Here is a 72,089-nt window from a genome sequence, read left to right as displayed (position 1 = left end):
ACAGACACTACAACTTCTATAATCCACCCATCCTGTACAGACTACAACTCCTGTAATCTACCTATTCTATACAGACTACAACTCCTGTAGTCCACTCATACTACAAACACTACAACTTCTATATTCCACCCATTCCATACAGACTACAACTCCTATAATCCACCCATTTCATACAGACTACAACTCCTATAATCCACCCATTCCATACAGACTACAACTCCTATAATCCGCCCATTTCATACAGACTACAACACCTATAATCCACCCATTCCATACAGACTACAACTCCTATAATCCACCTCTTCTATACAGACTACAACTCCTTTAATCTACTCATCCCATACAGACTACAACTCCTGTAGTCCTTTCTTCCCTATACAGACTACAACTCCTATAATCCACCTATTCCATACATACTACTAAAATTTCTATAATCCACCCATTCCATACATACTACTACAAATCCTGTAATCCACCCCACCCATATAGCCTACAACTCCTGTAATCCACCCATCCCATAGAGACTACAACTCCTATAATGCACCCACCCCATACAGACTACAACTCATATAATCCACCCATTACATATAGACTTTAGCTCCTGTAATCCACCCCTCTCATACAGACTACAACTCCTGTAGTCCGCACATTCTGTATAGACTACATCTCCTATGATGCACCCATCCCACACAGACTACAACTCTTATAATCCACATATTCCACACAGACTACAACTCTTATATTCCTCCCACCTCCTACAGACTACTACAACTCCTATCATCTACCCGTCCCATAGAGATTACAACCCCATATAATCCACCCCTCCATCAGGACTACAACCATTCCCCGATCTGCACTACAACTCCTGTAATCTCTCTGTTTTATCTACACATTTGTAATCCAGGCCTTCATCTGGACTTCAACTCATGTATTGCCCCCTATCCAAACTACAACTCCTGTAATCCACCCGCCCCATCCGGACTTCAGAACTTCTGACCCTCCCAAACAAACGTTTTTGCTGAAATTCCGCACTACAAAGCTCCATCCCATCGATTGTACATACAGATCACACGCGTGTTCAGGAGTGTGTGCTCGGGGGGGGTGACCATTGAGCGCCCTCACTGGCAACATGATTAAATCACAACTATAATGTAAACCTATTTCAAGAGAGGTAAACCGGCCAGTAGGATATTTCGTTAGTTCTGAGCACAGTGTGTATCATTTACTTTTCATTTTCATTATTTTCCCAACTCAGTGCTGCTGATCTCCTCTGACCTATTTCAATCACTTCCTGTCTTCATCATCATTGCTCCGGTCTGACTTTCTGGTGGACTGTCCCTGTCCAATCCATGTCAGTGCGGCCGTTTATAGTCTCCACCAGGGGGAGCATGTGACAAGGTGACAACGCAGGAGCACAATCAGGGGACGGGGACAAAGCGTTGTCACCCTACAACAGGAAGTGCCTGAACATGGCAGGACCCCCCCGGGGATTATTTGAAGGAAGCTGCAGATGTAGCAATATTTTAAATAACTTTGAAATGACATTAATATGTTCCTGCCTTTGTGGGAGATTGGGGGTTTGCATCTACTTTGACTAATGTAAACGACAATAATGTATTGGGAGATTCTTGTTATTTGTCTGAGTAAACATACCGCAGTGTGTGCAACACAGAGATGTAAACATCTGCTTCATATCACATATACACCGAGGAATGCAGAGGATACAATCACATGACGGGACAGAAGAAATCCGCTTCATACAGACATTTAAAGGGCAACTCCAAATGAAACATTTCCTTTTGTTTTGGGCGGAGTCGGTAAGGGTTAGATCCTCCGGTAGGTTTTTATTGCTGTCTGGGCCGCTGACCGGAAGGATTTCCCTTGAACCCCAATCAGTGACTTCGCCTAGAGATGACGTCATCATTTTGCAGGCAGAAGGAAGCATTCCCTCGCCCCCCCCCCCCCCCCCAGTGTTCAGATTGCAACATTGAAGATTTGCCTGGGCTGCGATGATGTCATCATTCTGCTGCAGGGAGAAGAAAGCATTCCCTTAGCCTAGGGTTGCCACCTGTCCAGGATTCACCCGGACAGTTCGGGTTTTGAATCATGTGTCCGGGTTTCAGTGCACCTGAAACCCGGACACAGCATTCAGACAAGAATGTGGCTTGGTACAGGGCCTGACAGGAGAGTGGGGGGACACTATGCACACTGCAGGACTATTCTCTTTGGAGTGCCCAAAAGTGTCTCTGGTCTCTTACAATCCTATAGTGAATGCTAAAAAAGATATTTTTTTTCTGTGCACCGCTAAAGTGTTCGGGTTTGGCTTGAAGAAAAAGTGGCAACCCTACCTCAGCCCAGACCCCCCCCCCCCCCCCTCCAGGGTTCAGATTGCAACATTGTAGGTTTGCCTAGGCTTAGATCATGTCATTATTCTGCTGCATGCAGGAGGAAACATTTTCTTAGTCTCCCCTCCCCCTCCAGTGATCAGAGTGCAACACTGGAGATTTGCCTAGGCTGAGATGATGTCATCCTTCTGCTACAGGCAGAAGGAAGCATTTCCTTGAGAAATTCAATGAAACAAAAAATAAACACAACAAATAAATAAATAAAAGTAATAAAAAACAAATAAATATAATATTAGTAATCATAAAAATAATAATAAATATATACATAATAATAAATAACAACAATAATAATAATTTATAATCATAATAATAAAGGTAAATATAATAAATAAATAAATACATAATAATAATAATAATAATAATAATAATAATAAATAGATAAATAATGGTAATAATAATAATAAATAGATAAATAATGATGATAATAATAATAAACAGATAAATAATAAATAAATAAATAATCATCACCATGATAATAATAGCAACAATAAATAACCAATAAAAAATAATAAATAGGTAAACGAATTAGCCTGCCACGGTTATCTTGCTGCTGATCTCATTGCTACAGACGGCAGTACGACGTGACAAGATGAAGTTCCTTCCGACTCAATTTTTCCAGCCACAGGACCCCCGCCTCCGCTCTTTGTGACCAACCCATAAATAACGACCCAGCGCCGGTGCCTACGTCTGTTTGGAGTAGGAAGGATGCAAGAAGTTCATCAAAAGTTTTGTCCATTTCCCAGAAAGGCCCGACCCCCCCCCTCCAAACCACCAAATTTTACAGCATCTGTAAATTCCCATCTTTATTGAAGAAAAAGAGAAAACGTAAGTCAATTATTTACAGAAGCTGAGCAGTCCTGGAAGAGGAGACAATGGAAAGGCCGAAGAGCCCCTCCCGAAACAGGACCCCCTCCGGTACCCTGCGGTCAGTGATATAGAAGGAAAGGATCTCCGGGTACAATGCTCGCTATTTATGGGATAAAGTCATCGCCTAGTAATAGATTTCTGTCTAATATAACATTTTATTAAATTTTACTTTTACAATGTTATTTCTACGATGTTACCTCTAAAATGTTAAAAGGTAGTTTGTACCCCCCAAGAAAAAAATGGGACTTTTAATTGGCAAAGACACTAGAAATTGCTTAAAAATCTGAATTTATTATACAAATAACATGTAGAATCTACATGTATAGAATCTACGTGTTTTTTGTATAATAAATTCAGATTTTTAATCAATTTCTAGTGTCTTTGCCATTTTAAAGTCACAATATTTTCTTGGGGGTGCAAACTACCTTTCTACCTATACAGAGATGTGGCAAACTCACTATACTATCTGACATGGTGAAAGTCTATATTTACTTCTACAATGTTATTTATACAATGTTACTTCTACAATGTTACTTCTACAATGTTATTTATACAATGTTTTTTATACAATGTTACTTCTACAATGTTACTTCTACAATGTTATTTATACAATGTTACTTCTACAATGTTACTTCTACAATGTTATTTATACAATGTTACTTCTACAATGTTATTTATACAATGTTACTTCTACAATGTTACTTCTACAATGTTATTTATACAATGTTTTTTATACAATGTTATTTCTACAATGTTACCTCTACAATGTAACTTCTACAATGTTATTTCTACAATGTTATTTCTACAATGTTATTTCTACAATGTTACTTCTACAATGTTACCTCTACAATGTTACCTCTACAATGTTACTTCTACAATGTTATTTATACAATGTTTTTATACAATGTTATTTCTACAATGTTACCTCTACAATGTAACTTCTACAATGTTACTTCTACAATGTTATTTCTACAATGTTACCTCTACAATGTTACTTCTACAATGTTTTTTATACAATGTTATTTCTACAATGTTACATATACAATGTTACCTCTACAATGTTACATATACAATGTTACCTCTACAATGTTACCTCTACGATGTTACCTCTAGTAATAGATTTCTGTCTAATATAACATTGTATTAAATTTTACTTTTACAATGTTATTTCTACGATGTTACCTCTAAAATGTTAAAAGGTAGTTTGTACCCCCCAAGAAAAAAATGTGACTTTTAATTGGCAAAGACACTAGAAATTGCTTAAAAATCTGAATTTATTATACAAATAACATGTAGAATCTACATGTATAGAATCTACGTGTTTTTTGTATAATAAATTCAGATTTTTAATCAATTTCTAGTGTCTTTGCCATTTTAAAGTCACAATATTTTCTTGGGGGTGCAAACTACCTTTCTACCTATACAGAGATGTGGCAAACTCACTATACTATCTGACATGGTGAAAGTCTATATTTACTTCTACAATGTTATTTATACAATGTTACTTCTACAATGTTACTTCTACAATGTTATTTATACAATGTTACTTCTACAATGTTACTTCTACAATGTTATTTATACAATGTTTTTTATACAATGTTATTTCTACAATGTTACTTCTACAATGTTATTTCTACAATGTTATTTCTACAATGTTACCTCTACAATGTTACTTCTACAATGTTTTTTATACAATGTTATTTCTACAATGTTACCTCTACAATGTTATTTCTACAATGTTACTTCTACAATGTTACTTCTACAATGTTATTTCTACAATGTTATTTCTACAATGTTACATATACAATGTTACCTCTACAATGTTACATATACAATGTTACCTCTACAATGTTATTTATACAATGTTATTTATACAATGTTTTTTATACAATGTTATTTATTCAATGTTACCTCTACAATGTTACCTCTACAATGTTACCTCTACAATGTTATTTCTACAATGTTACTTCTACAATGTTACCTCTACAATGTTATTTCTACAATGTTACTTCTACAAAGTTACCTCTACAATGTTATTTCTACAATGTTATTTCTACAATGTTATTTCTACAATGTTATTTCTACAATGTTACTTCTACAATGTTATTTTTAAAATGTTACTTCTACAATGTTATTTATACAATGTTACCTCTACAATGTTATTTCTACAATGTTACCTCTACAATGTTACCTCTACAATGTTATTTCTACAATGTTACCTCTACAATGTTACCTCTACAATGTTATTTCTACAATGTTACCTCTACAATGTTACCTCTACAATGTCACTTCGACAATGTCACTTATACAATGTTACCTCTACAATGTTACCTCTACAATGTTATTTCTACAGTGGATGCCGGGAAGACCCATTCAGCAGAAGTTACAAAGTAGATGGATTAGCCAATCAGGAAGGGCCGGCGTTGGGGGTAAAGAGCTGAAGGCATCCAACAGATGGCTGGGGAAACAAAGAGGACACAATTATTCCTGTTATTTATAATATGTAACAATTCAAACCAGAATGAAGCACAAACTGTAAACAGGCGATGATTTATACCGGCCGGGCCAAACAAACACAGAATCACGCAGAGGATTGGACGTACATCTGAGATCTGACCTGTGACCCCGAACGCTCATCTGTCTTCATTCATTTCACTCAAGTTGCCAATATTCCGAATTCCCTTTCACTGCGGCTAATTCTCTCCCCCTGCAGACACTCATGATGTCTGGGGAGCAAGGAAAACAGCGAGAAAAATGCAACGAATCCGACTGAAATGGACAAAAAAAAGGATAGCAATAAATAAAGTCTCAATTATATTGGTGAGAACTGTACTGGGGGGGATTTCCTGACGGTGTAGAACTGAAGGGAATTAAATTAAAATCGAAGGAGGTCCAGTCAGTAAAACTTTCTTCCAGCAGAGATCCGAATCTCATGTATGCACTATGACTCGGATCCTGGTACATATGGAGTCATTTTATGTTGATCAAATAATAAGAAATCCATTATTTCTACAGCATTTCAATATTTATTGTCAATTATTAGACTGCCCCCTTACATCAGGTGTGTCAATCAGAGTGCCCCCTTATGTTAGGTGTTCCCATCAGAGTGTAATTTTATTACCTTAGGTGTTCCCATCAGAGTGCCCCCTTATATTAGGTGTTACCATTAGAGTGCCCCCTTACATTAGGTGTTCCCATCAGAGTGCCCCCTTACATTAGGTGTTCCCATCAGAGTGCCCCCTTATATTAGGTGTTTCCATCAGAGTGCCCCCTTATATTAGGTGTTACCATTAGAGTGCCCCCTTACATTAGGTGTTCCCATCAGAGTACCCCCTTATGTTAGGTGTCGCCATCAGAGTGCCCCCTTACATTAGGTGTTCCCATCAGAGTGCCCCCTTACATCAGGTGTTCCCATCAGAGTGCCCCCTTACATTAGGTGTTCCCATCAGAGTGCCCACTTACATTAAGCGTTCCCATTAGAGTGCCCCATCACATCAGGTATCCTCTTCAGAGTACCTCTTACATCAGAATTCCCACATCAAAGTGCCCCGTCACATCAGGTGTCGCTATCAGATTGCTTCCTTACATCACATATTCCCATCAGAGTCCCCCCTTACATCAGGCATTCCCATCAGAGTGCCCCTTATATCAGGTCTTACCATGAGAGTGCCCCCTTACATTAGGTGTCCCCATCAGAGTAACTTGTCACATCAGGTATCCTCTTCAGCGTGCCCTCATACATCAGAGTTCCCCATCAAAGTGCCCCGTCACATCAGGTGTCTCCATAGGATTGCACCCTTACATCACATGTTCCCATCAGAGTGCCCCTTTACATGACGTGTTCCCATCAAATTGCCCTCTTACATCAGGTGTCTCCATCTAAGTGCCCCTTACACCAGGTGATCCCATTAGAGTGTCCCCTTACATCAGGTGTCCCTATCATAGTGCTCCCTTACATCAGGTGTTCCCACCAGAGTACCCCTTACACCAGATGCCCCGCATCAGAGTGCCCCTTTACATCAGGTGCCCCGCATCAGAGTGCCCCTTTACATCAGGTGTCACCATCACAGTGCCCCTATACCATTTATCGCCAGGCAGGCAGAGGGTAGGAGCCAGGATTACCGAGGGAAAAAGTCCGATAGAGCCCACACATGATCGGATTTTCCGACAATATAATATGATCGGACCGTTTCCATCGGAATTTCCGACCGCGTGTACAAGGGCTTACTGTTCACTGTAGGCCTGCATTGGGAGCCCTCCTAAATAAATGGCACCATACAGAGTGTTGTGTGTTACAGTTTTATTGCACAATAGTGTGCAACCAGACTAATATTTGCTGTGACTCAGTCCTATAGTTGTAATAAAGCAATTCAAGTATTTTATTGCGTTCCTCCAAAAAATAACAACGTAGGCTGACAGGTATTAATCGCCCCATATCATTATTCTCCTATATTGCATTTATTGGCATATTGGACTTCATCAGGGATGGAACCATTGGTGTCTCTGCTATCAGGGAGTAAAAAATATATATTTTTTAATGGACTATGGGGATATTAAAATGGGAATTATTACAGACTGGCTCATCTTTTTGTCTAGGTGTTATCTATCCCGACAGCTGTTCTGTGGTGGAAGCAGCCGGTAATGCATATAGAATGGATTTAACAGCAGAGCAGGGGCGGACTGACAACTCATGGGGCCCCCAGGCAATAGGAGATTATGGGGGCCCCAGGCAATCAGAGATTATGGGGCCACACAGTAGACACAAACACACACACAGTATACAATCACACAGTATACACAGACATGTTTCTATTGGCTAAGAGGGTACTGGAGAGGTGGGGCAGCTATAATCTCTGGATTTTTAGACCAAAAGGATGTCGATAAGGGACATTTCAGAGACAGATGTAAAAAAAACCCCACACATTTTTACATACTGTCCCTGGTTTTACTGAGGCTGGCAACCCTGATGGGGCCCCCTAGTGGCATTGGGCCCTCGGGCAGTGCCCGAGTGGCCCAATGGTCAGTCCGCCCCTGCAGCAGAGATGCTTTTCACAGGGCTAAATACCAAAACACCAAGATCCCGAGAGACACCAGAATATCAGAAGACACTGAGGCACCGACAGATACCGAGATACCAAGAGACACTGAGAGATATCAAAAAACATTATCAAGATATCAAGTTATACTGAGATTCTGAGGCATCAGGATACGCAGAGGGACACCAAGTGATACCAAAAAAACAAGAGACATGAAGACATCAAGATACACTGAGACACCAAGCAATACCAAGAGATCAAGAGAGACCTGTAACAAGTTAATGTTGAATGTAGCCCAGAAGAACCCACACAAAATAGGCCTCACATGTGACCCAGCACTTGGCGCCCAACGCGACAGACCACCCATCTACCCCTGTAGGCCCAGGACCCACCAGCCAGCCCCCCCACCTACAATCAGGATTCACAGAGGGCACCAAGTGACACCAAAAAAACAAGATACATCAAGACATCAAGAGACGTGAAGACATCAAGATACACTGAGACACCAAGCGATACCAAGAGATCAGGAGACACCAGGACACTGAGACGTCAAGAGACACTGAGGAACCAAGAAAAACTGAGACACCAATACATGAAAAGACCCTGAGAGACACAAAGATACACTGAGATATTGAGAAATTAGGATACACTGAGATATCAAGTCATCAAGATACACTGAGATTCTGAGGCATCAGGATACACAGAGGGCACCAAGTGATACCAAAAAAACAAGATACATCAAGACATCAAGATACATGAAGACATCAAGATACACTGAGACACCAAGCAATACCAAGAGATCAAGAGAGACCTGTAACAAGTTAATGTTGAATGTAGCCCAGAAGAACCCACACAAAATAGGCCTCACATGTGACCCAGCACTTGGTGCCCAAAGAGTTAATGGGACAGACCACCCATCTACCCCTGTAGGCCCAGGACCCACCAGCCAGCCCCCCCCCCCCCACCTACAATCAGGATTCACAGAGGGCACCAAGTGACACCAAAAAAACAAGATACATCAAGACATCAAGAGACGTGAAGACATCAAGATACACTGAGATACCAAGACATCAAGAGATATTGAGTCCCAAGAGACACTGAGATATGCAGTATAGACCTCAAGATACACGAGATTTCAACACATCAAGATACACCAAGTGACTCAGAGAAACCAAAATATCAAGAGACACCAGGACACCAAGACGTCAAGAGACAATGAGGCACCAAGAAAAACCGAGACACCAATACATGAAAAGACCCTGAGAGACACAAAGATACACTGAGATATTGAGAAATTAGGATACACTGAGATATCAAGTCATCAAGATACACTGAGATTCTGAGGCATCAGGATACACAAAGGGACACCAAGTGATACCAAAACACCAAGATACATCAAGACATCAAAAGACGCGAAGACATCAAGATACACTGAGACACCAAGTGATACCAAGAGATCAAGAGACACCAGGACACCGAGACGTCAAGAGACACTGAGGAACCAAGAAAAACCGAGACACCAATACATGAAAATACCCTGAGAGACACAAAAATACACTGAGATATTGAGAAATTAGGATATACTGAAATATCAAGTGAAGACGTGAAGACATCAAGATACACTGAGACACCAAGCGATACCAAGAGATCAAGAGAGACCTGTAACAAGTTAATGTTGAATGTAGCCCAGAAGAACCCACACAAAATAGGCCTCACATGTGACCCAGCACTTGGCACCCAACGAGTTAATGGAAAACCATGGAGAACGCGACAGACCACCCATCTACCCCTGTAGGCCCAGGACCCACCAGCCAGCCCCCCCACCTACAATCAGGATTCACAGAGGGCACCAAGTGACACCAAAACGCTAAGATACATCAAGACATCAAGAGACACAAAGACATCAAGATACACTGAGACACCAAGTGATACCAAGACATCAAGAGATATTGAGTCCCAAGAGACACTGAGATATGCAGTATAGACCTCAAGATACACGAGATTTCAACACATCAGGATACACCAAGTGACTCAGAGAAACCAAAATATCAAGAGACACCAGGACACTAAGACGTCAAGAGACACTGAGGCACCAAGAAAAACCGAGACACCAATACATGAAAAGACCCTGAGAGACACAAAGATACACTGAGATATCAAGTCATCAAGATACACTGAGATTCTGAGGCATCCGGATACACAGAGGAATACCAAGTGATACCAAAACACCAAGATACATCAAGACATCAAGATACATCAAGACACCAAGATACATGAAGACATCAAGATACACTGAGACACCAAGCGATACCAAGAGATCAAGAGAGACCTGTAACAAATTAATGTCGAATGTAGCCCAGAAGAACCCATGCAAAATAGGCCTCGCATGTGACCCAGCACTTGGCGCCCAACGAGTTAATGGGAAAACATTGTCCGACGGGCGTGTGCCAGGAACTTGTCTTGCATACAAACGGTACACAATTGTCGGCCAACAAACACGAATGTAGTGACATACTATTTGGAATTTCAGCTCTTGAGCGCCACCCTTTGGGCACCTTCTGCTAATGTCGTGCTTGGTGAACATTGATTCCGAGCATGCGTGTTTGTACTTTGGACTTTTGTGTACAAACGATATGAAAATCTGACAACAGACCGTTGTCCACCGAAAAATTTACTAGCCTGCCATCCAACATTTGTTGGCGGAAAGTTGGAAAACAATTGTCTGATGGAGCGTACTAATGGCCGGATTTTAGGCCAACGGTCTATCATCACACAATTCCCTGCCGAAAATCCGATCTTGTGTACAAGGCTTTAGGCTAACCTTAAAGTAGTTGTAAACCCTTACAAACCACTTTGACCTACAGGTAAGCCTAGATTAAGGCTTACCTGTAGGTCCAAGAAATATCTCCTAAACCTATATGGTTTAGGAGATATTTGCCCGAAAACAGACACCGCTGTCTGCGGCGCATGCGCCGTAGACAGCGGCGCGCAGGCGCACTGAGTGCGGCATTCTCAACGACGGAGCTGCCGCGCGTGTCGGCTCCCGTGCGCATGCGCGGAGCTGCGAGACCCCACCAAGAAGATGGATGCGGCGGACTACAGGGGACAGCGGTGACTTCGCTGGCTCCTGTGTCAGGTAAGTGACACATAATGGACTACTATGCGATGCGATGCGATGCATAGTAGTCCATTATGCTTTGCCTTTGCAGGGAATGAAAGTAGAAGTAAACTCATCAGGGTTTACTTCCTCTTTAAGGCCTCGTTTACACTTGCTTCAAAATGTGGCATTGGATACGCTTTTTATTTTTTTTAAAGCACAATGAATGCAGATCAAAGCTCCTGTCACTAAATAAAATGGTCGCCTTACAGTCCTGTTCACACGTTACACTTGCTTTGCGTCACTTCACAAATTGTCCCCCAATGTCGCTTTCTTGGTGCTTTAAAGCCAAAGCCTCCATAGAAGTTTATGACAAGCTTGCTAACAGCACCTGAAGCCTTTGAGAGGCTTTTATTCAGAGTTAGCTTTCCTTTGTTTTGAAGGTATTGCAGGTAGGAGATAACCCAGGATGCACTGGTTAACCAACTAGGGAACCAGAAAGACTTCACCTGCAGTCACTTCTAGTTCAAGTGTATATATCCTGGGAGTGTCTAGTACAGACGTCACATCTGGTGTGCAACGTGGAGCATCGGGAAGGTGAGCGGGGTCTGGACTGGTGCGGAGCAACTAACAGACGGCACACATGATGCGCAACATGGTGTGCAGCGTGTGAGCAATATAGCGGGAGGTGAGTGGGAGCCAGAGAGTGAGGAGAATCAGTAAATCAGAGGATTAGCAGAGCCCCCCCTCCCCCCAAAGCATCCACCCAATGTTTAAGCCATGTGGCCTGGTATGGTTCGGGGGGGGGGGGGGGCATTTGCTTGCCATCCCTTTTTCTGGCCTGCCGGGCTGTATACTTGCATAAGGATCTGGTAGGGATTTTGGTGGGGATTCCATGCTGTGTTAATTCCCTAAATTTTATATTTCTTTTGTTTACATTTCAGCTATCAGCGGGTAAGTCCGCTGACAGCTCACGAGTCATCGGTTGTTAAGGACTTGGTGGCCGGCTTCCCGGCCCGCTCCTTAACTACCAGCTTATTCTTCACACAGAATTTGAATCGGTTGGTCATTTTTTTGGACCGATCCGAATTTGAATGGTTCAGAAAATTTGGATTTCCTTAGAAAACATTTAAAAAAAAATGAATTTTAACAAAATTTGTTACAATTTCATTCAGAGATTCCGATACATCAGAATCTCCAAATAACTAAAATTTCAGCTGAATTTACATTGGGACTGAAACTAATTGCACATGTCTACTGAGTGGGGGATCAGCAGAGCTGGGGGTACTACTGAGTGGGGGATCAGCAGAGCTGGGGGTACTACTGAGTAGGGGATCAGCAGAGCTGGGGGTACTACTGAGTGGGGGATTGGCAGAGCTGGGGGTACTACTGAGTGGGGGATCGGCAGAGCTGGGGGTATTACTGAGTGGGGGATCAGCAGAGTTTGGGGTATTACTGAGTGGGGGATCAGCAGAGTTGGGGGTACTACAGAGTGGGGGATCAGCAGAGCTGGGGGTACTACTGAGTGGGGGATCAGCAGAGTTGGGGGTACTACTGAGTGGGGGATTGGCAGAGCTGGAGGTACTACTGAGTGGGGGATCAGCAGAGCTGGGGGTACTACTGAGTGGGGGATCAGCAGAGTTGGGGGTACTACTGAGTGGGGGATTGGCAGAGTTGGGGGTACTACTGAGTGGGGGATCAGCAGAGCTGGGGGTACTACTGAGTGGGGGATCGGCAGAGCTGGGGGTACTACTGAGTGGGGGATCGGCAGAGCTGGGGGTATTACTGAGTGGGGGATCAGCAGAGTTGGGGGTATTACTGAGTGGGGGATCAGCAGAGTTGGGGGTACTACTGAGTGGGGGATCGGCAGAGCTGGGGGTACTACTGAGTGGGGGATCAGCAGAGCTGGGGGTACTACTGAGTGGGGGATCAGCAGAGCTGGGGGTACTACTTAGTGGGGGATCAGCAGAGCTGGGGGTACTACTGAGTGGGGGATCGGCAGAGCTGGGGGTACTACTGAGTGGGGGATCGGCAGAGCTGGGGGTATTACTGAGTGGGGGATCGGCAGAGTTGGGGGTATTACTGAGTGGGGGATCAGCAGAGTTGGGGGTAGTACTGAGTGGGGGATCAGCAGAGCTGGGGGTACTACTAAGCAGGAGAGCTGCTGGACAAGGGTACCAATGAGTTGGGGATTTGCTGAGTGAGGGTATTACTTTGCTGGGGTTCGACTGAGCCCCTTTAAAACAAATAGAAAATACACACACACACACACACACACACACACACACACACACACGGCATTTACCAAGCTTTATAAAAGTGGTTGTAAACTCTCTAAAAAAATGAAAAAAAAAAAACTTGCAAGACAAAGTCATAATGAGCTAGCATGGATCGCATACTAGCTCATTATGAAATACTTACCTTAGAACAAAGCCGCTGGAGCAGTCCCCATACACTGCTGCGACCGGTGACATGTCTACCGGAGTTATTTCTAGTTTCTCGGGCTTCGCGATGTGATTGACCTGAGCCGCGATGACATCTCTCGCGCACCTGCGCGTGGGTGCCACCGGACACGGCACAGCTACTGTAGAAACGGCACAAGCGAGTCGTTTCTTCAGTGCATTTCTCCTAAATGGTGCAAGCGGTCTATTTATATCTATTCTATTCTATTTTTTATTCTATTCCATTCCTTTATTTTATATTCTATTTTATTCTGTTTTACTCTAGTCTTTTATTTTGTATTCTATCCTCTTTTTTTCTATACTATTTTCTCCTATTCTCTTATTTTGTAGTCTGTTCTGTTTTACTCTATTAAATTATATTCTTTTAATTTCTATTCTATTATTTTTCTATTCTTTTCTATTCTATTCCTTTATTTCCTATTCTATTTTAGACCCCTTCCACATTGAGGCATTTTTCAGGCGTTTTAGCACTAGGAATAGCAGCTGTTATAGCGCCTGAAAACTGACTTCCATGCCACCCAAATGTGAAAGGCTGAGCGCTTTCACACTGGGGCGGTGCGCTTGCGGGACGTTAGAAAAAGTCCTGCAAGCAGCATCTTTGGGGCGGTTTAGAAGCGCTGGATACAGTGCACCCAAAACGCCCCTGCCCATTGCCATGAATGGGCAGCGCTTCCGAAGCGTATTTCAGGCAACACGGGTATTTACAAACAACAGAGCAAACAACAAATAGGACAAAATAACAGAAAAAGTCAATGTGCAGAACTATTCACCCCTCTGAAGTCAGTACTTTGTAGAGCCGCCTTTTGCGGCGATCGCAGCTCCAAATCCAAGTTCAAGATTTTTTGCCCATTCCTCGCAAAACTGCTCCAGCTCCTTCAAGTTGGATGGTTTGCGCTTGTGATCATCAATCTTTAAGCCTGACCACAGATTTTCTATTGGATTGAGGTCTGGGCTTTGACTAGGCCATTCCAACACATTTCCATGTTTCCCCTTAAACCACTCAAGTGTTGCTTTAGCAGTGTGTTTGGGGTCATTGTCCTGCTGGAAGGTGAACCTCCGTCCTAGCCTCAAATCACACACAGAGTGGTGCAGGTTTTCTCAAGAATATCCCTGTATTTAGCACCATCCATCTTTCCCTCAACCCTGACCAGTTTCCCAGTCCCGACTGCTGAAAAAAATCCCCACAGCATGATGCTGCCACCAACATGTTTCACAGTGGGGATGGTGTTCTTTGGGTGATGTGATGTGTTGGGTTTGCGCCAGACATTGCATTTTCTTTGATGGCAAAAAAGTTCAGTTTTAGTCTCATCAGACCAGATCACCTTCCTCCATACATCAGAGCAGATCACCTTCCTCCGTACATCAGACCAGATCACCTTCCTCCGTACATCAGAGCAGATCACCTTCCTCCATACATCAGACCAGATCACCTTCCTCCATACATCAGAGCAGATCACCTTCCTCCATACATCAGACCAGATCACCTTCCTCCATACATCAGAGCAGATCACCTTCCTCCATACATCAGACCAGATCACCTTCCTCCATACATCAGACCAGATCACCTTCCTCCATACATCAGACCAGATCACCTTCCTCCATACATCAGACCAGATCACCTTCCTCCATACATCAGACCAGATCACCTTCCTCCATACATCAGACCAGATCACCTTCCTCCATACATCAGCCCAGATCACCTTCCTCCATACATCAGACCAGAGCACCTTCCTCCATATATCAGACCAGATCACCTTCCTCTATACATCAGACCAGATCACCTTCCTCCATACATCAGAGCAGATCACCTTCCTCCATACATCAGAGCAGATCACCTTCCTCCATACATCAGAGCAGATCACCTTCCTCCATACATCAGAGCAGATCACCTTCCTCCATACATCAGACCAGATCACCTTCCTCCATACATCAGACCAGATCACCTTCCTCCATACATCAGACCAGATCACCTTCCTCCATACATCAGACCAGATCACCTTCCTCCATACATCAGACCAGAGCACCTTCCTCCATACATCAGAGCAGATCACCTTCCTCCATACATCACACCAGATCACCTTCCTCCATACATCAGAGCAGATCACCTTCCTCCGTACATCAGACCAGATCACCTTCCTCCATACATCAGACCAGAGCACCTTCCTCCATACATCAGAGCAGATCACCTTCCTCCATACATCAGCCCAGATCACCTTCCTCCATACATCAGACCAGATCACCTTCCTCCATACATCAGAGCAGATCACCTTCCTCCATACATCAGACCAGATCACCTTCCTCCATACATCAGCCCAGATCACCTTCCTCCATACATCAGACCAGATCACCTTCCTCCATACATCAGAGCAGATCACCTTCCTCCATACATCAGCCCAGATCACCTTCCTCCATACATCAGACCAGATCACCTTCCTCCATACATCAGAGCAGATCACCTTCCTCCATACATCAGACCAGATCACCTTCCTCCATACATCAGACCAGATCACCTTCCTCCATACATCAGAGCAGATCACCTTCCTCCATACATCAGACCAGATCACCTTCCTCCATAAATCAGACCAGATCACCTTCCTCCATACATCAGACCAGATCACCTTCCTCCATACATCAGAGCAGATCACCTTCCTCCATACATCAGACCAGATCACCTTCCTCCATACATCACACCAGATCACCTTCCTCCATACATCAGAGCAGATCACCTTCCTCCGTACATCAGACCAGATCACCTTCCTCCGTACATCAGACCAGATCACCTTCCTCCGTACATCAGACCAGATCACCTTCCTCCATACATCAGAGCAGATCACCTTCCTCCATACATCAGACCAGATCACCTTCCTCCATACATCAGAGCAGATCACCTTCCTCCATACATCAGACCAGATCACCTTCCTCCATACATCAGAGCAGATCACCTTCCTCCATACATCACACCAGATCACCTTCCTCCATACATCAGACCAGATCACCTTCCTCCATACATCAGACCGGAGCACCTTCCTCCATACATCAGACCAGATCACCTTCCTCCATACATCAGACCGGAGCACCTTCCTACATACATTTTGGGAGTCTCCCACAGGCCTTTTCCCAAACTCAAAACGCGCCATTTTGTTTTTTGCTGAAAGTAATGTCTTTCTTCTGGCCGCTCTGCCATAAAGCCCAACTCTATGGAGCGTATGGCTTATTGTCCTCCTATGTACAGATACTCTGTACAGATACTCTGTCTCTGCTGTGAAGCTCTGCAGCTCCTCCAGGGTTACCTTAGGTCTCTGTGCTCCTCTCTGATTAATGCCCTCCTTGCCCGCTCCGTGAGTTTTGGTGTGCGGCCGTCTCTTGGCAGGTTTGCGGTTGTGCCATGTTCTTTCCATTTGGTTATGATAGATTTGATGGTGCTCCTAGGGATCATCAAGATTTAGATATTTTTTTGTGACCTAACCCTGACTTTTACTTCTTAACAACATTGTGTCTTACTTGTTTGGAGAGTTCCTTGGTTTTCATGGCAGTGTTTGGGTAGTGGCGCCTCTTGCTTAGGTGTTGCCGCCTCTGGGGCCTTTCACAAAGGTGTGTCTATGTAATGACAGATCATGTGACACTTAGATTGCACACAGGTGGACATCATTTCACTAATTTGTGAATTCTGATGGTAATTATTTGCAGCAGAGCTTTTTATGGGCTTCATAGCAAAGGAGGTGAATACATACGCACATGGTGATTATCAGTTTTTTATTACTGAAAAATAGTTTTATGTATATATTTTTTGTATATATTTTTCTAATTTTACTTCCCCAACTTAGACTATTGTGTTCTGATCCATCACATAGAATTCAGATAAAAGAAACATTGAACTAAAGGATGTAATGTAACAAAACACGAAAAATGCCAAGGGGGGTTTTTTTTTCCGCAAGGCACTGTATCTATTTATTGAAGTTTATGCCCTTGTTTTGTATTGAGAAAGCGACACATCATTTTGCTATAAATAATTTTGCAGGTAAAATCAATTTTCGATGATTCGGCGATTTGGTGATCAGTGATATCACTCATCTCATCCGTACCTTATAACAGGAAACTGCGGCGGTGACACATTTCAGCTCCACCCCGCCATTCCGTACTCTTTGACCACTTCTGGTGGACGGTGGAAGTGTCCGGCCCACAGAGAAGTCCAACGAATTCCCCCGATTTTGGGAAAGTGTTGGAATAGATAGAACACTGTGTCCCCATCGTGTGACTTGTAACAGCTGCTCGATTGGGATCTCAATTATTCCCAATCCCCCCCTTCCCACTACAACAAGCCTCTGGAAATATTTGTGGTTTCACGCTGGGTCTCATTATTTTATTTTACAAGGTTAGAAAAACAGTCCGCGGAGGGAATCATTTCCTGCTTTGCGCTCTCTAAACATATTTATTTGTGTAAATAATCCGTCTTCAACTGGATGGGGTCAAAAGCTAGTCTGAGGGGCTGGAAAGGTTGGGGGGGAAGCTGCTGCTGTAAGTTGGGGGAGTGGGGGTGGGGGTGGTTGTGTGAGATTGTACATGGGAGCCAGACGGGATCAGAGACGCGGACGCACGCCGCACCACAAAACGTCCACGCTGTCTGCACACAGACGACACAATAACAAAATCATCTCCATGTTTAGACAGCAAAAACACGGCTGATTATTTGTAGAGGTGAATTACAAAGTTCAAGCTTCTCATCTGATAAGAAGTCACAAAGTTTTATTAGAGGGGATGACTTCTCCACAATTCATCTTACAGTATAAGCCACGGGCCACGTGACACACAAAGAGTATATATATATATATATATATATATCAGCCTTTCCCAAATCTTTACCCCTCAGGAACCCTTGAAAAAGATTTCAGGCTTTGGGAAACCCATGAAAAAACGATTTTGTTGAAGGTCAGTGGGAAGAATGTCCCTTACATTGGTGATCAGTGAGAAGAATGTTCCTTACATTGGTGATCAGTGGGAATAATGTTCCTTACATTGGTGATCAGTGAGAAGAATGTTCCTTACATTGGTGATCAGTGGGAAGAATGTTCCTTACATTGGTGATCAGTGAGAAGAATGTTCCTTACATTGGTGATCAGTGAGAAGAATGTTCCTTACATTGGTGATCAGTGAGAAGAATGTTCCTTACATTGGTGATCAGTGAGAAGAATGTTCCTTACATTGGTGATCAGTGGGAAGAATGTTCCTTACATTGATGATCAGTGGGAAGTATGTTCCTTACATTGGTGATCAGTGGGAAGAATGTTCCTTACATTGGTGATCAGTGGGAAGAATGTTCCTTACATTGGTGATCAGTGAGAAGAATGTTCCTTACATTGGTGATCAGTGAGAAGAATGTTCCTTACATTGGTGATCAGTGGGAAGAATGTTCCTTACATTGATGATCAGTGGGAAGAATGTTCCTTACATTGGTGATCAGTGGGAAGAATGTTCCTTACATTGATGATCAGTGAGAAGAATGTTCCTTACATTGGTGATCAGTGAGAAGAATGTTCCTTACATTGATGATCAGTGGGAAGAATGTTCCTTACATTGGTGATCAGTGGGAAGAATGTTCCTTACATTGGTGATCAGTGGGAAGAATGTTCCTTACATTGGTGATCAGTGAGAAGAATGTTCCTTACATTGGTGATCAGTGAGAAGAATGTTCCTTACATTGGTGATCAGTGAGAAGAATGTTCCTTACATTGGTGATCAGTGGGAAGAATGTTCCTTACATTGGTGATCAGTGAGAAGAATGATCCTTACATTGGTGATCAGTGAGAAGAATGATCCTTACATTGGTGATCAGTGAGAAGAATGTTACTTACATTGGTGATCAGTGGGAAGAATGTTCCTTACATTGGTGATCAGTGAGAAGATTGTTCCTTACATTGGTGATCAGTGAGAAGAATGTTCCTTACATTGGTGATCAGTGAGAAGAATGTTCCTTACATTGGTGATCAGTGAGAAGAATGATCCTTACATTGGTGATCAGTGAGAAGATTGTTCCTTACATTGGTGATCAGTGAGAAGAATGATCCTTACATTGGTGATCAGTGAGAAGAATGATCCTTACATTGGTGATCAGTGGGAAGAATGTTCCTTACATTGGTGATCAGTGAGAAGAATGATCCTTACATTGGTGATCAGTGGGAAGAATGTTCCTTACATTGGTGATCAGTGGGAAGAATGTTCCTTACATTGGTGATCAGTGAGAAGATTGTTCCTTACATTGGTGATCAGTGGGAAGATTGTTCCTTACATTGGTGATCAGTGGGAAGAATGATCCTTACATTGGTGATCAGTGGGAAGAATGATCCTTACATTGGTGATCAGTGAGAAGAATGATCCTTACATTGGTGGTCAGTGAGAAGAATGTTCCTTACATTGGTGATCAGTGGGAAGAATGTTCCTTACATTGGTGATCAGTGGGAAGAATGATCCTTACATTGGTGGTCAGTGAGAAGAATGTTCCTTACATTGGTGATCAGTGAGAAGATTGTTCCTTACATTGGTGATCAGTGAGAAGAATGTTCCTTACATTGGTGATCAGTGAGAAGAATGTTCCTTACATTGGTGATCAGTGGGAAGAATGTTCCTTACATTGGTGATCAGTGGGAAGAATGTTCCTTACATTGGTGATCAGTGGGAAGAATGTTCCTTACATTGGTGATCAGTGAGAAGAATGTTCCTTACATTGGTGATCAGTGAGAAGAATGTTCCTTACATTGGTGATCAGTGAGAAGAATGATCCTTACATTGGTGATCAGTGGGAAGAATGATCCTTACATTGGTGATCAGTGAGAAGAATGTTCCTTACATTGGTGATCAGTGGGAAGAATGATCCTTACATTGGTGGTCAGTGAGAAGAATGTTCCTTACATTGGTGATCAGTGGGAAGAATGTTCCTTACATTGGTGATCAGTGGGAAGAATGATCCTTACATTGGTGGTCAGTGAGAAGAATGTTCCTTACATTGGTGATCAGTGAGAAGATTGTTCCTTACATTGGTGATCAGTGGGAAGATTGTTCCTTACATTGGTGATCAGTGGGAAGAATGATCCTTACATTGGTGATCAGTGAGAAGAATGATCCTTACATTGGTGGTCAGTGAGAAGAATGTTCCTTACATTGGTGATCAGTGGGAAGAATGTTCCTTACATTGGTGATCAGTGAGAAGAATGTTCCTTACATTGGTGATCAGTGAGAAGAATGTTCCTTACATTGGTGATCAGTGAGAAGAATGTTCCTTACATTGGTGATCAGTGGGAAGAATGTTCCTTACATTGGTGATCAGTGGGAAGAATGTTCCTTACATTGGTGATCAGTGGGAAGAATGTTCCTTACATTGGTGATCAGTGAGAAGAATGTTCCTTACATTGGTGATCAGTGAGAAGAATGTTCCTTACATTGGTGATCAGTGAGAAGAATGTTCCTTACATTGGTGGTCAGTGGGAAGAATGTTCCTTACATTGGTGATCAGTGGGAAGAATGTTCCTTACATTGGTGATCAGTGGGAAGAATGTTCCTTACATTGGTGATCAGTGAGAAGAATGTTCCTTACATTGGTGGTCAGTGGGAAGAATGTTCCTTACATTGGTGATCAGTGGGAAGAATGTTCCTTACATTGGTGATCAGTGGGAAGAATGTTCCTTACATTGGTGGTCAGTGGGAAGAATGTTCCTTACATTGGTGATCAGTGGGAAGAATGTTCCTTACATTGGTGATCAGTGGGAAGAATGTTCCTTACATTGGTGATCAGTGGGAAGAATGTTCCTTACATTGGTGATCAGTGAGAAGAATGTCCCTTACATTGGTGATCAGTGAGAAGAATGTTCCTTACATTGGTGATCAGTGAGAAGAATGTTCCTTACATTGGTGATCAGTGAGAAGAATGTTCCTTACATTGGTGATCAGTGGGAAGAATGTTCCTTACATTGGTGATCAGTGAGAAGAATGTTCCTTACATTGGTGATCAGTGAGAAGAATGTTCCTTACATTGGTGATCAGTGAGAAGAATGTTCCTTACATTGAAGTACAACCCAGAGGCCCATGCTGCAATGATTTGGCCTCCCTTCCACTCTCTCTCTTCCCTGCCTCCTCCTGACCCCATCCTAGGCTGAAGCTCCGCTCCAGGTACTCTCTGCCCACCGGGTGGGGCGGGCTGGACAGCGTCTTTTGCACCGATTCCGTGCTCCCGAACTGGCTGGCAGGGGCAATCCCCCCGCCCCGGCTCAGTCCCCCCCTTTGGGTGACACCACTGGCACAGCCAAGTCCCACAGCAATGCTCCCTGCACAGTACTAACTTCTAATAAAACTTGGAATCCTCCGCTTTTCTCGGATCCAATGATGAGGCCTAATGACGCCGTCAGGTAGTGACCCAAATCCCAGAAGTAAGGCGAATATTTTTGACTTCTTCCTTCCAGTTCTTATTGCTTCCAGTTAGGATTTTTCTACTATGAGTGAGGGGGGGGCCTGCAAGGTCATTTTAATGCAAGGTCAACTTATACATTACAACAAGTTTATTAAATGTTGGTAGAAAATTGCAACTATCACGCCACTTATGTTACCCAAAAAAAAAGAAACAAAAAAAACAATATAACAAAAACGCCAACAGCTGCCCGGTGCTTCTACCCATCAGAAAGGTCAATCACCGTGACCTACGTCTTGAGGTTGTCTCCTCTTTTATAGCCAGCGAAAGGCCTGTCAAGGGGAAAATGTTTATCAAGCCCGGGTCACGGGGGAGCAGACGTCTATGTTTTCATATTGATTCATTCGTGGCGGCCCAGTGTCACTAATAAGCAGCTGTCACCATGACCACGGCTACTAGAGGAGGCTTGTAACTCAAGAGACAGCTAAGTGCCTTAAGGATGGCCGGTCATCCAACACTCAATGAGCTGAGACCCGTCACATTCTCCCCCAGCTATCCCTATCCGTCTTCATGTCCCTGACATGGAACCATCATCAGCGCTTGATGAGAGCGAAAGACAAGACTTAGTAAATGACCTCCGTGGTATCCGTATCGGCAGAAAGACATTGGCTGGAAGAATAGAACGCTCACCAGGACTAAGATATGAAAGATAATGACAGCTCAGGAGGAATTTCAGCTTTCAAGGACCACACAAGTACACAACGTTACAGCAGAGGACCGCATGATCAATGAAGACCATTAGATACTTCATCCAAGCAAAGATCAGCCACCCAACCCATTATCCACATAATCACTGATCAATATATACAAATATCCACATCTCTACAAATATACACATCTCTACAAATATCTACAAATATCCACATTTTTACATTTCTACAAATATACAAATTTCTACAAATATTCAAATCTCTACAAGTACCCAAATTTCTGCAAATTTTCACATTTTTACAAATATTCACATTTCTACTAATATCCATATTTCTACAAATATTCGCATTTCTACAAATATACAAATTTCTACAAATATTTACATTTTCACAAATATTAAAATTTTCTACAAATACCCACATTTCTACAAATATTCAAATTTCTACTAATATACACATTTCCACAAATATTCGCATTTTTACAAATATCCAAATTTATACAAACATTCAAATTTATGCAAATATCCACATTTTTACATATAATCAAATTTCTACAAATATTCTGATTTCTACAAATATTTACATTTCTACAAATATTCAAATTTCTACAAGTACCCACATTTCTACAAATATTTAAATTTTCTACTAATATCCACATTTCTACAAATATTCTAATTTCTACAAATATTTAAATATCTACAAATACCCAAATTTCTACAAATACCCACATTTCTAAAAATATTCAAATTATTACAAATATTCAAATTTCTACAAATATTCTAAATTCCACAAATATTTAAATTTATACAAACATTAAAATTTCTGCAAATATCCAAATTTTTACATATAATCAAATTTCTACAAATATTTAAATTTATACAAATATTCAAATTTATACAAATACCCACATTTGTACAAATATTCAAATCTCTACAAGTACCCACATTTCTACAAATATTTAAAAAATTTTTACTAATATCCACATTTCTACAAATTTTAGCATTTCTGCAAATATTCAAAATTGTACAAATATTCTAATTTCTACAAATACCCACATTTCTACAAATATTTACATTTTCACAAATATTAAAATTTTCTACAAATACCCACATTTCTACAAATATTCAAATTTCTACTAATATACACATTTCCACAAATATTCGCATTTTTACAAATATCCAAATTTATACAAACATTCAAATTTATGCAAATATCCACATTTTTACATATAATCAAATTTCTACAAATATTCTGATTTCTACAAATATTTACATTTCTACAAATATTCAAATTTCTACAAGTACCCACATTTCTACAAATATTTAAATTTTCTACTAATATCCACATTTCTACAAATATTCTAATTTCTACAAATATTTAAATATCTACAAATACCCAAATTTCTACAAATACCCACATTTCTAAAAATATTCAAATTATTACAAATATTCAAATTTCTACAAATATTCTAAATTCCACAAATATTTAAATTTATACAAACATTAAAATTTCTGCAAATATCCAAATTTTTACATATAATCAAATTTCTACAAATATTTAAATTTATACAAATATTCAAATTTATACAAATACCCACATTTGTACAAATATTCAAATCTCTACAAGTACCCACATTTCTACAAATATTTAAAATTTTTTTACTAATATCCACATTTCTACAAATTTTAGCATTTCTGCAAATATTCAAAATTGTACAAATATTCTAATTTCTACAAATACCCACATTTCTACAAATATTTACATTTTCACAAATATTGAAATTTCTACAAATATCCACATTTCTACAAATGCTGGCAGGGGACAGGCCTTTCTACTACGGCTGTGGCTACTTTTGAAAGAAAACAAGTGGCACTCATCAGAGAGACCACTGATTCCACATACAATGCAAGAGACCATCTCTCTAGCATGATGGCAGGGGACAGGCCTTTCTACTACAGCTGTGGCTACTTTTGAAAGAAAGCAAGTGGCACTCTTCAGAGAGACCACTGATTCCACATACAATGCAAGAGTCCTTCTCTCCAACATGCTGGCAGAGGACAGGCTTTCCTACTCCAGCTGTGGTTACTTTATAAAGAATAGGCCACAGGCCTTTCTACTCCGGCTGTGGCTACTTTTGAAAGAAAACAAGTGGCACTCTTCAGAGAGACCACTGATTCCACACACAAAGTAAGAGTCATTCTCTCCAGCATGGTGGCAGGGGACAGGCTTTCCTACTCCATCTGTGGCTACTTTCTAAAGAATAAAAATAGTTTCCCCACCTTTTATTGGTGCACCAGGAACTTATTTAGTCGATTTAAACTCTACGGCGATTGTATCATTCGCTCGTCCATAGCATTGTAATAGAAATGAGTTCATGGTATTCCTCTCTTCCGGGTCTAACTGCCACTATTTTTAGGTCTACAAATCTTCCCAATGACATGAGCTATTTAGTGTGATGATTGCGTCTTAGAGGCCTCGTTCACAAAGCTGCCGCTCTATTGATCCAGATATTGATGGGCACTATTTTTGTCATCCAGGATGCCGATGTTTTAATAGCCCCGTGACACTGGGATCTCGGATAAGTGATGTTGTTATTGATCTGTTACAATGTAGCAAAGAGTTTTGCTGGTCGCTGAATAATCCCGCCGTTACCTTGATGTACTGCAGCGCGCAGCCGAGCATCCTAACTCAGATCAATGCAGCCCTTGCTGGCTGCCAACTGAAGCCAATGCCCAGATAATGCTCTATTATACACCGGTGACGGGAGGGCGGCGGGCAGAGCAGGACTGAGGGTGGTGGGGGCCCCTGGGCTTTATTCACTTTCAGGCCTTACCTTCTATACATTACCGTATTTATCAACGTATAACACGCACCCCAAGTTTAGGAGGGAATGTTAAGGAAAAAAAACTTTTAGGAGAGAAGTTTAAGTAAAAAACTTACATTTAAATGCCCATCAATGCAGCCTTATCAGTGTCCATCTGCAGCCTTGCCCATCCATCAGACACACCCCCTCTCTGGTCAGACACACCCCCTCTCTGATCTAAAACACACCCTCTCTGGTCAGATACAGCCCCTCTCTGAACTAACACACCCTGTCTCTGGTCAGACACACCCCCTCTCTGATCTAACACACCCTCTCTCTGGTTAGACACACCTCCTCTCTGGCCAGACACACACCCTCAATGGTATGACACACCCCCTCTCTGGTCAGACACACCCCCATCTCTGGTCAGACACACCCCCTCTCTGGTCAGACACACCCCCTCTCTGATCAGACACACCCCCTCTCTGATCTAACACACCCCCTCTCTGGTCAGACACACCCCCGCTTTGATCTCTCACACCCTTTCTCTGGTCAGACACACCCCTCTCTGGTCAGACACACCCCCGCTTTGATCTCTCACACCCCTTCTCTGGTCAGACACAGCCCCTCTCTGATCTAACACACCCCCTCTCTGGTCAGACACACCCCCTCTCTGATCTATCACACCTCCTCTCTGGTCAGACACACCCCCTCTCTGATCTAACACACCCCCTCTCTGGTCAGACACCCCCCCGCTTTGATCTCTCACACCCCTTCTCTGGTCAGACACTGCCCCTCTCTGGTCAGACACACCCCCTCTCTGATCTATCACACCCCCTCTCTGGTCAGACACACCCCCTCTCTGGTTAGACACACCTCCTCTCTGGCCAGACACACCCCCTCAATGGTAAGACACACCCCCCTCTCTGGTCAGACACACCCCCATCTCTGATCTAACACACCCCCTCTCTGGTCAGACACACCCCCTCTCTGATCAGACACCCCCCCTCTCTGGTCGGACACACCCCCTCTCTGGTCAGACAACCCCCCTTTCTGATCTAACACACACCCTCTCTGATCAGACACAGCCCCTCTCCGATCTGACACACCCCCTCTCTGGTCAGACATACTGCCTCATTTTCTTTTGCAAAACAGGGTCATGTGAAGACACTTGTGATGAGGGGTGTGGCTGTTACTCAGCTCTGCCAGCACAGAGCACTGGAGGAGGAGAGCAGGAAGCATCTGCTTTCTCTTAAAATAAATGTATTACATATATACAGGGCTGGGACTAGGGTTGGGGCAAGAGGGGTAGCTGCCCCGTGTGCAATGGTTTATTGTAGGGATGGGGGGGCGCCTTCCTTCTGTCACAAAGTGGTGATGGCGGCAGTGATTTTGACCTTGGGAACTGGATGATCTTGTCCCAGCACTGTATATATGTATAATATATATATATATATATATATATATATATATATATATATATATATATATATATATATATATATATATATATAGCTAAGTAGCCAGGATTGCTTTACACACAGAGGAGATGGAGGAACATCCGTTCCCCCATCTCCTCCGTGAAGAATGATTCTAAAAATAATGAGGACTTTATCACTTACAGCCAGGGTAGCAGCTAACAAAGCACAATCTATGCTTGGTTCACTGCTTTGGAGGACAAGGGAGACATTGAGGGCCTAATAGACCCCTGATTTCTCCATAAAGAGTACTTGTCACCTGAGGCATAACTAGAACCTTCAGGGCCCCGCTGCAAGAAGCCATGAAGGGGCTCTTTCCATTGGTCCAGGGGCCCTTTCTATCAATCCTGGATCCCTTTCCATCCATCCAGGGGCCCTTTCTATTCATCCAGGGGCCCTTTCTATCCATTCTGGATCCCTTTCTATCCATCCAGGGGCCCTTTCCATCCATCCATACCGAAGCCCTTTCTATCAGTCTTGGGACCCTTTTTGTCCATCCTGAGGCCCTTCCTTCCGAGCCAGGGCCCTTCACACTGATCCTGTGGCCCTTTACTGAGTAGAGTAGAGCTCTGAGAGTTGATTGGAGGAAAGGGACACACCCTTCTTTACGCAGCACACAGAGCTGAGGCTGTCATTCACAGGCTGTGCGCTGGAGCTCCCTCCCCTGTCACCTTTTTTCTCTTGGTGTCAGGAAAACTTGTCAGAAGTGACTCATACTGATAGCAGAGGAAGGAAGCAGCAGACAGCAATTACACTTAGGGGTTGATTCACTAAAACTGGAGAGTGCAAAATCTGGTGCAGCTGTGCATGCCAGCCAATCAGCTTCTAACTTCAGCTAGTTCAATTAAGCTTTGACAATAAAACCTGGAAGCTGATTGGTTACTATGCAGAGCTGCACCAGATTTTGCACTCTCCGGTTTTAGTAAATCAACCTCTTAGTGCTCTGGATGGAGACAAGTACACACTATAGAGGGATAAGCTTTGTTCAGATTTCATGTCTGAGGTTTACAACCACTTTAAAACACCTGAACCGGGAGGATTCACCTGCAGCGAATGTTTGGTGAATGTCAGATTCTCCACTTTAAATATTTGACCTGAATGTCATTAATTTTGGGTTAAAATCTACTTTGTTAAAGTTTTACTCCTTTTATTAATTTCCCGGGGGAGGGGGAGGGGGGTTCATTAATTCAGAATTCCGCGGTTGGCGGTATATCCTTGTTGGCTGACGCAGGAAATTTGGGGGGGGGGGGGCGGGGTGAGCATTGTGAAGGGGAAGCTGTTCGGTCTTGTTAGGGTTACATAGTTACCAGATGTTAAACCTGTGCGTGCTCGGCGGGCTGACCTCGGCGCGCTCGGGTTCACGGCTCCTTTCATTCCATGAGGCGTGATTACGCATAAACGTCTTTTTCATTTAATGGAGTCAATTACGTGATTCCGGCTTGGATGTAACGATCGCAGACTATAAGGCCCCATTCACACCTGAGCGACGCACTTATTCGCTTTTTTGCACGTTTGTGCGACAGTGTAGGGCAGCCCATTGGCTTCATGTAGCAGGAACGCGCGTTCCCACTTTGCATTTTTTTTTTATGCCTTTCTGAGCTTTATACACTCGAATTGGTTGCCCTACGCACAACAAGCGCGCCAATGTAGTAACTACTTTCAGAAATAAAGCTTTGCGCGCTTTGTGACGCCTGTTTTGACACATTTGTAGTACGTTTGTTGTGCGACAAAAGTCTGCTATCCGTGTTTGGAGTGCCATTAAAAATGAATGGCACCTCAAGCTTGACACATGGTTGCGTTGGCTTTTTTGTGTGTTTATGAAAGGTGTGCCAAAACGCGCTTTCCTAAGCGTTTTGTTGTGCGTTCAGGAAACGTGAAGCACAAAAACAGTGAAAAAGGACCAAGTGGTCCATCGCGTCTGCCCATTTTTACATTTAGATTTTATATACATTAGTGTGTGTCTCAGCCCCTCCCACAATGATGACATTTCCTGCAGTAGTTTGTGTCTCTGCCCCTCCCACAATGGGGAGATTTCTCTACAGTAATTTGTGTCTCTGCCCCTCCCACCAATGGGGAGATTTCCTGCAGTAATTTGTGTCTCTGCCCCTCCCACAAATCTAAGATTTCCTGCAGTAGTTTGTGTCTCTGCCCCTCCCACAATGGGGAGATCTCTCTGCAGTAGCTTGTGTCTCTGCCCCTCCCACCAATGGGGAGATTTCCTGCAGTATTTGTGTCTCTGCCCCTCCCACAATGGGGAGATCTCTCTGCAGTAGTTTGTGTCTCTGCCCCTCCCACAATGGGGAGATCTCTCTGCAGTAGTTTGTGTCTCTGCCCCTCCCACCAATGGGGAGATTTCCTGCAGTATTTGTGTCTCTGCCCCTCCCACAATGGGGAGATCTCTCTGCAGTAGTTTGTGTCTCTGCCCCTCCCACCAATGGGGAGATTTTCTGCAGTAGTTTGTGTCTCTGCCCCTCCCACAATGGGGAGATTTCCTGCAGTAGTTTGTGTCTCTGCCCCTCCCACCAATGGGGAGATTTCCTGCAGTATTTGTGTCTCTGCCCCTCCCACAATGGGGAGATCTCTCTGCAGTAGTTTGTGTCTCTGCCCCTCCCACAATGGGGAGATCTCTCTGCAGTAGTTTGTGTCTCTGCCCCTCCCACCAATGGGGAGATTTCCTGCAGTATTTGTGTCTCTGCCCCTCCCACAATGGGGAGATCTCTCTGCAGTAGTTTGTGTCTCTGCCCCTCCCACCAATGGGGAGATTTCCTGCAGTATTTGTGTCTCTGCCCCTCCCACAAATCTAAGATTTCCTGCAGTAGTTTGTGTCTCTGCCCCTCCCACAATAGTGAGATTTCCTGCAGTAGTTTGTGTCTCTGCCCCTCCCACAATAGTGAGATTTCCTGCAGTAGTTTGCCTGCCCCTCCCACAATGGGGAGATTTTTCTGCAGTAATTTGTGTCTCTGCCCCTCCCACAATGGTGAGATTTTTCAATCATGAAAGATCAGAAAAGTGATAGCAGAAAAAAGACCAAGTTTATATATATATATATATATACACACAGGTTTTGTATCTTTTCTTTTTCTTTTTTTTTTTTGTTGTCTTTTGTTTGTTTTTCTTGTAAGATGTCAGTGCAGTGGAACGGGCTGCCTTCTGGGCGAAAATTGTGCCAAAGTAGCTCCTGCACCTTTTTTTTGGGGGGGGGGTGGTAAGCCTCGAACGGTTTTGTACACTGCCACATTTGCAAGCAACAAAAACCGCACGTCTCCTAGCCACGTTTGGGGGGAGCTATTAAGAAACAATGGCACCTCAAGCGAAATGCACGTTTTGGCGCCTATGCAAAACAAGCAGACAAGGGCGCCACCCAAGTGCAGATGATTTACTAAAATGTGCAAATTGCACAAGTCTTGGTGTGTTTTTCAGAACAAATTGGGTCTTAATAAGACCAAACAATACAAATCAATGGAAAGCTGTTGGTGGGAGAAGACGGGGGGGGGGGGGGGGGAGACTCACAGTTTATTTCAAATAAAAAAAAATGCTTTTTGCTTTATTAATAAATAAAAGAGATAAAAAGGAATGTAGTCAGCTAACCTCAGATATCACTGGGTGCATTTCCTAATTATGGCAGAGGAGACTGGAGAAAGGCTTCCTCCTGCCTGCAGCAGACTGATGACATCATCTCAGCCTAGGCAAAGTCACTGAGTGGAGCTCAAGGACGGCTCGTTAATTATAAAAGGCGGAGCTTTTCTCTTAAATGATACTGTTGCTGTATATTGTGACATGTCAGGAATTTAATCATGGAGACTTGTAAAAGTTACTGACAGGTCCACTTTAACCACTTGAGACCCGCGCTATAGCCGAATGACGGCTACAGTGCGGATCTCCTTTGCCGGGACTACGTCTATTGACGTAGTCCCGTGCACGAGCGGCGCGGCGCGCTCTGTGATCGGCGAGTCTACGAGACTCGCCTGATCACCGATCCGTGCAAGGGGTCGATCCCGACCCCTTATCACGTGATCAGCTGTCAGCCAATGACAGCTGATCATGTGATATAACGGAGCCGGTAATCGGCTATTATTCCTCCTCGCGCTGACAGCGCCAGGAGAAAAAAAAAAGCCGATCACCAGCGGCTGTGATCGGGACATTAGTCCCGATCACGGCCAGCCCTGCCAGTGCCCACCTGCCCCCTGCCAGTGCCCACTTGCCCCCTGCTTTGCCACATTAATAAAAAATGTGTCCCCCCTGTCAGTGCTACCCAGCAGTGCCAATAGTGCCACCCAGCAGTGCCCACAGTGCCACCCAGCAGTGCCACCCAGCAGTGCCCACAATCTGCCTCAACAAAGGTGCTGCACCCCAGTGCAACATATCCGTGCCCAGCAGTGCCACCCATTAGTGCCCATCAGTGCCCAGCAGTGCCGCCCATCAGTGCGCAGCAGTGCCACCTATCAGAGCCACCTATCAGTGCCACCTATCAGTGCCCATCAGTCCCATCTATCAGTGGTACCTATCAGTGCCCCTTAGTGCCACCCATCCGTGCCACCCATCTGTGCCACCCATCCGTACCATCTTATCTGTGCCCGTCTTTGCCCATCAGTGCCGCCTTATCTGTGCCTATCGGTGCCGCCTTATCTGTGCCTATTAGTGCCGCCTTAACTATGCCTATCAGTGCCCACCAGTGCAGCCTATCAGTGCCCACCAATGCAGCCTATCAGTGCCCACCAATGCAGCCTATCAGTGCCCACCAGTGCAGCCTATCAGTGCCCACCAGTGCAGCCTATCAGTGCCGCCTCATCAGCGCACTTCAATGAAGGAGAAAAATTACCTGCTTGCAAAATTTTATAACAAACTATTAAACATGATTTTTATTTTATTTTTTTTGCACCTTTTTTTGTTTGTTTAGCAAAAAATAAAACTCCCAGCTGTGATTCAATACCACCAAAAGAAAGCTCTATTTGTGGGAAAAAAATTATAAAAATTTCATTTGGGTACAGTGTTGTATGACCGCGCAATTGTCATTCAAAGTGCATCAGCGCTGAAAGCTGAAAATTGGCCTGGGACTGAGGGGGGTTTAAGTGCCCAGTAAGCAAGTGGTTAAATAGCCAGAATTATTACAGTGTGCTTCTTCTTTTCTTTTTTTAATCCATTAGCTACAATCATTTATAATTACACAACACGGCCCCTTCTATAAGGTGACCCTCTATGGAAGATATAATCTACAAAAATGTTTAGATTGTAAGTATTAATAATTAGATGATAATGTGTGAGGGCGGCATTAAAGAAGATCCTATGAAATGCAATTTAGGGTGTTATTTCTCCCCCTTCCTTTTTTATAATTTTATGTTTCCAGGTTTATTATTCGCCTTTAATAGCAGAACTTGTATGTCTTTTCATGGAAGGGAATTTTACCAAAAACCTAGCAAAGCATCTAAAAGTAGCATTTTGCTGCCATCTAGTGACCAACTGGGTAATTACAGTACTGATCTGACCTGCTAAGAAAGGTTTGTGTTTATAGCTTCCGTAGTGAGATTTATAAAAGTATTCCCCTCGTTTTTATACAAAGTGTGACATTTATTTCCATTAAATTATCTAACACGGGAGATAATCAGAGCCGGGGGATCAGCCAATCCGACAAATGTAAATTCCTAGAAAGTACAGAAAACCTTTAATGGTCAGTCTTCAGCTTCATATCCAAAACATAAGTTGCTTTTGGCAGCTTCTTCAGAATAATATTTAAAATTCAGTTATATATATATTAGAAGAATCTGTAATCACTTCAAATTCGATTAACATATGTAAATGACAGCTATTTCACATAACATTTTTATGGTAAAATATTTGATTTACGTATACTTGGGTATTGGGCTTCTATAGTCCCCACAGTATTCTCTTTCTCTGCCTCTCCCACAATGGTGAGATTTCCCTCAGTAGTTTGTGTCTCTGCCCCTCACACAATGGAGAGATTTCTCTGCAGTAGTTTGTGTCTCTGCCCCTCCCACAATGGTAATATTTCCTGCAGTAGTTTTGACTCTGCCCCTCCCACAATAGAGAGATTTCCCTGCAGTAGTTTGTGTCTCTGCCCCTCCCACAATGGGGAGATTTCCTGCAGTAGTTTGTGTCTCTGCCCCTCCCACAATGAGGAGATTTCCTGCAGTAGTTTGTGTCTCTGCCCCTCCCACAATGGAGAGATTTCCTGCAGTAGTTTGTGTCTCTGCCCCTCCCACAATAATGAGACTTTTCTTTAATAGTTTGTGTCTCTGCCCCTCCCACAACAGTGAGATTTCCTGCAGTAATTTGTGTCTCTGCCCCTCCCACAATGGGGAGATTTCTCTGCAGTAATTTGTGTCTCTGCCCCTCCCATAATGGGGAGATTTCCTGCAGTAATTTGTGTCTCTGCCCCTCCCATAATGGGGAGATTTCCCTACATCCTAAATTTTTGGCTTTGTCAGGCCCAATGGAGACTGTTGGTAAGCAGCAATGTTTAAGTCCTCCCACATATCTGCAGCTGTATTGAGCCCTGGACTTTGGTAGGACATTCCCAGATATTCCAGGATCGCTGTGTCTGTGTTGGGGTTACTGTCCTGCTGAAAGGTGACCCTTTATTCATTTCAGATTGGACCAGGCCTGTATATGGTTTCCCCATTCTTCCATAAATTCCACCACAATCTGCATTGTACACAAATGACGGGAAGTCCACCTTTACTCTCACCAGACAAGAGAACTTCTGTCCATATTTCCGTGTCTCCCTCTGGCAACTTCGCAGCTCCAGATGTAATCTTTGTAATGTAATCATGTCAATCTTCCATAATTCCTAGCTCTGTGCAATGTTTGGGTTTTTCGGTGTCCCATTGACAGTTCCTCTGGTCTTTGGGGGTCTTTGCAACTTCTTCAGGGTCACCATTGGCCTTTGGGTGGTTCTCCGTTACCCTCCTCACCAGTCACTGGGGTTTTGATGGACAGCCTCTTGGTGGAGTCACAGTTGTGTTGTATATTCTTTTTTTCTTCTTTAATAATTGGGTGGTGCTCAGTTGCATCTTTAAAATTTGGAACATTTTTTATATCTAGTACAGGAAACATAACATGGTAGTGTGTGCGGCCTCTTCAGGAATGTACCGTATGATTGAATTTTCAGACCACTTTGGATAAGTAATGGGTCCATTCATTATTCATCCATTCATCATATTCACCATACTTGAAAGAACTTTTAAAACAGGGTCCCTGGTCTGAATGTATCCAGCATAAGTGCTTGAACACCATGTGGGTGGCAGTCTTGGCAGTCTGGTGGCGCCGGGTTGGTACTGCCACCACAAACTTGGTAAAGTGGTCCACCATGGAACCTGAGCCTCAGCCCCCTTTGACACTGAGCAGACCAAACAGTGCTGGCAGACTTGTTCAACCAATTGGAAGAGACCCACCCACCGGAATGAGGTGAACATTGTCCAGCATCCACCTGGATCCTCTTTTGGCCCAGAGAAGGTCAGGGCACTTGACAGTACAACCTTCCAAGTCATGGGAAATATTACTCTGCTGTACAGTATACTGTCCCTCATGATAATATGGGACCATTCACTCAGCAGCTTCTGGTAATGGCCTTGATGTTTCTCCAGGACTAGGCCACCGCCATAACCATGTTGCCCCCATTGGGGGAGCAACCACTGACTCCTCTCTCTGTATCTCTGCCCATTTATACTCTTCCAGGATATAGAACAGACACACCTGAGGCCTTCCTCCAGTAAAGCAGGAGCTTCTATGTCTTCATCTTCTTCATCCACGTCTTAATCCATGCCCATATAGAAATGGTACAAACAAATACCGAATTTGTCAAGTCCATATAAACAATATGTATATAAAACACCCGTGAAAAGATGCAAAAATATGTTTGTAAATTAAATGAAGTCCATCCGTAAAAGGAATCTTCATATATATAGGTGCTGTGATCGACCCACCACCAAAAACTTAAAGATTGGCTGCTTACCAGATGTCTATGACCCCCCCTGTAGAAGGTCATAGAAAGCCTGCAACAATAGTGGATCTCCCAGATCCCCGCACCCAGGGGCGGACTGACCATTCAGCCACTCGGGCACTGCCCGAGGGCCCCGGGCCACTAGGGGGCCCCATCAGGGTTGCCAGCCTCAGTAAAACCAGGGACAGTATGTAAAAATCTGTGTTTTTTTACATCTGCCTCTGAAATGTTCCTGTGAGGTCACCTTGAGGCGAGATGACAGATGCACACTGTAGGGATCAGGAGTGCACCACAAGGTTGTGGACCCTAAGGCTGACTGCTGCGGATGGGAGACAGGTCCCACCGGGGTTAGAGCGTAAGATTCCCTGGGGCGCAGGGTCGAAGAGCCAGCAGGTGTTCACCAGCGCCTCTAGTGGTGAGGATGGACTTGGCTGCAACTGGCTCCAGGTCGCGACCCCCAGGGTCCCCCAGCTCACACCCACAGTAGGCAACAGGAGGATAGGGATGGTGAGGGACAAAGCCAAGGTCGGGGCCACAAGCAGACAAAAATAGTCGGGGACACGCTAAAAGGTCAGGATCACAGGCAAACAGGGATAGTCAAAGACACGCCAAAGTCGGTAACGAAAACCAGTAGCAGAGCACACGGCAGGTAACAGGAAGCTAACACACAAAAGAAATACACAATGGTTGATCAACACTGATGGCCTGCAGTGCACAGGTTAATATAGGGATCCCTGATAGGGCCTGGGGTAGAGCCATGCTTAGAGGAGAGGTTATAAAAACCACCAGGTGGAAGTGGCTGGCCTCTAGTCTGAACACATGAGGGGAGGTAAGCAAACACAGGAGATCACTGCATAACCATGACAGTTCCTTACCGACATCCTTTTGGTCTATCTGTGTATACTGTGTGTACATGTATGTGTAACCTGTGTGATTGTATACTGTGTGTGTGTGTTTTGTATACTGTGTGGCCCCATAATCTCTGATTGCCTGGGGGCCTCATAATCTCCTATTGCCCGGGGACCTCATGAGTTGTCAGTCCACCCCTGCCCGCACCATCACAAAGTTCCCTTCTAGCGTACAGCCTCCAAACAGTGGACAACACTTCGGTGCTCTCCGGTCAAACAATCGTTGGTCCGAACGGACATTGGCGTTGCAACATAAAAAACAAAAGAGCTTCGATAGTGTAAAACCCACGTATTTATTGTATAAAAAAAGAGTAACGCTTACAAGCATAAGTTCAAAAGGAGCCTCGAGTCCGGTGCATTGGCCGATATACACTCGGACAAACCCGTTCTTCCTGAGCATTCGTCTACAAACACAAGGTGACGTCAGCGCGCCATTCCGCCTTCCTCCAGTCAAGCAGGAACTTCTATCTCTTCATCTTCTTCATCCACATCTCAGAGAGGCCTGGTTAGCGGGCACCATCACAATGTATGGGCTACATTCTTGCTTCTTTAGGGGTAATAAGGAGAATTCAAACTTTGCTAGATGGACTGCCCAACATTGCTCCAAAGAGCTAAGTTTATCTTTTTTTTGGAGATTTACCAATAATTTGTTATCAGTCCAAACCTCAAGCTTGGCTCCTGTCAGGTTCTCAACGAAGTGTTCAGTGACTGCCCACACTAAGGTCAGCAGCTCTCGCGTAATGGAGCTGTAGTTTGCAGGGTTCCTCCTGAGCTGGCCATCTCCTGGCCTTCTTTTATTTGCGAGAATATGGCACGTGGACCCTGAGAACTGGCATTGGTTCTCAGCCAAAATGGAAGGGAGAAGTCAACAAAGACCAATGGGGAGCTGACATCAACCGTTGATTCGAGAATTCAGGTGCCTCCTGTTGTTCTGATCCCCATTTCACTTTTATCTGACCTCTCTTCTGTCCTACTCACTGTAGGCGCTTTTGAATTGGGGTAGAGTATTGGGCATAATGAAAAGCCAATAATATCCTGCTAGGTTCAGAAGAGTTCTGACTTCGGTCATTGGGGGCCTCCATTCCTGTATGGCCTTTAGTTTCTCAGGATTTGGTAGTAGGTCTTGTCTGGAGAAGATGTGTACTTGTAACCCAATCTCATGCTTGAATAGATGCCACTTTTTGGGTTTTCAGTTTAAGCTCATCCTGGTGCAGCCAGGCCAATGATTATGCAAGGTGGTCTTCAAATGTGATAGGAAACACCACTTCATCAACCAGAAGACACAGCCCCTGTTCAAATATTCTGACAGCCACTGGTGGTGGTTGTCAGAATACAATCACCTCAGTGGGCGATTCTTCCATCCATGCTGTATATCAAAGATGGAGGAATCTGTTAGATGTTTTTTTTGTTCGTATAAGGCCAGCCTTAGAATCAAGAATTCAATACAGGGCAGAGCATGCATACAATAAAGATTATGAAAACTGCACAAACTTGAACTCTTCTCAGCAATGTCTCTGTGGGTCAATCAGAGTAACATGGCTGCTTAGCATAGTCAATATAAGACTCTATAACAACAGAGAGTCTCTCTGAGGATAACTGTTCAGAAAAAAAAACAATTACTTATGCCTATCCTCATCAACAGCATCCCTCTCAGAGAGGTCCAGGACAGCCCTGACAACACAGGCTAACAGCTGGAGGGATCACAGACACTAGGAACTGTGGTACTCTGGCAACACAGGCAAACAGCTGGAGGAATCCCAGCTCCAAGGAACTGCTTACTCTGGTAACAACGGAGAGTCTCACTGAGGATCAATATTTTACTAAAACAGTTCAGAAGACAAACAATTACCTGTCTCTATCCTAAGGCTTATTTTAATCAACAGCATCCCTCTCAGTGAGGTCCTGGACAACCCTGGCAAAACAGGCAAAGAGATGAAGGGATCCCCGGCCTTAGGAACTGAAGTACTCTGGCAACACAGGCAAACTGGTGAAGGGAGACAAGCTCCAAGGAACTGATTACTCTTTTAACAACAGGGAGTCTCTCTGAGGATCACTATTTCACAAAAACTGTTCAGAAGACAAACAAAATTACTTGTGCTTATCCTCAGGCTTATCCTAATCAACAGCATCCCTCTCAGTGAGGTCAATGACAGTCGTGACAACACAGGAGAACAGCTGGAGGGATCCTAGGCCCTAGGAACTGCAGTCCTCTGGCAACACAGGCAAACTGCTGAAAGATTCCCAGGTCCACGGAAATGCTTACTCTGGTAGCAACCTGGGGAGATGCTCCCCACAGTAGCTGGGTCTTTCAAAGAAGGTAAATGCTATTGGCTCTTGCTCCCCACACACCAGATTTTACAGTGAAGGGCCTCTTACTTGGCTGCAGCTCACATACACAGGTACCTCTGCCTCATCAGCTGTGGCCTCTCTGAACTGCTGAGGGAGGCAAACTAAGAAACCTACCTTCGCTGAGCATGCCCAGAAACCCAGAGTATTGTAGAAAATGAGTTAGTCCTTGTACACACGGTCGGAGATTCCGACAACCAAATCCGTCGGATTTTGTCCGAAACTGTTGCATACACACGGTCGGATGAAGTTGTCGGAAAATCCGATCGTTCAGAACGTGATGACGTTATTTGGTTACGACGGGACTACGTTCAGGCTAGTAGCCAATAGCTTTGATGTAGGAATTTGATCTGAGCATGCGTGGCACTTTGTCCGATCGGAATTCTCTACACATGATCGGAGTATGTCCAATCGGAGCATTTTGTCGGAAAATATTTCCGGCAAGTTGGAAAATTTGGTCCGACGGATATTCCGACAGACAGTCCGATGCAGACCACACACAGTCGGAATATCCAACAAAACGCTCCGATCGGACACATTCCGTCGGAATCTCCGATCGTGTGTACAAGGGCTTAGAGGGGCCTGCTCCTGCATCTGAGGAGCAACTCCACTACACTATCACTGCTACTTTTACATGGTAACATAACTTTATTTGCAAGGTGAGAATACATTACAATGTCGCAATGCGTGCTTAACACTCACCACTCCACCGCCGCGGCTTCCCCCGGCTTCTTCCACCGGCCAACCTGATCCACCTCTTGTCCTGATTAGCGCAGAGGAGAATCCAAAAGACAATAGCAAATATTGATTCGCTAGCGTCACAAGTGGGTTGGGTTTGGGGCGTAGTGCTCTGCGCCCCAAGCCCAACCCTTTCCAAGCCAATTAGAGCCTCGGGCTCTAATCATGGGGCTTCAGAAAGAAAAAAAAACTCATAGAAACCTATGAGTCCGGCACCCCGCATGCATCCCCTCATTCAAACTTATGGACCGGCCGCTCCTGTCCGTCTGTATACATCAGAACGTTTTACTATGTGGAAACACAATGGGGTTGATTTACTAAACAGATAGGGAATGTCTGCTTTGCTTAGTAAATATGGAGACCCTGCATTCACTTGAAACTCGCTATCATGTGCAATAGATTTTAAAGAAACAGACATTTGGCTTGCACACGATTGGGTGATTGATGTGATGACAGCTTCACTTTATTACAAAGATGAGCGAACATTCTCCACTCGTTTAGTAGATGAGGCGTGGAATGAGATGTTTCCCTCTCTTCCACTTGTCGGTATTTTCAGAGGTTTTGGTGAGCGCAGGGTGCAGATGGCTCAATGTAAGTCTCCCGGACTCAGCGTATACAGAGTATTAAGATAAACCTCTTCGCTGGATCAGGATATCTATCTGTCCGGGGTTAGACACTTCAGCTGAGCTCAGCAACACCCACACCTTATCGAGCCCCCTTACCTGTCCTTGGCTCCCATAGGCCGGACAGGGTCATGTGACCACCCGTGGCTGTAAAATCCTGGTGGGAATTAGAGAAGATGAGATTTGGGAGAAGGGCAGGACTCATTCCTCCGGTAGCCCTAGCGGTAGTCAGACAGGCAGTTCGCTAACTGCGACTCCCGTCCCCCTTAAGGAGGGCTGCCCATCTTTATCCGGAGGAAAGTCCTTGGTGCGTCTTACTCCCCCCCCTCTATTGATACAGGAAGATGGGAGCCGGGGCCAGCGCCGAGGAAAAGCATTCCCGGGAACTAGAGAAGAAACTGAAGGACGATGCCGAAAAGGATGCCAGGACTGTCAAACTGCTCCTACTGGGTAAGACGTAGAATTGGATTATAATGAAGGAAATTGGGGGACATATCGATACTGGAGATCCCAAACAAACCCAAGGCCAAATAATATTATCATCAATATAGACAGCATTGACCACATGGGATAAAAAATCATCTATAAAGGAAAGCTATCCTTCTGGTAAAAGGAAAGTTAGTGAGATTGGGTGGGCGAAGGTTCAATTGGTTCGTTGTAGCAACATCCAGTCATTCAAAAAGATTTCAATGTGACTCAATGGAGGAGGGAAAGTAAGGGGACTGCAGATGCAGCCAATCACATTTCAACTTTGGTTTTCCTATTGCGGTTGAGGGAAAGATAAAAAAAAAATGTTTTGGTTGTTATTGGTATTAAGAATCTTCCTTTCACTGCAGATTTCACAGCTCCACACAAACACAAATCTAAAAATATTTATTCTAATTATAGAACATATCCTGCATGTAGGAAATAGTGTGCAACTACTATGGGGCCCTTTTATGTCCCTTGTGTATGTAGCAATGGTAGACCATGCAACTACTATGGGGCCCCTTTATGTCCTTTGTGTATGTAGCAATGGCAGATCATGCAACTACTATGGGGCCCCTTTATGTCCTTTGTGTATGTAGCAATGGCAGATCATGCAACTACTATGGGGCCCCTTTATGTCCTTTGTGTATGTAGCAATGGCAGATCATGCAACTACTATGGGGCCCCTTTATGTCCTTTGTGTATGTAGCAATGGCAGATCATGCAACTACTATGGGGCCTCTTTATGTCCTTTGTGTATGTAGCAATTGCAGACCATGCAACTACTATGGGGCCCCTTTATGTCCTTTGTGTATGTAGCAATGGCAGACCATGCAACTACTATGGGGCCCCTTTATGTCCTTTGTGTATGTAGCAATGGCAGATCATGCAACTACTACGGGGCCCCTTTATGTCCTTTGTGTATGTAGCAATGGCAGATCATGCAACTACTATGGGGCCCCTTTATGTCCTTTGTGTATGTAGCAATGGCAGATCATGCAACTACTACGGGGCCCCTTTATGTCCTTTGTGTATGTAGCAATGGCAGATCATGCAACTACTATGGGGCCCCTTTATGTCCTTTGTGTATGTAGCAATGGCAGACCAGGCAACTACTATGGGGCCTCATTTATGTTCTTTTGTGTACATAGTAATGGCAGATAATGCATTACTATGGGCCCCCCTTTATGTCCTTTGTGTATGTAGCAATTGCAGGCCATGCAACTACTATGGGGCCCACTTTATGTTCTTTTGTGTATGTAGTAATGGCAGACAATGCAATTACTATGGGGCCCCCTTTATGTCCTTTGCGTATGTAGCAATTGCAGACCATGCAACTACTATGGGTCTCCCTTTATGTTCTTTGTTTAAGTAGCAATAGTAAACCATGCAGCTACCAAGGGGCTCGCTTTATAACAATGATTTTTGAAGGTAGTAGCAGCATCTGGCAAATACATTTGGACAAATAGAACTGTAGATAGTTGGGAATTGATGGTTTTTTAAAATGGGGGTCCATACACATAGTTGGGACCCTGTTGCCCCAGCTTACCATGTAAATATTATTGGCTCTTGCCTTGGGGAAATACTGTATGTTGCCCATGCTGCTATAGAGGGACTAATGGGGTCATGCCAAGGGAAAGCTATGGTCCTCATAGCCCCTTTATGGATGGGATGGATCTATCAACAGACTGTAGGGCCACTGTGAATCCCCCGTGGGGTTTCTATAGCCAGGAGCCACCCTGAGAGGCCATGTTCATGTCCACTTAAGCAGGACTTGTCCTTGAAGGGGGCCATGTCCTACACTGCCAATATCGACTCAAGCAGAACAATTCTGTCCTTCAAGGAATTAGCTGAATATTTTTATGGGCAGCGGCGTCGCTAGGGGCTGGCTTTTGGGGCTATAGCCCTGAATCTGGGGCCCATAGCCCCAAATCTCTGCAGGGGACCCCAAGGGGAGGGGAGGCTCTCTAGGGACCCTGATTTTAAGGGGGAAGCTCTCGGAGGATCCTGCTTTAAGGGGGAGGCTCTCTGCGGACCCTGATGCAAGGAGGAGGCTCTTTGGGAACCCTAATGTAAGGGGGGCTCACCCTGATATAAGTGGGGAACTCTCTGGGGACCCTGATGCAAGGGGGAGGTTCTCTGGGGAATCTGATTTAAGGAGGAGGCTCTCTGGGGACCCTGGTGTAAGGCGGGCCTCTCTGGGGACCTTGATGTAAGGGGGGGCTTTCTAGGGACTCTGATGTAAGGAGGGGATCTCTGGGGACCCTGATGTAAGTGGGGGGCTCTATGGGGACCCTGATGCAAGGGGGAGGCTCTCTGAGGCCTCTGATGTAAGGAGGAGGCTCTCTGGGGACCCTGGTGTAAGGGGGAGGCTCTCTGGGGACTCTGATGTTAGGAGGAGGCTCTCTGGGGACCCTAGTGTAAGGGGGCCTCTCTGGGGACCCTGATGTAAGTGGGGGGGAGCTCTCTGGGGATATATACACACACGTATATTACTGTATATACATGTGTATGCCCGCCCAAGCGTATGACTTTCTTTACTATGCTGCTATGGGCTCTAGCCCCGGATCTTTTGTAGACCTAGCAACGCCCCTGTCTATGGGGAAAACATTTTTTTTAATTTTTTGCTTCTAAATAAAAATCTGCATTTAGAACCTAAAAAGAAAGGAGATGAATATTTCCACCCTGACACTTTCACTGCATTGCATCACCTAATAGAAAATGCAGCGATGTCTCCTGTAGCTGGTCTGAGATCTGGGTTTAGAATGGTAATCCCTCGAAGGTTTTACAAACAGATTAAGGGCAGACACATCTCTTCCATTTTAATGTTAGGGAACTGCCACCTTCAGGACGGTAATCTGATAGTATTAATGTTAATGCCATTTGGTAGCTGAAATAACAGCAGACGGTAATGATGGCGGATTTGATGTCCACAGACAGAAACGGACTCACAGTTACGAGTTTCGATATCTGTAAGATTTTAGACATTTATAAGAATGAATAAAGTAAAGTAACTACTTTCCGACCCCCCAACAAATTTGTTTCTTACATTGGTGATCAGTGAGAAGAATGTTCCTTACATTGGTGATCAGTGAGAAGAATGTTCCTTACATTGGTGATCAGTGAGAAGAATGTTCCTTACATTGGTGATCAGTGAGAAGAATGTTCCTTACATTGGTGATCAGTGAGAAGAATGTCCCTTACATTGGTGATCAGTGGGAAGAATGTTCCTTACATTGGTGATCAGTGGGAAGAATGTTCCTTACATTGGGGGGTCAGTGGGAAGAATGTCCCTTACATTGGTGATCAGTGGGAAGAATGTCCCTTACATTGGTGATCAGCGGGAAGAATGTTCCTTACATTGGTGATCAGTGAGAAGAATGATCCTTACATTGGTGATCAGTGAGAAGAATGTTCCTTACATTGGTGATCAGTGAGAAGAATGTTCCTTACATTGGTGGTCAGTGGGAAGAATGTTCCTTACATTGGTGATCAGTGAGAAGAATGTTCCTTACATTGGTGATCGGTGAGAAGAATGATCCTTACATTGGTGATCAGTGAGAAGAATGTTCCTTACATTGGTGATCAGTGGGAAGAATGTTCCTTACATTGGTGATCAGTGAGAAGAATGTTCCTTACATTGGTGATCAGTGAGAAGAATGTTCCTTACATTGGTGATCAGTGGGAAGAATGCTCCTTACATTGGTGATCAGTGAGAAGAATGTTCCTTACATTGGTGGTCAGTGGGAAGAATGTTCCTTACATTGGTGATCAGTGAGAAGAATGTTCCTTACATTGGTGATCAGTGAGAAGAATGTTCCTTACATTGGTGATCAGTGAGAAGAATGTTCCTTACATTGGTGATCAGTGAGAAGAATGTTCCTTACATTGGTGATCAGTGAGAAGAATGTCCCTTACATTGATGATCAGTGGGAAGAATGTTCCTTACATTGGTGATCAGTGAGAAGAATGTTCCTTACATTGGTGATCAGTGAGAAGAATGTTCCTTACATTGGTGATCAGTGGGAAGAATGTTCCTTACATTGGTGATCAGTGAGAAGAATGTTCCTTACATTGGTGATCAGTGAGAAGAATGTTCCTTACATTGGTGATCGGTGGGAAGAATGTTCTTTACATTGGTGATCAGTGGGAAGAATGTTCCTTACATTGGGGATCAGTGAGAAGAATGTTCCTTACATTGGTGATCAGTGAGAAGAATGTTCCTTACATTGGTGATCAGTGAGAAGAATGTTCCTTACATTGGTGATCAGTGAGAAGAATGTTCCTTACATTGGTGATCAGTGGGAAGAACGTTCCTTACATTGGTGATCAGTGAGAAGAATGTTCCTTACATTGGTGATCAGTGAGAAGAATGTTCCTTACATTGGTGATCAGTGGGAAGAATGTTCCTTACATTGGTGATCAGTGAGAAGAATGTTCCTTACATTGGTGATCAGTGAGAAGAATGTTCCTTACATTGGTGATCAGTGAGAAGAATGTTCCTTACATTGGTGATCAGTGAGAAGAATGTTCCTTACATTGGTGATCAGTGGGAAGAACGTTCCTTACATTGGTGATCAGTGAGAAGAATGTTCCTTACATTGGTGATCAGTGGGAAGAATGTTCCTTACATTGGTGATCAGTGGGAAGAATGATCCTTACATTGGTGATCAGTGAGAAGAATGTTCCTTACATTGGTGATCAGTGGGAAGAATGTTCCTTACATTGGTGATCAGTGAGAAGAATGTTCCTTACATTGGTGATCAGTGGGAAGAACGTTCCTTACATTGGTGATCAGTGGGAAGAACGTTCCTTACATTGGTGATCAGTGAGAAGAATGTTCCTTACATTGGTGATCAGTGGGAAGGTGGGAGGTCAATCAGCCACAGCTCAAGGAACCCCAAACAACTTCTTCAGGAACTCTGGATGAGAATGGCTGTTGTAATGTGGACATCTTAACAGACAATCTGACGCTGGGTGTGTCAGTATCCTTCATTGTGGTGTTATACATATAATCTATATACAGTATATATACAGTTATGTACACAATACGTTCACTTGTAGTTCTAACTCTGACCAGCTAACAGCAGTGCCCTGAACGGGACGTTAGCAGTTGTGGGAGATGAATGCGCTGATCCAGCTATAGCTCCTCTATCCCATTAAACCTGCTCTGCCCTTGGGAGGAGAAGCTTATAGCGAACACCTTGAGTGCAAGGTCAGGGGCCTAATCCCAACTGGACACATCTTCATATGGAAAGTACGGAGATATACGCTCTCAGATATTATAGTTATTGGGTATGGTCCATTCTGAGGAACACAGATTTTTAGAACTTTTGGTATGCTCGTTCTTTCTGATGTCCGCTATTTATAAACACTTTTGAGGCACCAAAAAATTTATTCTTTGTTCATATATATTGCAATATATGTTTAACTGTGTCAAAGTGATCCCTCTCTGGCCAACTGTGTCAAAGTGATCCCTCTCCGGCCAACTGTGTCAAAGCGGTCCCTTTCTGGCCAACTGTGTCAAAGTGATCCCTTTCTGGCCAACTGTGTCAAAGTGATCCCTTTCTGGCCAACTGTGTCAAAGTGATCCCTTTCTGGCCAACTGTGTCAAACTGATCTCTATCTGGCCAACTGTGTCAAACTGATCCCTATCTGGCCAACTGTGTCAAAGTGATCTGTTTCTGACCAGCTGTGTCAAACTGATCCCTCTCTGGGTAAACTGTGTCAAAGTGATCTGTTTCTTACCAACTGTGTCAAACGGATCCCTCTCTGGCCAACTGTGTCAAAGTGATCCCTCTCTGGCCAACTGTGTCAAAGTGATCCCTTTCTGGCCAACTGTGTCAAACTGATCCCTATCTGGCCAACTGTGTCAAACTGATCCCTATCTGGCCAACTGTGCCAAAGTGATCCCTCTCTGCCCAACTATGTCAAAGTGATCCCTATTTGGCCAACTGTGTCAAAGTGATCTGTTTCTGACCTACTGAGTCAAACTGAACCCTCTCTGGCCAACTGTGTCAAAGTGATCCCTATCTGGCCAACTGTGTCAAAGTGATCTGTTTCTGACCAACTGTGTCACACTGATCCCTCTCTGGCCAACTGTGTCAAAGCGGTCCCTTTCTGGCTAACTGTGTCAAAGTGATCCCTTTCTGGCCAACTGTGTCAAACTGATCCCTATCTAGCCAACTGTGTCAAACTGATCCCTATCTGGCCAACTGTGCCAAAGTGATCCCTCTCTGCCCAACTATGTCAAAGTGATCCCTATTTGGCCAACTGTGTCAAAGTGATCTGTTTCTGACCTACTGAGTCAAACTGAACCCTCTCTGGCCAACTGTGTCAAAGTGATCTGTTTCTGACCAACTGTGTCACACTGATCCCTCTCTGGCCAACTGTGTCAAAGCGGTCCCTTTCTGGCTAACTGTGTCAAAGTGATCCCTATTTGGCCAACTGTGTCAAAGTGATCTGTTTCTGACCTACTGAGTCAAACTGAACCCTCTCTGGCCAACTGTGTCAAAGTGATCTGTTTCTGACCAACTGTGTCACACTGATCCCTCTCTGGCCAACTGTGTCAAAGCGGTCCCTTTCTGGCTAACTGTGTCAAACTGATCCCTATCTAGCCAACTATGTCAAAGTGATCCCTATCTGGCCAACTGTGTCAAAGTGATCTGTTTCTGACCTACTGAGTCAAACTGATCCCTCTCTGGCCAACAACATCACAGTGATCCCTCTCTGGCCAACTGTGTCAAAGTTATTAGTGGATTCTTTGAGGGCTTTCCCTTCAAGTATATTTAAAGGTTGTATATGTGTTGCCTCTACTGTAGATTAAAATAATAACGACCAAACATACGAGTTGTAGGAGATTTGATACTTTATCCACTTGCTGCCAAATCTCGTGCATGTACATGACTGACTTCAAGTGGTTATGCCGAGTTTATAGCTGTCAGTCATAACGCCGGTATTGTTTTCTTCATCAGCATACAGTGTGAAAGAAAACCTAGTAGCTAATTTGCTTCTGGATTGCTTTTACAGGGGGTAAAAGGGGGTCATCCCTCCCACCTGCTGCCCTCTTCGAGGGGGTCCTGATCTGGCAGTTGCTCCGGCTTACAATAGAGATGTTCAGAGACCGTCTCTGATCACCTCCATGATCTAGAAGACCAGAAGCGCCAGGCATCTTCATCCCTTCTGGTTAGGACAGGTGTAAACACTGCCATTTTTTTCAGGAGAGCATGAGATCAGTGTACTGGGGGGGAGGGGGGGGGAATTTCAGCAAGGGGGCAGATTTTTCCTGGGAGGAGGGAGAATTTATTAGGGGGTAAGCATGCAGATTAGTGCTCTTTTTTTTTGGGGGGGGGGGTTTGCTAACGCATAACATCTTGGGGTGGGGGGGGGGCGCAGTTTTTCATTTTCACCCTGGGTTATAGATGGCCTTGTCCTGGCACTGGGCACCTGCAATTCTCACTGGCATCATCTTTAACATTGGAACCCATCAATTCAAGATAATGGAAGACCCCCCCCACTGGGGATGTTTATTTGCAGGGGACAGATCCTTAAAATGGGGACGGACGGCCATCATGCTTAATGCACCGCTTCTTGTATGTTCCTGCGCTCATCATGTGAGAGTAATGTATGCAGATCAACATCAAATGTCATGCAGTGACACATTCTCCCTTCAGAGGTCAAATCATACAAAAATATAAAATGTCATTTAAAAAAGTTATGTATTATTTGTATGGAAAAAAGATAAAGCTGACCATTATCAACATTCTGTGTTCTTACAGGAGCTGGTGAGTCCGGAAAGAGCACCATTGTAAAGCAGATGAAGTAAGTTTACGGTTTACATATTTCAGCACTTTAGGAGTCCTTATGGTATATACCGTATCTCACAAAAGTAAGTACACCCCTCACATTTTTGTAATTTTTTTCTTCTCTCTTTTCATGTGACAACACTGAAGAAATGACACTTGTCTACAATGTAAAGTAGTGAGTGTACAGCTTGTATAACAGTGTAAATTTCCTGTCCCCTCAAAATAACTCAACACACAGCCATTAATGTCTAAACCGCTGGCAACAAAAGTCAGTACACCCCTAAGTGAAAATGTCCAAATTGGGCCCAATTAGCCATTTTCTCTCCCCGGTGTCATCTGACTCGTTAGTGTTACAAGGTGTGAATGGGGGCAGGTTTGTTAAATTTGGTGTTATCGCTCTCACTCTCTCATACTGGTCACTGGAAGTTCAACATGGCACCTCATGGCAAAGAACTCTCTGAGGATCTGAAAAAAATAATTCTTGCTCTACATAAAGATGGTCTAAGGTATAAGAAGATTGTCAAGTCCCTGAAACTGAGCTGCAGCACGATGGCCAAGACCATACAGCGGTATAACAGGACAGGTTCCCCTCAGAACAGGCCTCGCCATGGTCCACCAAAGAAGTTGAGGTCACGTGCTCAGCATCATATCCAGAGGTTGTCTTTGGGAAATAGATGTATGAGTGCTGCCAGCATTGCTGCAGAGGTTGTAGGGGTGGGGGGGTCAGCCTGTCAGTGCTCAGACCATACGCTGCACACTGCATCAAATTGGTCTGCATGACTGTCATCCCAGAAGGAAGCCTCTTCTAAAGATGATGCACAAGAAAGACCACAAACAGTTTGCTGAAGACAAGCAGACTAAGGAGATGGATTACTGGAACCATGTCCTGTGGTCTGATGAGACCAAGATAAACGTATTTGGTGTCAGATGGTGACAAGCGTGTGTGGGGGCAACCAGGTGAGGAGGACAAAGACAAGTGTGTCTTGTCTACAGTCAGGCATGGTGGTGGGGGTGTCATGGTCTGGGGCTGCATGAGTGCTGCCGGCACTGGGGGGCTACAGATCATTGAGGGAACCATGAATGCCAACATGTACTGTGACATACTGAAGCAGAGCATGATCCCCTCCCTTCAGAGACTGGGCCGCAGGGCAGTATTCCAACATGATAACCACCCCAAACACACCTCCAAGACCACCACTGCCTTGCTAAAGAAGCTGAGGGTAAAGATGATGGACTGGCCAAGCATGTCTCCAGACCTAAACCCTATTGATCATCTGTGGGACATCCTCAAATGGAAGGTGGAGGAGCGCAAGGTCTCCAACATCCACCAGCTCTGTGATGTCATCATGGAGGAGGGGAAGAGGACTCCAGTGGTGACCTGTGAAGCTCTGGTGACCTCCATGCCCAAGAGGGTGAAGGCAGTGCTGGAAAATAATGGCGGCCACACAAAATATTGACACTTTGGGCCCAATTTGGACATTTTCACTTAGGGGTGTACTGACTTTTGTTGCCAGCGGTTTAGACATTAATGGCTGTGTGTTGAGTTATTTTGAGGGGACAGGAAATTGACACTGTTATACAAGCTGTACACTCACTACTTTACATTGTAGACAAGTGTCATTTCTTCAGTGTTGTCACATGAAAAGATAGAAGAAAAGATTTACAGAAATGTGAGGGGTGTACTGACTTTTGTGAGATACGATAATTCATTGATCTGTCATTATTTATATGCAGTATTTTCATGTTATGTAAATCATGCAAGATGTTGAATATTCATTTCTTACCTTTTATTCTAGAATTATTCACCAGGATGGTTATTCCCTTGAAGAATGTCTGGAGTTTATTACCATTATTTACGGAAACACCGTCCAGTCCATGCTCGCCATCGTAAAAGCCATGAATACACTGAATATCCAGTTCGGTGACCCTGCACGACAGGTGGGGGGCGCTATACACACTCAATATCCATAGACTCATCCAACTTTACTCCATCACTCGGTCCCTGATCAGAATGTGTACTGGAGGTATCACTCATGTTAGCACTCAATACCCTTTAAGCGATTTTCAATGTGGACCCCCGGGGGGGGGGGGCCTTGAAGCAGGGCTGGTGCAAGGATTTTTGACACCCTAGGCGAAACCTAATTTTGCCGCCCCCCCCCCCTGGCTCCACCCCTGACTCCACCCCCTTTCCTCTGCCCATGTATACAACACCTTTTTAATGAAGAGCCCATCGACGCAGCCTCACCAGCGCCCATCGACGCAGCCTCACCAGCGCCCATCAATGCAGCCTACCAATGCCCATCAATGAATGTTTACTTTGCTTCCATTCATTCGGGAGTCGGGCTGCACCTCTGACACTATGTGCGAAGGTGGCTGCCTGCTGATGCTGAGACTTAGTTGCTTGCTGCAGAGAGTAAAGAGTAGGAACACCAATGGCCCAGGGGCCCCCCAGGCAGAAGTGCGCCCTAGACGGCTGCCTAGTTTGCCTAGTGGTAGCACTGGCCCTGCCTTGAAGCCATCTATGAAGCAATGTTTGCATGTACTGCCATCCTGTAGTGCAGGAATATGCAATTAGCGGACCTCCAGCTGTTGCAGAACTACAAGTCCCATGAGGCATAGCAAGACTCTGACAGCAACAAGCATGACAACCAGAGGCAGAGGCATTATGGGACTTGTAGTTTTGCAACAGCTGGTCCACTAATTGCAGATCCCTGCTGTAGTGCCTATAGTCATGTTCCAGGATCTTCCATTTGTTTCCTATTACAAGCCATGTTAGAAGGAGTGATTTACTTTTTTCTTTAGCTGGTGTCATAATAACATTATATAACATTTTTTACAAGGAGACATAAAGTATCAACATATATAAAGATATTCTGCGATAATCGGTGTAGATCCTCCTGCTGATGACCGTTTCTTCCCTTCCAGGACGATGCCCGCAAGCTATCGCATCTGTCAGACACCATTGATGAGGGCACTATGCCCAAGGAGATGTCAGACATCATCGGGCGCCTGTGGAAAGACACGGGCATTCAGGCGTGCTTTGACCGCGCATCCGAATATCAGCTCAACGACTCGGCGGGATAGTAAGAAACCCTTATATTGTGTCATCTGTTTTTAGATTCTATATTATATGGCTGTGACCACAGCCGGGACAAGGGGTGGGCAGAAGGTGCGGCTGCTCTGGGCGCAGGGTGTATTGTAGAGATAGGGGCGCTGCAAGTTCCTTCTACTATAAGGCTGACAGGAGTAGTGACAGCGGCATCACTACTTCTGTCAGACCAGCGCTGGAAACAGCAGAGGGAGGAGAGGAGAGAGCTGGGAGGAGGTGCAGGCTGCGCTCTCTCTCCCCCTTCTCCTCATAAGCTTGTTTTTTTTTTTTTGAAAAGCCAGTGGTGTGTGAAACACACCCAAACACTCTATCAGCTCAACGACTCGGCTGGATAGTAAGAAAGTCTTATAATGTGTTATCTGTTTTTATATTCTATGTCATATGGCTGTGACCACAGCCGGGACAAGGGGTGGGCAGAAGGTGCGGCTGCCCTGGGCGCAGGGTGTATTGTAGAGATAGGGGCGCTGCAAGCTCCTTCTACTGTAGGAGAGAGCTGGGAGGAGGTGCAGGCTGTGCTCTCTCTCCCCCTTCTCCCCCTTCTCCTCATAAGCTTTTTTTTTTTTTTTTTTTTGAAAAGCCAGTGGTGTGTGAAACACACCCAAAAACTCCACCCGGTGCCGAAAAAAAGTGCACACACATAAAGAGTGACAAAAAAAAGTGAAACGGGTGTTACACTGTCCTCCACCAGGAAGGACCTTACCCTCATCCCCCGGGGCGTGAGGCTCCAGACGGGGACTGAGGTACTCACTTGGTCCATCTGGCTGAAACCAGCCAGACCCCTTTCTCTGGAGGGTCTGCCGAAACAGAACCACCCAAGTACTTGGTGGGGCTCCCCCGAAGGAAGACCCCATGAGAGAGGGTGAACCAAGCCAAACGGCCATGTCCACCCCCATCCCAAGACGTTCAGGGCAGGCCCGAGGACCCACACCCTACTAATCGCACAGTGACAATAAGCTTGTACATTAGGAAAAAGGGTGGGGGGGTGCGATTTGCCATCTTTGCCCTGACTGTGACCCCCCCCCATTGGGAAGAGGTTTCTTTCACCTCTTGTCCCAGTGATGGTGATCACCAAAACTGGAGATCCAACGGCTGGTTTTGGGCAGAGTAGAGGATCACAACCTTAGTTCTGTGTTCCCATTGGGGGAAATGCGCCCCACTTCCTGTATGCTGACAGGGGACAGGAGGAGGAGTCACAACAACCCGCAGCTCCTTCTTCCTGCTCCGTTGGTCACTGCCCTATTCTTAGCGTGTAATAATACATAGAGGTCATATTATTGTCATTATACATTGTTACATAGTAGGTGAGGTCAGGCATGTACTGGCCATTGGAACTACCGGGAGTTTCCCGGTGGGCCGATGGCTCAGTGGGCCACTCTGATGTAAGGGGGCTGGTGATGGGCCACTCTGATGTAAGGGGGTGCTGAAGGGACACTCTGATGTAAGGGGGTGCTGATGGGACACTCTGACGTAAGGGGGTGCTGATGGGACACTCTGACGTAAGGGGGTGCTGATGGGACACTCTGACGTAAGGGGGTGCTGATGGGACACTCTGATGTAAGGGAGTGCTGATGGGACACTCAAAATGTAAGTGGGCCGGTCTGGATAAAGTCCAGGGCCACATTTCTGTCCCAGTCCAGCCCTGGGTGAGGTTGAAAAAAGACACAAGTCCATCAAGTCCAACTTATGTGTGTGAATATATTTCAGTATTACATTGTATATCCCTGTATACATACTTTATTCACACTGGTGATTGTTAAAGCTGAACTCTAGGCAGATATAAAAGAAAATAATGTATGCAGCTCAGTATTTAGTAATACATCCCTAACTATATTTTTAATGCAAGAATCTAATCTGATATCAGCCCCTTGCAGTCCCTGTACAGCAAAACTTAGACCGGGAGATGCAGAAGCAGCACAACGAGCTAGTCAGTTGGGCTGCAATGCTCAAGTGCTAACAAAAGCCATACTGATAGGAGGAGAGAGCAGAATGACAGGAAGATAAGCTACTCAGTCTGCTGCTTCTCCTTTCACTGTCCAGTCACAGTCTGGGGGAGGCACAAGACCTGTAGGTGTTAGTAAACTAAAGCAGGGAAAAAAATCGGGTCTTCAGCCCTGACAAACAGGTCTATGCTGTGTGGTAGAACTGTGTATATCTTAGGAATGGATGGGCATAAATACAAATAAATACAAATCCTTTGTCCGGTAAGACAGCTCCAATTTATGCACTCCATCTGTTTTTAGCTTTTGCATTGAGTTCAGCCTTAAAAAAAAAAAAAATATGTGTTTCCCTAAACACCCCAAAACCCGTCGGGTTTCTGCTTGGCATGAGCAAATTATTTAGCAAATCTAGTTACTTCAGACATTATAGCAGCCATTCTCAGCCCGGGTTCCATGGAACCCTAGGATTCCTCCAGAGGTGGCTGGAGGTTCCCTGAGCTGTAGATGGTTGACCTCCCATCTGATGGTTCCTACATCCTTCCAGATTTAATGCCACTTGGCAAAGCCAGCAAGATGACACTAATAAAGGGCAATTCTTCCCATCGACCATTAATGTGAGGGGCATGCTCCAAAAGACCCAAGAATATATTTTGGCAGGTGTTCCCTGAGGCCTGAAAATTATTTCCAGGGTTCCTTTGGGGGTTGAAAAAGGCTGAATTAGAGGTTCAGAAGTTTACATTGTCAATCTGATGTGAACCTCTACATCAGCCAGCGATGCTTGACTTTGTCTCATGGCCTCCATATATCACCCTAGAAATCACAGTCTACAGCTAGAGAGGTTGAATGTTCCTCCTGACTAGGGATGAGCTCGGTGTTCGACTCGAACATCGGCCGCTCGTCTGTTCGGCAAATTCAGAACTTTGTGGACCGTTCGCACCAAATTTGTGTGGCACGAACGGCCCACAATGCACTACGCCATCGCAGTGCATTGCTGGCTCATGATTGGCCAAGCATTCACTGTGACCCAGCATGCTTGGCCAATCACAGCGCCGGCAGCGAGGAGAGCCATAATTGGCCACAGGCAGGATGCCTGTGGCCAATTATAGCTCAGGGGGTTTAGTACACGCCCCACACTATATAAGGCTGCCAGCGCGGCGGCCTTGTGTAGTGTGTTCCGGCGTGCAGGGAAAGAGCAAGATAGGCAGGGGCAGTGTGTTCTTTTCTCATGTATCTTAAAGTTAAAGTGGGTGTTGTGTGCCTCCAGCACAGTATACACCTGTATCTACCTTTTATTGCTGGTGTTCTATAATAAAGGCATCTGCAGGAGTCAGTGGGTGTTGTGTGCCTCCTGCACAGTATACACCTGTATATACCCTTTATTGCTGGTGTTCTCTAATACAGGCATCTGCAGGAGTTAGTGGATGTTGTGTGCCTCCAGCACAGTATACACCTGTACCTACCCTTTATTGCTGGTGTTCTATAATAACGCCATCTGCAGGAGTTAGTGGGTGTTGTGTGCCTCCTGCACAGTATACACCTGTATCTACCCTTTATTGCTGGTGTTCTCTAATACAGCCATCTGCAGGAGTTAGTGGATGTTGTGTGCCTCCAGCACAGTATACACCTGTATCTACCCTTTATTGCTGGTGCTCTATAATAACGCCATCTGCAGGAGTTAGTGGGTGTTGTGTGCCTCCAGCACAGTATACACCTGTATCTACCCTTTATTGCTGGTGTTCTCTAATACAGCCATCTGCAGGAGTTAGTGGGTGTTGTGTGCCTCCAGCACAGTATACACCTGTAGCTACCCTTTATTGCTGGTGTTCTCTAATACAGCCATCTGCAGGAGTTAGTGGGTGTTGTGTGCCTCCAGCACAGTATACACCTGTATCTACCCTTTATTGCTGGTGTTCTCTAATACAGCCATCTGCAGGAGTTAGTGGGTGTTGTGTGCCTCCAGCACAGTATACACCTGTATCTACCCTTCATTGCTGGTGTTCTCTAATGCAGGCATCTGCAGGAGTTAGTGGATGTTGTGTGCCTCCAGCACAGTATACACCTGTAGCTACCCTTTATTGCTGGTGTTCTCTAATACAGCCATCTGCAGTAGTTAGTGGGTGTTGTGTGCCTCCAGCACAGTATACACCTGTATCTACCCTTCATTGCTGGTGTTCTCTAATGCAGGCATCTGCAGGAGTTAGTGGATGTTGTGTGCCTCCAGCACAGTATACACCTGAAGATACCCCTTATTGCTGGTGTTGTCTGTTGCATATCTTGCATATTAGCCTTTAAAATTAGCACTTTTGATTTAGAACGTTTGAGTCCCATAGACTTTAATAGGGTTCTAAAGTTCATACGAATTTTAGGTCCGTTCGAAGGTTCTGGTGCGAACCGAACCGGGGGGGGGGGGGGGTGTTCGGCTCATCCCTACTCCTGACCTGTGACTTTTTTGGCTTTTAGTTACCTGAATGACCTGGAGAGACTTGTGACCCCGGGGTATGTACCCACCGAACAGGATGTGCTAAGGTCCAGAGTAAAGACCACCGGTATCATTGAGACACAATTTGGCCTCAAGGACCTCAACTTCAGGTAAAACATGTGGTTGTATGGAGTCTATACATACTGTTACCAGAGCCATTGGCCACAGGCCGGCATGTGACTTAGAGAAAGGCATCCAGGCCCTTAATGTCAAATTCCAAGATACCATGACAAGGAAATAGGAACAGATTTATTTTTCTAAAGGCTATCTATATTTTAGCTCAAAATTCTGGACGAGTGGCAGCTTTTATTTTTATATAAGACCATGGCTAGCCCTGGAAATCACGTGACATCATCACATCATCAGGTGACGTGTTGTCTATTTTCAGGATGTTTGATGTGGGAGGTCAGCGATCTGAGCGTAAGAAGTGGATTCATTGCTTTGAAGGTGTCACCTGTATCATCTTCATTGCTGCACTGAGCGCCTACGACATGGTCCTGGTGGAGGACGATGAAGTGGTGAGTGACACATCAAATCAAGTTTTTGTGTGTAGACCTGAATGACCTGGAGAGATTTGTGACCTTGGGGTATGTACCCACCGAGCACTGGACTATCTCCTTTGGCGGTGCTAGATGGCTGAAACCCAAGGTTGAAGAGTGTGGAACAGTGGTCTCCAAACTAAGGCCTGTGGGCTGGTTGCCACCTTTCGCTTGCCTTTATCCAGCCCCTTGAACATTGTTACTCTCACAGATACAAATCTCCATCCCTTCCACAGAAACCAATGATGAGACACCATGCCTTCCACTGACACCAACAATGGGACACTATTCCTCCCACTGACACCAATGATGGGGCACTATTCCTCCCACTGACACCAATGATGCGGCACTATTCCTCCCACTGACACCAACGATGGGGCACTATTCCTCGCAATCACATCAATGATGGGATAATATTCCTCCCACTGACACCAATGATGGTGCACTATTCCTTCCACTGACACCAGTGATGGTGCACTATTCCTTCAACTGACACCAACAATGGGACACTATTCCTGCCAATCACACCAATAATGGGACAATTTTCTTCCCACTTACCCAAATGAAGGGGCACGATTCCTCCCACTCACACCAATGATAGGACACTATTCCTCCCACTCACACCAATGATGGGGGAATATTCCTAGTACTCACACCAACAATGGGGTTCTAGTCCTCCCACTAACACCAACAATGCAGCACTATTCCTTCCACTAACACCAACAATGGGGCACTATTCCTCCCACTGACACCAATGATGGGGCAATATTCCTCCCACTCACACCAACAATGAGGTTCTAGTCCTTCCACTGATACCAACAATGCAGCACTGTTCCTCCGACTGGTGGTGCATTATTCCTTCCAGTAACACCAACAATGGGGCACTATTCCTCCCACTCAAACCAATGATGGGTAATATGACTCCCACTCACACCAATGATGGGGCACTATTCCTCCCACTGACACCAACAATGGGTTTCTAGTCATCCCACTGACACCAACGATGCAGCACTATTCCTCCCACCAATACCAGCAATGTCAGCTGGGGCATTCTCCGCCCCTGCTGGGCACAATCTGGTCCCACTAAGGTCTGATGGACAGTAAACTGGCTCTTTGTTTATAAGGTTTGGAGACCCCTGGTGTAGAAGATCGGTTGGTGTAGGGTCCATTTGTGGGACCTAGACTGATCGACTTTTGAGGGACCAGTTGGGGTATTTGTTCTCATGGACTTGGTGGATGGTGGGTGGGGAGTAAATTTTAAAATTTTGTGTTAAAGATCCAAAAACATTTAATTCCCACTGGTAACCAGTTACATTTCTGCACCACAGAATCTGGTGCAGCTGTGCATAGTAACCACAGGTGTGCGCAGCCTATTGCATTAGGGTGCGCACCCCAAAGCGCAAACACACTGAACCGTGTTTACTATGCTTCAGTTTGTGAATGAACACAGTGAGTGTGTTCATTTAGAAAAGAAAGGGGCTGGTAAATTACATATTGACATAATAACACAGAGTCTTTTAGGCAGAAGCCTTAGTCGTAACTACGACTAAGGCTTCTGCCGAAACGTGTCAGCGTTATTGTTTTATTGTCACTCCGATGTACCAATAAATTACACTTCAAGGACTTCAATGTTGCCGGTTCCGTTCTACAGTATGTGTCTTGTAATGTCATTGGACGCATCGAGCTCTGACACCTGTGAGTAGAGCATGTGCGAATCGTTTCATTCCAAATTCTTTTTTTAACGAATTTCGACAAAATTGTTAATTCCCAAATATACCCGAATTAACGAAAACCCATTTCATGCATTTTTCCGAACATTGGTAAATTAGAATATTCGAAAATTTGTAAATTCTTACATTCGCACACTCCTAAATTCGTAAATTCCTAAATTCCTAAATTCGTACATTCGTACACTCATATATTCGTACATTCTTACAGTCGCACACTCGTAAATTTGTACATTCACACACTCGTAAAATCGTAAATTCGCACACTCATAAATTCGTACATTCATAAATTCCTAAATTCGTACATTCATAAATTCCTAAATTCGTACATTTTTTTAATTCCGAAATCTGAAATAATAATTACCTAATAATAACTTAACTATTACTAACTATTAGATTATAGGTATTGTAATTTCCTTTCAAATTTGGCTGTCAGTTGAAGGTAACAAATACAAATTTATCAGAACTAATGGAACGTAATGAATTAATAAGAAAATAACAATAATAATAATAACAACTTTTTATTATTATTATTAATTTGTTCTGTTCCATTTGTTTAAATGCGGCATTCGTTATTTCGGATAATTCGTATCTTCGGATAAATTTGTATTCGTTACGTTCACTAACAGCCAAATTTGAAAGGAAATTACAATACCTATACCTAATTTAATAGGTAGTTACTATTTCAGATTTTCGAATTTTCCGAATTTAGAATCTCCAAATTTCAGAATTTTCGAATTTACGAATGTACGAATGTATGAATTTACAAATATGTGAATTTTCGAATTTACAAATTAAAGAATGTACAAATTAAAGAATGTACGAATTTATGAATTTACGAATTTACGAATGTACAAATTTATGAATTTACGAATTAAGAATTTACAAATTTACAAATGTATGAATTTACGAATGTACAAATTAAAGAATGTACGAATTTATGAATTTACGAATTTACGAATGTACAAATTTATGAATGTACTAATTTATGAATGTATGAATTTACAAATGTACAAATTTATGAATGTACTAATTTCTGAATGTATGAATTTACGAAATAAGAATTTACAAATTTACAAATGTACGGATTTTACAAATGTACGAATTTACAAATTTACAAATGTACAAATTTCCGAATGTACAAATTTACAAATTTATGAATGTACGAATTTACAAATTGCGATCGTAACGAATGACCCAAAAATGAAAAAAAAAGAAAAAGAATGAAACTAACACAAACAAATTTTTGCCCAGTGCACATGTCTACCTGTGAGTGGATCTGGTGTATGGATTGGGTTGTCCCTGCAGAGAGCGCTGTTGCCTGTCTATCTTTCTTCCAGGAGTACCCCAGCCCCTTATAGATCCCTTATGCTTTTCTCTCTCTGCAGAACCGAATGCATGAAAGTCTTCACCTTTTCAACAGTATCTGCAACCACCGTTACTTTGCCGCCACCTCCATCGTACTGTTCCTCAACAAGAAGGATGTCTTCACAGATAAGATCAAGAAGACTCACCTTAGCATCTGCTTTCCAGATTATGATGGTAAGACCCGGGAAAGTTGGGAAAAGAATCAAAGTTAAGGAAGGATAAGAAAGGATGTTTCAGGATAATAGTTTTATAAACGTATAATTGGGAAGTTCACAAGTTTGAGGGTTTGAGACCTAAGGGTCAGGCCCGTCTTTCATATTGATTGGACCCTGGGCAACACTTACCTTGGGGCCCCCCATGCAGTTTGGCTCCCCACCTGCTCTGAGACGTACAATAAATAGCAGCTAGACTCAAAATCCGTTTACTGAATCAGATCAGGCAGCTATTGCGATTGGTTGCCCAAAGTTACAGTGTATCATTACCGCTCACTGACTGGTTGCTAGAGGTTAAACTTTAAAAATTAGGTGCCCCAGGGATTTTATGGGCATGGAAGGTGAGCAAGAATGAAAAAGAGTAATATTGTAAAAAAGTATAAGGGTAAGTATGTATATATATACGCTGCTAAGCTGTGTAGTATCTTGCTAATGAAAATTTAGCAAAAGAAAAACAGAAAAAATCATCAGCAAGCGAACCCAAAAACACTCACCTCTTTTTATAGTAGTACAAGAGGAGCTGAGTAGTACAGGAGGTTGCTAGAGGTTACAGCACACATTACGACTCACTGATTAGTTGCTAGAGGTTGCAGCACATGCTTTCTGCTTGTTGATTGGTTGTTAGAGATTACTGTGGATATGACCTTGGCATGATATACATATCAATGCCGCCGCTATTTACCTATGAATGCTGGTAATTTACATGTAAACACAGGGTCTGCAGGTGAGTCATCTATAAACAACAATATGGCAGAGCTGGGCAGCATTAGTAGAAGCACTTCACACTGAGATATCAGGACACAGCACAGGACTAAAACCTCAAGGGAAGAAGGAATTTAAACCAGGATAGTTGGCAAGTATGAGGTAGCTTCTTTGGGCCCCACAACAATGACAGGGCCCAGGGCAGTTGCCCCTTTTGCCCTGCCTTAAAAACGGCCCTGCTAAGGGTGTGTTGCTCAGGGCACTGCAGATTTTCAAAAAGACTGAGGGCATCCATGGGCACATTCTACGGTGAATTGTTGGGACATGTCTACAGGTGTGGAAAAATTATTGGTATAGTTTAAGAAGGCATGGTTAAATAATGCCTGGACTTTAAAGCTATAGACATCAAGTGACAAAGAAACAGGGAAAGACTTCTTTTCAGTCTTTGCTAGGTCACTCCCTGGTAAGGAGATTTGAGTGTTGGTACTTTAGATAACTAGCAAGGGTGCAACTATAGCCATAGTGGGCCATGCAACTGCTACGGGGGGCCCAGAAGTACAGGGTGCCCAGCACTGACTTATTACACAGTCTCGGGTAACAATAATATTCGTCAGGTGACCGTTTTTTCTTAAGCGTTAAGCCAATGCGTTTTTATTGTCATTGATATGCTGCAGGTCCCAACACCTATGAGGACGCAGGAAATTATATCAAGACACAGTTCCTGGAGCTGAACATGCAACGAGATGTAAAGGAAATCTACAGTCACATGACCTGCGCCACTGACACCGAGAACGTCAAGTTTGTGTTTGACGCGGTAACAGACATTATCATCAAAGAAAACCTAAAAGATTGTGGTCTGTTCTAAGTAGGTACGGACCTTCCAAATCATGTTACAGCTACACAGCAACCTGTATGGAAAACATATTGGCTCATATTAATAGTGTGTGAGTGGTCAGTCATAGGACATTATAGAGAAGATAGGCAGAGAGAGTCATGATGGTTCAGAAATGTCATCCTCCTGTAGGATAGTCACGTGCCTATCAGGGGAAATCCAAGATGTTCAGATTTCTCACTTCATCCACCCAGCCTTGGCCTGCAACTTCCCAAATCGCCTACTTCCAGATCACAGATCACAACGACTGGATTGGGAGTTGTCTTCTAATGTATATGGTCACCTATATATTCCTGTAGAACAATTGCGTTTCCCAAGCATATTCTGCCCTCTACTGGCCAGTGATGTTGGTGAGGTTCAGGAAAAAACAGCAGAAACATACCAAATGCTCAGAGACTATGAGGAATTAATTTCACTATAAAACATCTAAAGGACAGGCCAACATGTTTTGAGGGCTGTAGTGGGTCCCCTTCATTAGGACTTGAAGGACTTGATTAAAAGGGGCCCAACAGACCTCCATAAATGTGTTGCTTCCTTGCAAAATAAGCTCTTTATGATATCTCAACATTTGGTTTTGTATTCCTGTTTATCCATGTAACTCATGGATTCCATCCATAGCAAACTCTTGCCTACTCCTGCTCTAGAGGTTTCTTCATGTGTATGAGCTGCCAACCAGAACCATTTCACAACTTTCTTGACCACGGACTCAACCCTAAGTTTGGATCCAGCACCTCCTACTTACTTCTTTCTTACACTAATGTGGGTTCAGTAGCTGCATAGGTGCCCTGCAGAGTCCCTGCAGTCTATTGGAGTATGTGTGCTGCAGCCATGGAGGGGCGCCAACTCATCCTTCCAATGTAGACTGTCATTACCAAGGCTCCCAATAGCCTGGAGCAGGTAGAGGAACATTATTCTGCATTGCGAGTCCTGCAAGTCCCTACTCATTCTTACCAGTCTGCCAACCCAACTCATCCTTACAGTGTTGGCTGTCACTAGCAAGATTCCCAATGGTCTGGGGAAGGTAAAGGAACATTGAGTTCCATAGCCAGCCTTGCCAGTCCCAGTTCATCCTTCCAGTGTAGGCTGCTACTAGCAAAGTGTCCAATGGTTTGGGGAAGGTAGGAGAACATTGTGCTCTCTTGCCAGTCCCAACTCATCCTTCCAATGTAGGCTTACAATAGCAAGATTCCCAATGGTCTGGGGAAGGTAGAAGAACTTAGAGCTCCATTGCCAGTCCTGCCAGTCCCAACACATTCTTTCCAGTCTGCCAGTCCCAAATCATCCTTTCAATTTTAGCTGTCACTAGCAAAGATTTCCAATGGCCTAGGGAAGTTAGAAGAGTATTGAGCTCCTTTGGCAGTCCTGCAGTCCCAACTCTTCCTTACAATGTAGTATGTCACTAGAAAGAATCCCAGTGGCCTGGGGAAGGTAGATGAATGTTTAGCTCAAATTGCCAGTCCTCCAAGTCCTAACTCATCCTTCCAATGTAGACTGTCACTAGAAATTGCCCAAATGGTTTGGGGAAGGTAGAGGAACATTGACCTCCATTGCCTTTCTTGCCACTCCCAACTAATCCTTCCAATGTAGGCTGTCATCAGCAAGATTCCTAATTGTATGGGGAAGGTAGAAGAACATTCATTTCCAATGCCAGTCCTGTCAGTCCTAACTCATCCTTACAGAGTAGACTGTCACTAGCAATTACCCAATGGTCTCAGGAAAGTAGAAGAACATTGAGCTCCATTACCAGTCATGTTAGGCCCAACTCATCCATCCAATGTAGGATGTCACTAGCAAAATTGACAATAATCTAGGGAAGGTAGAAGAACATAAAGAACCTTTGCCAGTCCTGATAGCCAAACTCATACTTACCAGACTACCAGTCCCAAATAACCCTTTCAATATAGGCTGTCACCAGTAAGATTTGCAATGATCTGGAGTAGGTAGATGAACATTAAGATCCATTGCCAGTCCTGCCAGTCAATGAAGGATGACACTAGAAAGATTGCCAATGGTCTTGGGAAGGTAGAAGAACACAGAGTTCCGTTGCCAGTCCTGCTAGTCCCAACTCATTCTTACCAGTCTGCCAACCCAACTCATACTTTCAATGTTGGCTGTCACTAGCAAGATTCCCAATGGTCTGGGGAAGGTAAAGGAACATTGATTTCCATAGCCAGCCTTGCCAGTCTCAGCTCATGCTTCCAGTGTGGGCTGTTACTAGCAAGATTTCCAATGGTTCTGGGAAGGTAGAAGAACATTGTGTTCTCCTGCCAGTCCTGCCAGTCCCAACTCATCCTTCCAATGTAGGCTGCCAATAGCAAGATTCCCAATTGGCCTGGGGAAGGTAGAAGAACACAGAGCTCTAGTGCCAGTCCTGCTAGCCCCAACTCATTCTTACCAGTCCGCCAGTCCCAAATCATCCTTTCAATGTAGGCTGTCAAAAGCAAGATTAGCAATGGTCTTGGGAAGGTAGATGAACATTTAGCTCCATTGCCAGTCTTTTGAATGTAGACTGTCACTAGAAATTGCCCCAATGGTTTGGGGGAAGGTAGAAGAACATCGAGCTCCATTAACTTTCATGCCACTCCCAACTCGTCCTTCCAAAGTAGGGTGTCAATTGCAAGATTTCCAATGGTCTGGGGAAGGTAGGAAAACTTTGAGCTCCATTGCCAGTCCTGCCTATCTTAACTCATCCTTTTAAATAAGAATGTCACTAGCAAGAGTCCCAATGGTCTGGGGAAGGTAGGAGAACATTGATCTCCACTGGCTGTCCTGGTAGTGCCAACTCATCTTACCAATGTAGGTTGTCACTGACAAAATTCCAAATGGTTTGGAGAAGATAGATTAACATTGGTTGCATTACTAGTCCTGCCAGTCCCAACTCATCCTTTCCATGTAGACTGTCACTAGCAAGTTTCCCAATGGTCTGGGGGAGGTAGAACAGCATTGAACTTCATTGCTAGTCCTGCTTTATAAAGACTGTTTCTTGCATCCCATCTCTTACCTTACAATGTCCTTGTCTTTTCCTTTTTTTTTTTGTACCCCAAACAGATTGCCACAAAATTTTTACCGAGGGTTTGGACCACAAAATTCACATGCCCTTCTACCCCGATCAGCCTCTCAGCTCTGGAGCACCGTGCCCTGCCTCTCAGAAGACCTGAGAAGAGACGCAGACCCTGTTAAAAACTGTTTTGATTAAACACAAAAAAAGCACAAAATCAGGGGGTGTAGATTGTGAACCCCGATACCATTTCTATTATATCTCCTCCCTACCAGCTTGTATTCCCTTCGCAGTGATTAGCTTACTAGGAAAGTGTCCGACCATTGCTAAAATCTGCACAGACTGTAGACTTTTGTTTTATTGACTGCACAATACCCTCCATGCATTCAGCAAGAAGAAATCCATAAGAAAGGCCCCGACTGTCTCAGCCGATGACATGCTGACATGCTCGGTGTTGGATGAAAATGACCAATGGTGACCGACAGATGGAGAACGGAGGAGGACTTCGCTCATCCGGAAGTTAAAAGGGGCACCTCATAGTGGGAGCTGCCAGTCTGTTGATGATGCACATTATTTTAGCAGGCTGGAAAACACCTAAAGATGTGGCCCTCTAATATTTCCTGGTGACTACCCCAGGGCGGCTATCATGGAGAACACAGGAGATTCAGTGCTTTATGTCACCCCAGTTATCTTCCCAGTCAATGGGTCTATCCCTCCAGGGTTCCCGGCTAGCACTTTAGTGCATCTTCATTGCGATTACTGTGCTAAAGAAGAAGTATTTAGGTTGTTCCCCACCTCTTAAAAATATGCAAATGATTCCAGCATTGCCCCCACATCCCCAGATCCGGTAGAAGGTTGACCACCTCAAACTTTTTAGGGTTTTTGTCTTCTATGTATTTATTTTTATAAGTAAAATGAATTACTTGTACTTTATCCCAATGCAGGGTCCACAGTCAATTGTACAGTTAGACTGTAGCTGCTCTGTACCCGGCTTATCATACAATAAATGCCGTTGTTAGGCAGAATGATGTCAGTTGATTCAAGTTTTCTTATTGGCTTTGGCCGCGGAACATTCATTCAGTTGAGCTTTAGTTATAAATATAAGACGTCTTCAAAGGGTTAGACCACCTTTACATCACCTATGTTTCTTAAAAGATGTTTCATTTCCAATTCCATGGCATACCTGTAGGTGTGCGCAACCTCTCCCCCAGCTTGTCTTAAGTGGTGACCCACCCCCAGGCTGGCCACATTGGACGTGTGGCCCCCGTCAGCTCAGGAATGAGTCCTCAAGTGTATTCTGAATCTGTGCATCCACCTTTGCCAATAAATAAATAAATATAAAAAAATAATGATAATAATAAATGCACATATACATTTTTTTTTACAAGTGAGCCTGCAAAGCATTCAAACCACGATCAGTGGATGGCGGGTGCAATGTCAGGCTCCTGCAGACTCATCCTCCAGCTCTATGTTCGTATAGAGGTATGGGCTTTCAGTTGAAGGAAGTTTCAATGGACAATAAGTACAGGGATTGCCACACTCGAGTTCCATTGAGAACCCAAAGAGAATGGGGGGGGGGGGGGAGAAGAACCTCCACACTCTGTCAGAGGGGGCATTTAAGGGGACAGTTGATGTAAGGGGCACTCTGATGGGAACAATTAATGCAAGAGGACTCTGATGGAGACAGTTGATATAAGGGGGGGGGGGCTCTGATGGGGTCAATTGGTGCAAGAGGGGCTCTGATGGGGACAGTTGGTGCAAGAGGGACTCTGATGGGGACAGTTGGTGCAAGAGAGGCTCTGATGGGGACAGTTGATATGAAGGGGGACTCGGATGAGGACACTTGAACTAAGGAGGGCTCTGATGGGGACAATTAATATAAGGGGGCTCTAAAGGGAACAGTTGATGTAAGGGGTACTCTGATGGGGACAGTTGATGTAAGGGGGTTCTGATGGGGGCAGTTGATGAAGGGGGTAATCTGATGGGGACAGTTTATGTAGGGGGTAATCTTATGGGGACAGTTGATGTAAGGAGCACTTTGGTGGGGACACTTGATGTAAGGGCCACTCTGATGGGGACAGTTAATGTAAGGGGGCACTCTGATATGCACAATTGGTGTAATGGGGGGGGGGCTCTGATGGGGACAATTGATGTAAGGGGTACTCTGATGAGGGCAATTGATGTAAAAGGCATTCTGATGGGGACAACTAATGTAAGGGGACTCAATTGGGGTCAATTGATGAAAGGGGGGGGGTTCTGATGGAGATACTTGATGTAAGGGGGCTCTCATGGGGATAGTTGATATATAGGGGTACTCTGGTGGCAACAGTTGATGTAAGGGGTGCTCTGATAGAGACACTTGATGTAAGGGGCAATCTGATGGGGACAGTTGATGTAAGGGGTGCTCTCATGGGGACAGTTGTTGGAAGGGGGGCTCTGATGGGAACAGTTGATGTAAGGGGGGCTCTGATGGGGACAGTTGATGTAGGGGGAACTCTGATGGGGACAGTTGATGTAGGAGGAACTCTGATGGGGACAGTTGATGTAAGGGGTGCTCTCATGGGGACAGTTGTTGGAAGGGGGGCTCTGATGGGGACAGTTGATGTAGGGGGAACTCTGATGGGGACAGTTGATGTAGGGGGAACTCTGATGGGGACAGTTGATGTAAGGAGGGCTCTGATGGGGACAGTCGATGTAAGGGGGGCCCTGATGGGGACAGTCGATGTAAGGGCCACTTTGCTGGGGACACTTGATGTAAGGGCCACTATGATGCGGACAGTTGATGTAAAAGAGGCTCTTATGGGGTCAATTGATGTAAGGGGGCACTCTGAAAGGGACAATTGGTGTAATGGGGGCTCTGATGGGGACAATTTATGTAAGGGGTACTCTGATGGGGGCAATTGATATAAAGGGCACTCTGACGGGGACCGGTGATTAAAGAGGACTCTTATAGGGACAACTGATGTAAGGGGGACTCTGATGGGGACAATTATTGTAAGAGGACTCTAATGGGGGCAATTGATGTAAGGGTTACTCTGATGGGGAAAGTTGATGTAAAGAGGGACTATGATGGGTTGGGGACCCCTGATGTAAGGGGGGACTCTGATAAGGAAACACTTTAATCATCCTACTCTAATGACAGCCTAATACATACTAGTGTTCAATGTTCACTCCTGCACTGCCTGTCAGACTTTATTTCCGGGTTGTGGCTCGTGGTACGGACTGTGTGAATGGGAAATGCCGTCACACTGTTGACATTATGCACCCTGACTTTTTATACTGAACCCTCAGATCAGATAGGCTAGATCCAGCTGTGATGAACCCTTCTCTTCCTATCTGTCATCAATACACACAGAGAATCATTTTCAAATCACAAACTTTATAAGACTTCCTATACAATGATCAAAAATCATCATTATTTTCTATGTCCTCTCTATTTCTGAGATGGGAAAGAGGGACACAATGTAGCACAAAGTATGTAGGGAAGAGCAGGACCCTACCACGTCCCCAATTTCATGGACCATGAAGAAGTAGAATGCAAAAAAAATGATTACTTACATAGAGTTCACTAATACTTCATACCAGCTGTTCATATTAACAAATGCAATCATTTAGAGCAGGGATATGCAATTAGCGGACCTCCAGCTGTTGCAGAACTACAAGTCCCATGAGGCATAGCAAGACTCTGACAGCCACAAATATGACACCCAGAGGCAGAGGACATGATGGGACTTGTAGTTATACAACAGCTGGAGGTCCGCTAATTGCATATCCCTGATTTAGAGGTTGCTTTTGATAATTAGTACATTGTTAATAGAGATCCGTGCATCAGGCCACAAAGGAGGGGCAACTAATGAGGAACCAGGGACAGGAGGGACTTGATTCCAAATCAGGGACAATCGGGAGCTAGGTCTATGATACCCCTACAGGTGTTGAAATTGCAGAAAACTGATACCAGCACTCAGAAATGTCATACAAGCTATACACTTTACTCTATGGACACAACGCTGGTGACAGTTCAGTTAGGTGGCTGTACTTACTCTTTCCACTAGATGGCAGCAGAGAACCTACACATTATTTTGCAGACAACAAACAAGCGCAGATCATAGGACAAGGTGTGCGCAAGTATTATATAGCTCTGACACAGTGGCAGCTGGTGATTAAAATCAATCGCAGCCACTGTGCCATCAATCGCAGCCACTGTACCATCAAACGCAGCCACTGTGCCATCAATCGCAGCCACTGTGCCATCAATCACAGCCACTGTGCCATCAATCGCAGCCACTGTGCCATCAATCACAGCCACTGTACCGTCAATCGCAGCCACTGTGCCATCAATCACAGCCACTGTACCATCAATCGCAGCCACTGTGCCATCAATCGCAGCCACTGTACCATCAAACGCAGCCACTGTACCATCAATCGCAGCCACTGTGCCATCAATCACAGCCACTGTGCCATCAAACGCAGCCACTGTACCATCAATCGCAGCCACTGTACCATCAATCGCACCCACTGTGCCATCAATCACAGCCACTGTGCCATCAATCACAGCCACTGTACCATCAATCGCAGCCACTGTGCCATCAATCACAGCCACTGTGCCATCAATCACAGCCACTGTACCATCAATCGCAGCCACTGTGCCCATCAATCACAGCCACTGTGCCATCAATCGCAGCCACTGTACCATCAAACGCAGCCACTGTACCATCAATCGCAGCCACTGTGCCATCAATCACAGCCACTGTGCCATCAAACGCAGCCACTGCACCATCAAACGCAGCCACTGTACCATCAATCGCAGCCACTGTGCCATCAATCACAGCCACTGTGCCATCAATCACAGCCACTGTACCATCAATCGCAGCCACTGTGCCCATCAATTTCTGCCACTGTGCCATCAATCGCAGCCACTGTGCCATCAATCGCAGCCACTGTGCCCATCAATTTCTGCCACTGTGCCATCAATCGCAGCCACTGTGCCATCAAATGCAGCCACTGTGCCATCAATCACAGCCACTGTACCATCAATCGCAGCCACTGTGCCCAGCAATTTCTGCCACTGTGCCATCAATCGCAGCCACTGTGCCATCAAACGCAGCCACTGTGCCCAGCAATTGCCGCCACTGTGCCATCAAATGCAGCCACTGTGCCCATCAATTGCTGCCACTGTGCCCATCAAACATAGCCACTGTGCCCAGCAATTTCCGCCACTATGTCATCAAATGCAGCCACCGTGCCATATCAAATGCTCCCACTGTGCCATATCAAAAGCTGCCAGTGTGCCCCCCCGCCCGCCGTCTGCACTTACCCTGTCTTGGTGGGACAGCTCCTTGATGCTCCTCGTTGTCTTCTCCCGTACTCTCTTCCCATCCTCTACTATGATTGGACAGCGCCTGTCGTTTCAGCCAATCAGGGTAACAGATCTGAGCACCTGATTGGAGGAGAGGTGGTTTAGTGTTAGGAAAAGCAAATATTCATTCACTCTTCTAACACAGCTGAGTGGCCTGCGTTGGCAAGTCACCTTTTTTTGGCGCCTATTAGAGCCTAGGGCTCTTATCAAGTGCTGCAAAAACACCCCCACTGCTGGAATTCAGGCACCCGGTGCCTGAAAAGGGGCCGGGCGCCTGAATAGGGGGTGGCAGCGGCGGCCATAGACAGATTAATGTAGTGCACAAATCTATCTATTGGTGATAGAGGGGGTGGCAGTAGGGTTGCCACCTGTCCGGGACTCACCCGGATAGTTGGGGTTTGGAATCATGCGTCCAGGTTTCGGACTGCCTGAAACCCGGACACATTATTCAGACCAGTCTATGGCTTCCCAGAAGGGTTGCTGGCTGCAGTTGTCTAAGCTGAGAGTGTCTGTTACACTCTCACACTGCCCAAAGCCAGCACTAACAACCTCCCCCACATACAGACAGGAGAGGAGAGAGGGTTCGATCTGCTCCTCTTCCTCCCACCCCTACCCCTTTGTGTCTGCCCCACACTCCAATCCCCAGCTCTGTGCCTCAGAAAAGGGAAGTGGGAGCTGGAAATTTGGAGTTGAGCAGCATCAGATACAGCTGGATGAGAGGTGCTGACTGCCAAGGGGTGAGTGAGCTCACCATCCATCCCTGTCTGTGACTGAAGTCTCTACCCTTCCATCTCCTGCCTCTGAGTGAGTACACTGAGGTAAATCGGAGTTCTCAGAGCACCCCTTATATCACAGTTCCCCTTTACACCAGAAGCCACAGTGTTCCCTCTTACATCAGAGTCCTCTCCGTGCATCAGAGTTCTCAGTGTTACCCCTTAAATCAGGGTTACCAGAGCATCCCTTATGTTAGAGTCCCCAGAGCTCTCGCTTACATCAGAGTCTGCAGAGTTCTCCCTTACATCAGAGTCTGCAGAGTCCTGCCTTACATCAGAGTCTGCAGAGTCCTGCCTTACATCAGAGTCTTCAGAGTCCTGCCTTACATCAGAGTCCGCAGAGTTCTCCCTTACATCAGAGTGTGCAGAGTCCCGCCTTACAGTGTAATGCCCCGTACACGCGATCGGACTTTCCGCCAACAAAACCGTGGATTTTTGGCTCAAACTTATCTCACATACACACGCGGTCACACAAATGTTGGCCGATAATTACGAACGTGGGAACGCGGTGACGTACAAGACGTACGACGAGCCAAGAAAATGTTCAATAGCCAGTGCGGCTCCTTCTGCTTGATTCCGACCATGCGTGAACTTTTGTGCGTCGGACTTGTGTACACACGATCGGACTTTCCGAACAACAAAGTTTTGTTTGGCGGGAACATTTGAGAACCTGCTAGCCAACATTTGTTGTCGGAAAGTCCGATAGCAAATGTTGGATGGAGCGGTACACGCGGTCAGACTTTCCGACAACAAGCTCACATCCAACATTTGTTGTCAGAAAATTTGCGCGTGTGTACAGGGCATTAGGGAACTCTGTGGATGCCGATGTAAAGGGGGACTCTGTGGACTCTGATGGAAAGGGGGAAACTCTGTGGACTCTGATGGAAAGGGGGAAACTCTGTGGACTCTGATGGAAAGGGGGACTCTTGTGATTAACTTTATATGATTAAAAACGTTATTTAATTGCAAAATAAATATATAGATTATACTATAAAAAAAATTGTTGTGCGCCGCTAAAGTGTTCGGGTTTGACTTGAAAAAAAGGTGGCAACCCTAGGTGGCAGGAGAGGGGGGCGGCGCCTGTGCGCCCTTATGGACGCACCGCCACTGCTCTTACATATATTGTAGTGCTGTACTGAGAACACTGAGCCAGTCACATCAGTCTCTGTACCAGAGGAGCTTACACTCTAATGTCCCCTCCCCCACAGTCACATCAGTCTCTGTACCAGAGGAGCTTACACTCTAATGTCCCCTCCCCCACAGTCACATCAGTCTCTGTACCAGAGGAGCTTACACTCTAATGTCCCCTCCCCCACAGTCACATCAGTCTCTGTATCAGAGGAGCTTACACTCTAATGCCCCCTCCCCCCACAGTCACATCAGTCTCTGTACCAGAGGAGCTTACACTCTAATGTCCCCTCCCCCACAGTCACATCAGTCTCTGTACCAGAGGAGCTTACACTCTAATGTCCCCTCCCCCACAGTCACATCAGTCTCTGTACCAGAGGAGCTTACACTCTAATGTCCCCTCCCCCACAGTCACATCAGTCTCTGTACCTGAGGAGCTTACACTCTAATGTCCCCCCACAGTCACATCAGTCTCTGTATCAGAGGAGCTTACACTCTAATGTCCCCCCCACAGTCACATCAGTCTCTGTATCAGAGGAGCTTACACTCTAATGTCCCCCCACAGTCACATCAGTCTCTGTATCAGAGGAGCTTCCACTCTAATGTCCCCCCACAGTCACATCAGTCTCTGTACCAGAGGAGCTTACACTCTAATGTCCCCTCCCCCCACAGTCACATCAGTCTCTGTATCAGAGGAGCTTCCACTCTAATGTCCCCCCACAGTCACATCAGTCTCTGTACCAGAGGAGCTTACACTCTAATGTCCCCTCCCCC

At 44.7% G+C, this 72,089-nt stretch overlaps 1 protein-coding gene across 1 annotated transcript; it reads left to right on the top strand.

The window, feature by feature from the left end:
• The first annotated feature begins 40,008 nt into the window (after positions 1 to 40,008).
• Positions 40,009 to 65,086, top strand: GNAT1 (G protein subunit alpha transducin 1). The gene is made up of 9 exons (XM_077451530.1): positions 40,009 to 40,272; positions 48,069 to 48,111; positions 49,892 to 50,033; positions 51,021 to 51,178; positions 55,602 to 55,730; positions 56,009 to 56,138; positions 59,275 to 59,428; positions 60,843 to 61,037; positions 64,109 to 65,086. The coding sequence occupies exons 1-8, from the start codon at positions 40,167 to 40,169 to the stop codon at positions 61,031 to 61,033; spliced, it is 1,053 nt and encodes a 350-aa protein (XP_077307656.1). The 5' UTR covers positions 40,009 to 40,166; the 3' UTR covers positions 61,034 to 61,037; positions 64,109 to 65,086.
• Positions 65,087 to 72,089: the final 7,003 nt, after the last annotated feature.

Source organism: Lithobates pipiens, unplaced genomic scaffold, assembly GCF_037356315.1.
Source record: "Lithobates pipiens isolate NorthernLeopardFrog02 unplaced genomic scaffold, aLitPip1_a1.2 Scaffold_23, whole genome shotgun sequence".
NCBI classification, from domain to species: domain Eukaryota; kingdom Metazoa; phylum Chordata; class Amphibia; order Anura; family Ranidae; genus Lithobates; species Lithobates pipiens.
The sequence above is the reverse complement of the archived record's forward strand: the minus strand, read 5'-3'. Positions and strand labels throughout refer to the sequence as shown.

What these genes read in the sequence shown, in the direction of transcription:
- GNAT1 (XM_077451530.1), top strand. Translation starts at nt 40,167, where the DNA reads ATGGGAGCCGGGGCCAGCGCCGAGGAAAAGCATTCCCGGGAACTAGAG. An exon ending in TGTCAAACTGCTCCTACTGG is followed by an intron (nt 40,273 to 48,068) that starts GTAAGACGTAGA and finishes GTGTTCTTACAG; the next exon opens with GAGCTGGTGAGTCCGGAAAG. An exon ending in ACCATTGTAAAGCAGATGAA is followed by an intron (nt 48,112 to 49,891) that starts GTAAGTTTACGG and finishes CTTTTATTCTAG; the next exon opens with AATTATTCACCAGGATGGTT.